Source organism: Equus quagga, chromosome 17, assembly GCF_021613505.1.
Source record: "Equus quagga isolate Etosha38 chromosome 17, UCLA_HA_Equagga_1.0, whole genome shotgun sequence".
Lineage (NCBI taxonomy): Eukaryota > Metazoa > Chordata > Mammalia > Perissodactyla > Equidae > Equus > Equus quagga.
Window position 1 is genome coordinate 39599879 of NC_060283.1, and position 67813 is coordinate 39667691.

A 67813-nucleotide genomic window follows, 5' to 3' on the forward strand; every position below is an offset into this window, starting at 1 on the left:
GGCTCCGTAAAGCATAAGGCCTCCCTGGAAGAAGCAATATCTGAAGGTTGATAGAAGTAGGCAAAGTGTGGAGTGGGGGTTTTCCACAGCAGATGAGCTGTGTGAAAGCAGGAAGAACATGGGTGCATCTGGGGCACCACAGGAACTCAGTCTGGCCAAAGTGTGAGCTGGGAGGGCATTAAAGAAAGAAATAGGGGCAATCCCTCAACAGTACCAGGCACAACAGACTGAGCTACTACAGGGGGTGGGGCCTCGGAGGGTGTCGTAGGGGAGGGAGGAGCACACCGATTACATGGGGGAGGATGCTGAGGGTGGGGGAGATGTCAAGTTGTCAGAGGCCAGGGCATGCTGGGGGGCAGGAAGGAAGGAGGAAAGGAGGGTCCCTTCAAGGCCATGGTCCTGACCTTGGCTGCCCACTAGAACTTTCCAAGAAGCACTGCATTAAGGGGAGGACAGGGATCTGCCCACTGAGGGCCTCTGGCCATTCTTTTATGTAAGAGGGACCAGCCACTTGCCTTTTGTGAAGGGTCTTAGAGGTCAAAGGGGCAAAGTGGGAACCACCAGGAGACAGAGGGTGTGTGTGGAGTGGGGTGGGGAATGAGCTGAGGCAAATACACAGTGGAATTAGCAAGAGCAAGGGAGCCTGGTGGTGAGTGGGCAAGGACTGCGGCCAGGGTGGCTGGAGCTGGGGCATGGTGGGCACTGCGAGCCTGACAGCAGGGAGAACAGACCTGAGAAAACAGAGCTCGGGGTAGGGGGCCAGCACCCAGAGACCCCCCAGAAGCCTGTGCCATGTGGCACCAGGCTAGCCTAGCCCCAGACAGGCTCAACCTCTCCAGGACACTCACCACCTCCAGGGACCATCCTGAGAGGGGAGTGACTGCGGCTGGGGAGGGCAGAGTGAGGCCAAGGCAGAGATGGGCCTCGGGCTCTTGGGGCCTCAGCATTAGCAGTCCTCTTGTCAGTGACAGGAGGAAGCTCTATTGGCTGAGGGACATCTGATTGATCAACCTGCCTTCGTGGGCTCATGAGAAGAGCCCAAGATTGATCACATTTCCCTGTCCATTCCCCTTCCTGATGGAGAGTGTGGTGGATGCGAGGTGCTCTGAGCCACCACCCAGACAGATGGAGGTCAAGGTGGAGACAAGACCCCGGGTACAAAACCTCATTGTGTCTGTTTACCTGGGGAGGGGCGCGTATAACACGGGGCGTTTTGCTCTCAGGGTGAGAATTTCACTTCCCACACAGCTGGTGGAGAGGGTCTGACAAGAGAATGGGCCTGGTGGACCCACATGGAGAGGATGATTTGGGCAGGAGGACTTCGCAGAAATATTCATGGTTGTGGAAACCGGGAATAGGGACGCTGGGAACCTACATGGTGGGGTCTGGGGAGAGGCCAAGACTCAGGGTTTCTTGGGGTTGGAAGGATGGTGTGGCATCAGAGGAAAAGACAGAGAATGTCACCCTGCCAACAAACCACTGTGCCCTGCCACCCCTCACGGGGACCTCAGGGGAAGCTCCCTGCTGGCTCATTCTTGATTCTCTGTGGCCAGTTGGGTGGACCTCTTACCCACTGGGACCCCCTGCGGCAGCAGGAGTCATTTTGTAGCTAAAGATCTGTTCTGGAGATCCTCACTGCCCTCCATCCAGGTGATGGCCTGCAGATCAGGTGGGCCTCCCCAAAATAGATGGTTTAGGAGCTCGGGCCTCAACTGACCATGGTCCAACCCCATCTGTGCCCTACGGGACACGTGCCATGTGCAGCCTGCTTACCACCTCTCTGCTGGTTTCTCCAGCTGTACAGTAGGGACCATAATAACCTACCCATGGGGCTGATGTGAGACTCAGTGAACGATGCATGACAGAGAGTGTGTGCGTACTAGCTGGTACAGTTTACTCCACAGGATACCAGTCTCATCCATAGGCAAGCCCTCCAGCAGGAACCCCCTGGTCTGCTGTCTGTACTTTCAGAGTACAGGTGAGTGAAGCTTACCTGCCCACTGGACTGGCCCACACTGACTACCTCTGAACCCCATTCCTTCCTCCCTGGGCCTCCTGGGATGCTTGCGGTCTGCCCACCCCCAAGTCCTCCCACTTCACTCTGCATCCCTTCTTTGCATCTCACTTGCTGTATCCTGGACTGTGAGCTCCTCAAGGGTCTGAGGAAGCTCCCCAGGCTTCCTGATCATCTGTTACCATACCCGCCACATGGCCCAGCCTCCCAGACAGGAGGCAAGTGTTTGTTGGGTGAACCTTCTGAGGACTGCAGAAACTTCCTGTGGACTCTGTTCTCTTGCAGCTGACACATCACCGAGCTGTGCTTTTATGAACTGTTAGGATGGGGCCAGGCTATTTGTCCAGGACATCTGAGCTCAAGTCAAAAGGATCTTGGAGGAGAGCTCAGTGTAAGGGTCACATGGAAGTAGGCCTGGGGGATAAGTGTCATGGCTCACACTTTCAACTGACACCAAACAGAACCATAGCCAAGGGAAAGCGGACCCAAGCAAGGCCCATGGGCAGAGACGTGAGGAGACGAGAAATACCAAAACACGGACCATCCACGGAGCCAGGGGACAGAGCTCAAAGAAAAGAAAAAGGGCTGGATTAATTCCACTGCCCTCTGGCAAACTACGTTAAGTAGACGCATATTCTGGATATGGATTTGCATTCCCTGCCCCGTAATGCTTTTCCCAGCATGACCATCCACGGACTCAGGGATGCCTTATTCACCAGCATGGTATTCTACATATTACTTTTAATCACGAAACTCATTTCACAGCAAATGAAGTGAGGCAACGGGCCCGTGACCACGTAATTCACAGGTTTTATCACATCCCTCTCCACGCAGAAGCAGCTGGATAAGGAGTGGAATGGTTACCACGGCACCCGGGAGACAAAATCCTGAAACGTCCGGTTCTGTCTTAAAGGATGCACTATGAGCTCTGCATGAGTCCTCTCTCCCACAACCAGAATTCGTGGGCCCAGGAACCAAGGGATACAAGTGGGAGTGGTTCCTCTCACCAGTCTCAACATGGAGTTCTGCTGGCCTGGAGGTCCTGGTTTTCAGAGGGAGAGTGTTTCTGCCAGGGCACACAGTGATGGCTGCACTGGTTTACAAATTGAGGCTCACCTGACTTGGGTTCTTGGGGACACCGAACCGACAAGCAAAGAAGGGGATTACCCTACTGACTGGGGAGCACTACCCAGGGGCAAGGTGGGTGCTGCTACCCAATAGGGGTAGGGAGGACTGTGGCCAGAACCCAGCGAATCCTCTAACGTCCCTCTTAGAAATAGCAAGCATGAACGGATAAGTAACCAATCAAGGCTGGACAGTTAATTCAGACCTTTTAGGAATACAGGTTTGGACCAGGGATCCTGGCTAAGGGCAAAGGAAATAGAGACTGGGTAGTGGAAAAGGAAGTTCTAAATATCGACTCCAGTCTCACGACAGTGACAGACTCTACTTCTTTGATTGTTGTGTGTACACAACACACACACATCTAATTTTCTTCTCTTTCCTATTTCATCAAGTTTTGTTGGAAGCTGACTTTATCCTGTAGCCGTTAGGTATCATTCTGTTATTCCATATTCTATTCAGATGAGACTGTGGCTGAATTAAAGTCGCCATGGCCCAGAGCCCCACACAAGGATTGTTGAACTTGACATTTCCTCAGTTCGGGGGTGAGGGTAAGAACCTCTTACAAGTCGTCATACCTTGGGCAGAAACAGAGTTCTTTTGTGATACTACTGAAGTTCACGCATGTGTAGGAAGGGGCATATAGAAGCTGAGTGGCTGAGGAGAGGGCTGTCCCAGTGACTAGGCTCCTCTCTCTCAGCTTCACGCTCACTGCCTTAACTCCATTTTTGTGACACTGGGCAGAGAACTCCGCCAACAGTTCTACTCAGCCAGACGGCTGGATTCTCCCAGGGGGTGCACTCGAGGGACAAGTCGATGCCGGAGGAAGAAGGGACGGGCTCCTTCTTGTTCTATCAGCGTCACTCCAGCCTCAGGTCCTCACCTCAGTGTGTCTCCACAGCTGCGCCGAGTCCAGGTGCCATTTCCACCCAGCTCAGAACCAGGTCGTGGCGCCCTCAGAGACCCCAGCACCAAATGAGCAGCATCCACCCTGAGGCAGCTCTTCCCAGAGTCGTTACCTCCTTGATTTTTCAGTGTTTGCTTTTTGCCTTTTTAGTTGCTTAGTCAGTAATTTTATTGTACTGTTAAGACAACCTGCATGCTTGCTGTCTCCTATTTGGACCATGCATGACTGATACACACAGAAAGGAAATTTCCATCCACTGAAATGGAGTCTCAGGACTGCCTTGTTCTAAATCCTCCATGAACAGTAACTGAGGCTCTGGAACTTTCATTGTCCCTTGGTGTTTCACACGGCGCTGGTCATTTGTAAGCCCCATACTCCACCTCTGGGCTAAGATACTTGATCTAAATAAAACATTCCAAGCCTTGGCCTGCTGTGGTTTCTTACTTCAAAATCTAATTTTTTGAGCTTCCTTCCATTCCAATATCCCTTACCCTCAGTTGAGAAGAATTAAAATTAACAACTGTATTTTGATATAAAAATGTAAATTGAATTTTGGCAATGATTAATACCAGTTACAGAATATTTTTGTGACACACTTATGTCAATGATACTGGCATTGTCTAGACTATCCCACATATTTTGTTCTGGAATGCATTTAACATGAAGATCCACCACAAAGGGCAGAATGAGTAGCAGCGAGCTACCAGCATCCCCATACCCCTGGCATTAAAGAGTCCACAGGCTGGTTCTTGCTGATAGTTTCCATTTATTACTGCAGTAGACAATTGCTCTGAAAGTGCATCACTAAATCACTCTCGTCCCAGCCTCTGTTCCTCCACCGGCAAATACTTGGAAATTCATTCTTGGAGCATCGTGGACCACAAGCGTCTCTCCGGGTGGAAAACTATCACCACTGCCAATGTCACAGGGAACACACACACAGGCACACACACACGCACACAGATAAAGGATAAAATGAGAAGAGCCCTGGAGAGGAGCAGGGCCAACTGCTAAGGGAAAACCCAGCAGAGGGGCCATGGGGAAACAGCCCGCATGTGCAAAGCAGAGAGCAGCCCCATCTCTCAGCAGCACCTCGCACATTTGTTGGGTTGGCCCTGGTGCACCTTTTTCCCTTGTCTCTAGAACAGGTGATACCATAACCACAACTGTGTCATAGCTCAGTGGAGCAGAGGCCTGTGGAGTCAAAAAGAAACGGCAAGACCTCTCAAGCTAGTTTGGAAACTGGGTGGTTTGGATAAAACGACTCTTCAATCTCCCATTTAAAGCTGTTAGATTATCTGCAGAGCTCTGGGGGAAAGATGCTGCCAAACAGAAACAACTCTCATTCTAACCAGCAGAGGGTCAGCATATTTTTGATGGGGAAAATAACTTTCAAATACTGCAGTCACAAAGAGGAAGGGGAAACACGAGCAGCTCTAGAAAACACAAGAGATTAAAAAATCGGAACAAATGAGACCAAAAAAAAGCGCAAAAACATGAATATGGACAATACACCTAAGCACCCAGCCTGACAAAACCCTCACTCACTCATGGACGCATTGCACACACACACAGGAGCACACACACAGGTCAGAAAGAGGCCCAGAGGAGGGCAAATCCAAATGTCTGCTCTCTTTGGAATTCTCATGGCAATTCTGAGTCTGGGAAAAGCGAAGCCCTCCCTGGGGTCTGAGCACATCTCAGGAAGCAGCCTCCGCTCCCATGCGAGCCCACGCTGCTCCTGTGCCTGCCGGAGCCCTTCACCATGTCTCGGCCCTGGCATCCACTCTTCGTATCCCTGGAGTCTAAACCCCTGCTAGAGCTTCCTGTCCGATCTACGTTCCCTGGAGTGGAAGCACCTCTCTTCTGGCCCCTGTCCTCCCCCGTTCTTGTAGGAAAAAGCATCCCAAGACAGACACTTCGAGGGTTTTCAAGAGTTGGAAAGAGGACGAGAGTGACATAAACACAACAAGGAAATGCCATTACTTTCACACGATTTCTCTGAGACCAGGTGGCTCAGGCCCCCGACCTTCAAGGGGAGGTTCCAGGAGAGGCCTTAATTTAAGGTACTGTGATCTCTGCTTATAAGAGCCACGTAGGACAATGCTCCCTGGAGTGGCAGGAGGATTCGTACTCAGTACTTATTTCAATCCTAGGTACCCTTTTGACCCCTGACTTCAGTCCTTCTGCAGTCAGAAGCAGGCTTCTCTGATGCATGACTGGTCATTTTAAAGCGAGCCTGCAGTGGCCTGCAAGGGGAGTTTCTGTCTGGGCATCCGGGACCAGCACACGTTTCCTAATATATATACTCAGTGATGAGGACTAAAGACAGGCGTCTCCACCACTGCAGACAGGCACAGCCATGAAAACAAAGCCTTCCATCACGGTCATCTCTTCCACAGATGTCCCAGTTTCAGGATCACAGAATTTACCATATTAAGTGTTAGTACCTGGCAACAACCAGCTTTTGCTTCCCTTCCTTAATGAGGGGCATGCAAGAAGCCATAGAAACAGGCTGGACACGCAGGCCCTGCTCATCTGGGAAAACGGTTTCAGACACTGCCCTCAGCTCCAAATCCTGCCCTTGGAACCTCTATTATAATCTAGCTCCTAACCAAACTGGCTTCTGCTCCAGTTTAGTTTACCAAGGCATCCCTCCTAAGCCGCCTCAGTGAAACCAGTGTGGCCCACTGGATTAAAACTCTAAGTGCAGCAGTGCCTAAGAAGGAAAGAGTCCCACAGGAGGGAAGACTGGAGGGCATAAGGCAGGAGACAATACAAAATCAGTAACACATTTTCAGAAAGTTGGGGGCTTGGGGAACAGGGGAGAGAAATAAACAAAAGGTCCCAATAATTTAATGGCAGAGCTAGAAGAGAGCATTTATAGCTATTCCGGGACTCCAACAAAAAGCTTTTCCTGGATGCACAGACATTCATAATACTGATAACTCTCAGTCGACAGCTCTGGCTGGTACACGTGGTCACGATGCCTTTCGTACAGCAGAGAAGAGCACACACAGAACCGCGAGAGGCATCTGGACAGCACACAGCAAAACAAAAGGCGAAACTCCCCCCATAGAATCCCATTAAAAAAAAAAATTTGTCTATTACAAAGTCACGTTTTCCGTTTTCCGCTTTATAAAGTCAGCGATGCTGGAGGGTGTCTAGCGGATTCCGTCCTCCAGGAATGAGTGCAAAAGGGGAGCACACGGCTCAGGGACGTCCCTTCAGTGAGCAGATGGAAGGACCAGCTGGAGACCTCCCATCCATTTCGGACAAACACATACATACAGAAAAGGATTATTGCCAGCTTGTGTACTTTCACAATGTGATTTTTGTATTTCGAAAGCTTGAATTGTCCCTGAAAGAAAAAATGGGAGAAAATAGAGCATTCAGTACACAGATCATCTGTGGGCAACCACACACATGCAGGGAGGGACACACCCCAGGAGCCTCCTTCCTTGCTAATCTAATGCCAACACAGCAAACCGCCCCCCAGGGCCCTTCAAACACTTCCACTCAACCGTCTGCAACAGCAAAAAATCAGCAACAACCCAAATGCATATCAGTAGGGGACTGGTTAAATATTAATGTCATGGTACATTCCACAATGGGACAGTGCACAGCTTAAAACAAACGAGACAAGGAAGCTCTCCACTAATATGAAAAGATCTCCAAGAGAAATTGATACGTTAAGGTGCAGAAGCGTGTGTGTCCATACTATGTACACAGTGTGCATAGTCTGTACATAGCATGTGTGAGCAGGGACTGGGGGAAATGCTTGAACATACATAAAGAAACTCTGGAAGGCTACATGAGAAACCAACAACAGTGTTACCTGGGGCCGTGGTTGCAGAAGGGGGCACAGCAGAAACTGGGCAGATGGAGTGAGAGTGGGAGGGAGAGCTCTCTCTTACACACACACGCTCACATATACTTAAAAAAAATGGAACCATGTGATTATATTACGCATTAAAAAAAAAAAAAACAACCAACCAAAAAACCCTTGGTTCAAAACTTATAGCTGCTTATAAAACGATATTCCAAGAGGTGAATCTGGGTACCCATCACTCTAAAAACTTCGCTGTAATTCCTGAAACAGAGGTGTATGTAACAGATTCTAAGATGTGTCCTCATAGCTTCTTTCTACTGGATGTGGGCAGGCTTGGCCATCCAATAGTAACTTTTCCTGTCCCACACCAGGAATCTAACGACATCTTCCCAGTTCACAGCGCCATCTGAACCCCAAAGTTTCAGGGCTGGAAGGGCCTTGTTTACTGCTCTGGCCCAGAGCTTCAGACTTAAATTTGTTTGAAATTTTGAAACAGAAATTCTCATTAACCTGATTTTTGGGTCATTATTTCCTTCTAATTTTAATGAGACATTCTAGAAGATTTGGCTTCACCTGAACTATCTTAAAATTGCTACAATTGATAAGGCATGCGGCAATTGGTCCAGAGTAAGTAAATATTGATGAAAGCACATGTTCTGCCCAGCCAAACAGCAGTTTCCTCCTGCTACTGGCTAAAAGATTCCCCTCCATGATGGCAGCAGGCTGACGGTAACTAACAGCCTCACCACAGAGATGACTGTAGACAAGCACACTGAGAGTGAAACTGGAGCTGGTGTAGGCGAACTCTGGCTGGACGAAACTCATGCTATCTCAAAAGCCCACTGGCATTTCTATAATTCACACTCCCAGGCATCTGACATGTGTGACCATGTAGCTCATTTATCAATGGCTACTGAGCATGTCAATGATTTCCATCTAAGGAGTTAAAGACTGAACACAAAGAGAACTTAATGGGGTGATCATCTTTTTAAAAGGCCTTTCTAAAGGACAGACCCCACTGAGGTGACAGAAGTAGCTGCCAAAGGATGATAAGGAAGATGTCTGATCCTAAGACAGGGAAAAGCAGGCGTAACTGATGTGTCTGTGTTATTTCTGAGCCCCCTTAGGGACGATGGCCTGTAATACTGAGTCTGCATGACAGAGGGCACCTCTAGCAACAAAGAAGTGACTAGGAAGGAAGGGTTTGCTCTGTTCTAGTTCTTCCCTTCTGACGCCACCTCGATCCCCATCAAGCGAATGGATCACAAACATCAATCAGTAGGGAGAAGCAAGACAAGTGAAGGGAAAGCCAGGGCTGTGGGAAGGTAGAAGCAGAGAACTTTCTGACTATGGGAGAATTATCTATCTTGGAATAAGAGAGATGGAAGGCAACTATCTGGACCCAGCCCTCTCAGCTGCTTAGTGACGTAAAGAAGAGAATTTTCAGGATAAGGCATCCCCATAAGCGGGTCATCTCATCTTTTGGAAGAATTCCTGGACTGTACTGGGGTTGGGCCAGAAACAGATTCTCCCTGTGGCAGGTAAACTGAAGCATTCTATAACACTTTCCCACTCAGACATTTAATATTTATTCTAATTATTTCTGTCGTCATAGATCTCTTCATAGTCAGAAAGCCTAAGAAGTCGCAATTATTCTAAGAACTATTTGTAAACTGGAAAAGGGGAGGGGAAGAGGAAAGGAGCCAAGAGAATCCAGCTGAGTTTTCCCACAATTTGATCTTAAGGAAAACAAAGAGCAAAGAGGGTGGGTGACAGGCTCCTGATGGTGGCAGGCTGGTGGCAGCTGGTAGTTTTGGTCCAGCCTTTCTTAAAAAAAGTGAATTAAGAATAGCTTGGTGCCAAATTTAGTGTAAGGAATGTGTTCACCTCACACCAGCTGGGAACTAATCCTCGGTTATGTCCCTCCCCCCAGGCTGCAGTGCAGAGATCAGGAGACAAGGAAAGGGAGACTTGGACAGGAAGTGGCAGAGGCCACAGGCAACTTCTGCCTTTTTTAAAAAAGATGGGCTTCTGTTCTTTCAGAGTGAGTTCCTAAAAACTAGCCCCTCCAGCCACCCAGCAACGCTGCGATGGTGCCTGGGCTCTTGGGAAGGGTTGTGTTTTTGTTTTTTCAATAATATGACAGATCTTTTACAAGGAAATAAGGACATTTTTACATGCTCATCTGTGAATTTATGTAAAATAAGCAACTAGGACTGAGCCTGGTGTATAGATTTAAAATTCACATATCAATATTTCCACCATATCTTCATTTTTTCCAGAGGATTTTTATGCTCCACGGCACGGGAGATGGGAGCAGAAAGACCCACAATGCTGGAGGAAGTCAAAAGGACTCTTTCTCTACTGGATGTCCCTTGGTCCTGATAATAGGGCCTCAGAAACACCAGAGCCCCACCCAAAGTGGCTTCCAATTCCACATTGCAGGCATCCTGGGGAAACTGTTACCCAAATACTCTGAAACAGCTTTCTAATTGGCTCTGCCTCAAAATGATTGCTTTTATGTACTTGTAGAGAAATGGACAAGTTCAAACTCTGGACAGAATAAGCAGACAACAGAGGAGCAGGTGGTTGGGTCCTTCTGCTCTTGTGGTACCCTGCCACCGTGCTGATGCCCAGAAGGGCACCAAAGGGATTCTAGGTCCTCAAGGGAAAGCTGGGAGGCCCTGAAGAGCCCTACCTGAGTCTCTGCTCTGAAAGGGGCTCTGAGGATGCACTTACAAAACAGCCAACAGGCTTAAGTACACATGGTCTTCAGGGACCATTCTCTGGCTATCAGCTGCCCACCCCAGGCTAGCTCTGGCTTCCTCCTCTCCTCCTCCCCTCATTTTAAATAAAACTGCAAACTCTTCCTAGGTTCAGTAGGGCAAATTTCAATCTCTAATCACCCAGAGTGACCACGCCAACTTCATTCCCAGCAAAACAGACCACTGCTGTGTGCATGCCAGCCCAGACATACGAGGAACCAGAGGCCTCTGCCAGCAGCTAGCTGGGACTCCTACTGAAGCCACGGTTAAAAGGGCAATACGAGCAGCCATACGTAACAGCATAAAATATCAGATAAACTGAGGAAAAGTATTTGTGGTTCAAGAATTATTATGTAAATAGCAGTTTTTTTCCTTCATAGATCATGATTTACGTGGAAGGGAGGGAGGATGGGAAGACTGAAGTGCTTGGGCTTCTAAAACAGCAGCTCAGACCACAAAAGCGGGGCACACGTCTCTTCTAGGTAAGAAGGGTAAGTCAACAGAGATGAAATATGAAGCTCCTTTCAAGTCGGTTAAGACAATGAAGTGAGCTGAGTTCTTTTTATTTAGACTCTAATACTTCCTTCAGACCTCCAAATCTGTGCTTCAAGAACCCCAAACCTATGAGGTGCCCCCTTCATCTGTGGAATAAAAACGGTATGCAGGGCAACAAAAAGAACAAAGACTACAAGATGGCAATGATGCAAATCCACGACTTTCAAAGCAATTCAAAGGGGCTTTTCCTGGGGGATTTAGTGTTATCTGAGGGGAGAGGGAATAATCTTGTCTTCTTCCGTTCTGACTATTTCATTTTAAAGCCCTTCTTTTTTTCAGAGAACCTAAGATGCTGTTGATTTTTAAAGGTACCATCATTTTTTTTTTTTTTAAGATTTAAAATTTTTCCTTTTTCTCCACAAAGCCGCCCAGTACATAGTTATATATTTTTAGTTGTGGGTCCTTCTAGTTGTGGCGTGTGGGACGCCATCTCAGCATGGCCTGACGAGCAGCACCATGTCCGTGCCCAGGATCTGAACCGGTGAAACCCCAGGCTGCCGAAGAGGAGCATGCGAACTTAACCACTCGGCCACGGGGCCGGCCCCTAAAGGTACCATCATTTTATGTACTTTAAGAAGTAAACATTGCCAATTAAACTGTGAGAAAAACCATATCACAGTCACTGTAAGCATCCCAGTTTTAGGGACATTAAAAGCAAAAAAAAAAAGTAGGATCTTAGAAATAAACATGGTAATGTTATTAAAACAATTCCAGTATAGCACCAGGCCTCTGGAAATTTAATTTATTAATTTATTTCGAATATCTGCTATTTCTCAGCCTGCAGAGCAATGGATCCAATATTAGAGCTGAGGCCTGTTTTCCATCCCTCGTTATACTAGCAGCCATTTCAGAATTCTATGGTGACTACATTTTACAGAGATACCTTTTAAATTGCAATTTTTAAAATCTAATATCATCATCTAAAAATTGAATTTATAATAAAGGAATTAAACTATTAAACAAAAGGGGGCTGGCCCCGTGGCTGAGTGGTTAAGTTTGCACGTTCCTTTTCAGTGGCCCAGGGTTTCGCCAGTTCGGATCCAGGGCGCGGACATGGCACCGCTTGCCAGGCCATGTTGAGGCGGTGTCCCACATAGCAGAGCTAGAAGGGCCTACAACTAGAATATAGAACTACGTACTGGGGGCCTTTGGGGAGAAGAAGGAAAAAAAAAAGAGACAGGCAAGAAGATCTTAGCCCAGGTGCCAATCTTTAAAAAAAAAAGACACGAGCAGCATGCTCCGAGCGGGTGGGATTCAGGGACTGTTTATCCACAGATCCCATGGGCTCCACAGAGTGCTCAGACCCCCGGCCACCTGCTTCTGTCCTTCAGTGTCATTCTTTTTCTTCTGGCCTCTTTCTCCTGGCCCTGAGGGATGCATGTCTCCTTTTCTTGAAAAAGCCTCATTTCCTTCCTGAGAAGGGGGTTCTGAAGCAGCTACATCCGTTGACATGTTCTGTCGCAATTTTAAAAATTCTCTATCTTTTGGGGATGATGGGAGGGGTGGTAGTTAATGTCCAGGAATATGCTCTCAGGTCAGGTACATGCAGATCATGTCCTTTCAATCCATTCCTCTCATTCAGAATAAAGTTACCCAATTCTCTCTGCTAAACAGACAGGGACTTGGCACTCTCTTAAATGAAAGAAATGTTCTTAAAGTGAACGCTTCAGTTGACTCAGCCTTCGGTATCCCAGGGCCTCTTCCTGCCAGCAAACACGTGATGGCCTAGTTACAGTCCAACCTGGAGCCGCGTCTCCCAGACAGTCCTGCCATCTACCCCCAGTTCACCTTTGCTGCTGAAACCCTGAGTTCCACTGCTGCTTCTTCACAAAGGACAAACACCACCAGCACACAAGAGACATACCTCTCACTTAACCCATACTGGGGCCTGTGGAACTGCCCTGTTACTCACAGGACACTGCCAGATGGCTTAAAAATGGCCAACTCTGGGCAAAAGAAAACAGATTTGTGGCCCGTTTATAATCATGAATGTTGGCATAAGAGATGAGACACATTAGTCCATGGAACCCCATTTTCCAAAGGAGAAAAAAGGCTAGTGAGTTAAGCAGCCTGCCGGCGCTCACCACAAGACACGTGGCCCAGGGAGGATGGTCAGCCCAGTGGTTCTGGACTCCGGGTTCTCCTCTGAGACTGTGATAATCAGTCAAAGAGGAGAGGCCAGTGCAGGCCCAGTGTTGGCAGAGGCAATGCTGGGGGTCAATGGGGACAGGGCATCCCCTTGGGAAGAGGGGTCCTACGGCTGAGAGGTATGTCACAGGTTACAGAGAAGATAGACAAGGCCCTACCCTGAGTGTGAGAGACAGAGGGGGAGCGTCCGATCAGCGGCCGCTGCTGTTCACCAGGCCATGAAACTCCTCCCAGGCCCTGGCAAACCAGAGACAAAAACACAAGAGCACATTCAGATCAAAAGCTTTTTTAACAAGGAGAGCAGACACGATAACCCCACACCCCATCTCAGACACCCTCAAGGTCAAGTGGGGCCCACTGTCGTGGGAGCACAGGTCTCCCACCCAGCCTTTCCTCAGACGAGCAGTGGTGGCCAGCACCGTTCTGGGGCAGTTGGCACTTCTCCTGGCTTGCTCCACTCGCGAAGTCTGCCCCTTGCTTTTCTCTCCAGGACTTGCCAAGTCCTTCTATCGGCTCCTTCAGGTCTACCAGGGAGGCCAGTGAGGTCGGAGCTAAGCTCAACCATCACTGGAGACGCTTCCAATTAACAGGAGCTACAGGCAGCAGCGCCTTCTGCCTCGGGGATGTATGGACAGGTGGTAGAAACTATCTTTCTTCATGAGGCCTCACCCCGAGGGCAAGGCAGGTACCCACCAGCAATATGCTGTCTCAAGCAGTGTGGAAACCACACGACCTGCAGTGCTTTCACACCTCCAAACTTCTCAGCCTTCTAATCTCAGACCCCAAATTTGTATTGGGCTTCATCTGTTTCTGAAAATACCCATGGAACTCTTAGCTTAAAATTTAAACTGTGTAGATCACAGCATTTCACAATTTCCAGGGAACAACTCATGACAACTTTCACGTTGATTAACTCAGTTTAGAAATTGGGTTAGAAGGGATAAGAAACGGGCCGGTGGGGGGCGGAGCAGACAGTCTCTCAGGGTGGTGCTCTACAAGGAACAGGCCCACGGTGACTGCTGGCCAAAACACGGAGGAGCACCAGATCCCCTGCGCCCAGAAGCTCTAACTCCTGCCAAGTTTTCTCAGAGGAGCCGAACCACCTCTTTGCCTTTTTCAGCTCCATTAGGGACAAAGTGTCTAGTAAGTTCCCTGGGAATTATATACAAAATGGGTAACTTGGCGCTTCTAAATATAAAAGTCCTTATTGTCAGTTATTCCATTCTCCATTTAAAGGGGTGACACTACCCAAGATGACAACATATTGCGTCACTCGTTACAGGTTTAATATTACGGCCACTGAGACATACTTCATTACCAGGCCATCACAGCCAGCTTTTCTTCTTCTCTTACACAGGGAGGGGTTAAACACGGACCTGGCACAACAAATCCATTCTTCCAGGCAGTGTCTATTCCAGTTTCACTAGCATTTCACTGTTCTTAACAGCAGCATTTCTACGTGAATCATCTACCTCTGAGAACAGGTTGATTTGCAGTTAACAGTTTCTTCAGAGAGGATTACCAAAGCTATTAATAGATGCTAACTGAAGAAAAATGTAAGACTGCCAAACCCGCATGCCAGTCTTTGTCAATTCAAACTCAATTTCCACAGCAACATCTGTTCCACAGCCCTTTCTGGAGAGATGGTAACGCGAGGAACTTCGCGAGTCCATGAGTGACGTCAGAAGGCCGTTCCACTCTTCGTCCAAATGAAGGCAAGGGCAAAGCAAAGTCCGATGCTTGGGCAACGACCCAGGAAAACCCCTCTCTGGTTCTAACAGTGGGATTTAAATTCTATTTTAAGCAACTTGGGTATCAACAAGAGTCCACGGCTGTAGTGTGCTGAAGGTTCATCTCATTGATCCTGCTGTTTCTAAAAAGGCCTACACTAGTCCAAACAGGGCAGTTCTGTGCCCGGAACCTGCAGAAATATGGATTTCAGAGTTCCCCTCTAATCCATTCCAGTATGAATCTGCCCTCCCATTTTCTTCAGGATTATCTTCTTCATATGTTAAACCTCAACCAGAAGAATCTGGGTAAAGAAATCTCCTCACACAGATTCAGTGGAAATAAAACAGTTGGTCACAGTCACTGTATAATCACTCATTTTCATGGGCCAGTGCTTGGCTAAACTATCCAAAGCTAGGTGCGAATATGCTATTTTCCATCTGGCATCCCAGGCATATTAGGTAATATTAAAACTTACGTTTTTCAAAGGTAAAGAAAGAACAAATTTAAAAGTGTCATATGAATAGAATTTCTAAAAAAAATAAAAATTACCCTGAGATTAAAATAGCCTCCAGGGGATTCTGAACAGATTCAAATGACAGAGTAACAAAGGCCTTTTAAAGACCACTCTTGCCCCGGCTCACTGACCAGAAGGCAAACTGTGAGCAGAGATCTCATTTCTACATAACTCTGTGCTTGCCCCACCTCCATCCAAAGCCTGCTTCACAGCCCTGCACTCAGCTGGCCCTCAGCACCCATGGACGAGCTCACGAGCTCAGCCTCCTGCTCTTCTGGGCTTTCTTTACTTTGCACATCAGTGTGGGGGAACATTTCAAAAACCCAAAGCCAGGCCAGCAATTATGCTGGTGTGACCCAGTGCCACTGGGCTATTATTTAGCCATGACAGAAGAGATGGTTGGTCCTTGCCTACAAAGTTCAATGTTTAAATACAATGAAATCTGAACGTGGTAAAGGAAAGTCCCCACAACTTGACCAGCATCTCCTCTAGAACAGAGAGAAGTCACCTACCCTCAACACTCTCTGTAGAGGAGTCTGGTCAGTTTCCCCAACACTGTAGCCCACTGAGTGAAGCCAGCCCTGTCTTCTCTTGTCCATTCCAGGTCAGATGCACAAAGGGACTCAATGGGACTATTCCAAAGAGGAATTTCCTCAGAAAAGACACTGCTGCTTCATATGGCTCTGTGCCCAAAGTTTTATCCTGGTGGTCCCATGATTCTGGGATGCAAGTCTGGCTATGTTATGAGATTTCTCCTCAAAATCGAGGATTCACTGAGTCACTTGATGCAAGGACCCAAACTTATGAAACCTCAACTATAACCGGCCTCATTTTAAAAGAAGCCATGCAGCAGAGCTAATACTCAATTTAACAAGTTTCCTATTTCTTGGTGGGACCTGTTCACCCACTAGGGGGAAGTGCTGCCAGTAAACAAGGGCAGGAGGCAGCCCCTCTGCAGCAAAGCAGCTTGTGATGCATTGTGTGCAGCAGCCTCTGCCTTGAGAGGTGAGCTCACCTAGGAGTGCTGCAGGGAAAGCCCACGAGCAGTGTGATTAGGGGAAGGGTGGAAAGACCAAACAGTCGACAAGCACACTGGAAACTGGACTGAAACAGCAAGGTGGAGGCATACCTGACCGAGAAACCTAAGCCACTCCTAAAGACATTCCCCTCACCATTTCCAGCAACCCTGATCTCCAGAGTACTTGGGGGAGAACCACTGCTGGCTCTTTCTTCCTTCATTTCTCTTGACTTCTCAAGTCTCAGCAGCTGTGCCTTGGCTCAAACAAAACCATACCTGTGGAAGAGCCACAAGGAACAGAACCAAGGAGAACAGCTCTGACTTCTTTTCATATGTGGCAAGGATCAGAGGGGTCTCAAGGTTGGTTTGGTGCTTTCTGACCAATTCTTACTTTGGAAAGTGACATCAACCTCATCCCCTGGAACAGTTACATTAGCTAAAATTAAGGTCAGTACATGTGACATATAGTGGAAGGCATGAGGGAAACGGCCACAGAAGGGCCAAATGCTGGAAACACAGAAAATAGGCATTTCCATATACCAATAAACCTTCCATTTTCTAGGTACTTTACCCAATTTTAGATACGCAATAAACAAAGAAGCAATGACACAAACACCTCCAGAATGTTGAGCTCAGGGTACTAGTCCTGATGTGTGTTCTGTGGGATCCTGGGCCACGTGGAGACTGGTGGTCAATCAGGAGGGTATATGTGCAGGGTGTCACTCCCAAAAGGGAACAGCCACTTTGGAAAACCCCACATTACACCCAGAGCCACCATCACAGATGCCATCAGGCAATCTGACTTAGTGTCTGCAAAAATCGTTTGTTTTTGGTCTTAGTGGTAGCTCCTAAGAAACTCTAAAGTAACGTGAGGCTTACTGAAATTCTACATGCAGGTTAGGGGCCTGAAGGCCACACCTCAACACATACAAGCCAAGCTACAAAGTACACGAGGGGCTGGTATGTGCTACAGTCAGATATCCTAAGGAGCAAACTCACACAAGAGGAAGACATTTCCCCACTCCAGATCCTGATGTACAATGACTCTGGGGACTGGGAGAAAGGGAAGGGCTGGAACCTTGAGACCTTGCAAGCAGGGCTAGCTCAAAGAGGAAGATGACCTGGCTCTTCAGGGAAAGCAGAGGGAGAAGGCTGGCAAAGAGCTTGTGGCCTGGGCAGCTGTGGCACAGTGAGAAACCCTGTTAACACGAAGCAAGGAAGCTACATACATACAGCCACACATAGATGGAAGCAGGGCTTTACCTACAAGCAAGAGATTTCTTTGAAGTAAAGGAAAACAGAGTCAGCGAAGCAAAGGCCAAGGATCCCTCTTTCCAACCTTAACAGACTCTCAAGCTTAATTCTAAATCTGGAATCACTCTGAGGTGGTCATCAGTGACTGATGGGAACTAAAATTCAAGTACCAGAAAATGGGGTCTCATTTTGAGAGCTAGATGTCACCTCATTATGTCAGACCTCAGCAGAGCTGGAACCATGTGACACCACACAATGGACTCATGGAAATGAGGCTGCACTCCCCGGATGGCCCTCCATGGAGAAGTCTGTGCCATTCCTTAATATGGTGACAATCAGTCTGAAAGGCCACTTCTTTGATGCACCATAAAGAGCAAGAGCAGGAGACAAGCTAGTTTAGCACCATTTATTAAGTGATCTCAGCTGATGACGTAGCTGCTGCGTGTCAGCCTGTTCTCAAAACATAAAACGCTCTTCCAATTCCTCTTGTCCAGGACGGAAGGATCTTCCAGGTAGCACACCAACAGAACAAGAGACTCCGATGATGCCAGCTTCAATGATGGTGCCATCCAGAGAGGAAGAGGGTCATGGCACATTCAACCGCGGCTTCCAGAGGTTTTGAAAAAGGAGCCTTTGGGGGCCCAGCCTGCCTGGCATTCTAGTGGAAGTGTAAAAGGTTGGCACATTGGGAGAGGAAAGAGGGAGATGCAAGGAAAGGTAGCATGTGGGTGTCAAGGAGGGTTTTCTGGTCCCTGCACCTGCAGGGCTGGAGTACTAGGCAGACCTCTGGATAAAGCAGCAAGCAGCAGACTAAGGCAAAACCCCACAGGCTCTCTCCCAGACTCTGTAAGGACTTGTACACGTTTCTACAAAAGTCAGGAAGAACTGCCTCAGGGTGTGAGAGAGGGAGAACAGTGGGGAGGGGAGCACTGAGAAGTACCTCTTTCCCTTTCCTATCCAGGTGAAAAGCTTGCTTTTGCAGGGTATGGGGGTGGGGGGCATCTGGGAACCTTGAAAAGAAGAGTCCTGGAAAAAAGAGGTGTGGATCCCTCCAGCCTGGAATGAGTCTGGCTGGAAGGCAGAAACTACTTCTATCTCAGAACAAAGAGTAGGAAGAACTTGCCTAGAGAAAAACAGTGCTAACCAGGACTGCTAAGGCAAGCAACCAGGGCCACGGCTGGCTGATAGCCACTGGTGGCTACAAGGAGGCATACCCAGCAGTTGGATTATGGACCAGCTCCTCTGGCAGTGTTCCCAGTTAAAAACTGGCACTTAGCTAGTTTAAGCCAACTCCACCCACAACATTATCTGTGACTGCATGGGAAAAAGATTCCCAAATGGTCTGCCTGCTCAATGCCACCACTGGGCCCATTACTAGTCTTGAATAAGTATAACATGATGATGATAATATTACTAATGATGATGATGATAGCAATAATACTACTTGGTCCTGTGAGAGCACTCTCCATCTCAGGACCTTCAATTACAAAGATTAAATCAGCCCCAAAACCACCTTGTTAGGTGAAGTATTATTACCCCCCACTTTACAGATGGGGAATCGGAAGCAGAGTGGCAGAGACTTGCCAAAGGCACATGTTGATGCTGGAGTCAAAGGAGAGACCTAACCCTACAAGTCCGGACTTCCAGTTGGCTAGCTCTCCCTCCAGTTTTGAGAAAATCTAACACCACTGCCCACAACCTGAGTTCATAATAACCTGAGTTTATTTATGATATTCCTTCACTGAAGGAGTGACCCCAACCAGTGATTCTCATTTGTGGACATCCAGCTCCCTCTCCCTGAGTTCTAGGTGGATGAAAAGCTTACTTCCCCTTTGGCATTCACGCTTCCTTTAGGTTCTACTCTCACAAACACACTATTCTGCTTCCCTTAGCATTTCAGCTCTACACACAAGGAAATGGAGTCATCATTCCAGATAAGATGTCAGTCTCCCAGGACACAGAAAACAGACTGAAGCTAAGAGGTTAGGAAGACATGCAAGTGGGGTGGGGGCAGACAGGGAGGGGGACTTTCTTGTCCCGTGAAATCATCTTAACAAATAGCAAGAAAAAGAAGAGTGCTTTGTCTTTCATTTTAAGACAGTGGTTAGCAAATGAACGACAAGACAGCCTGTGTAAATAGAGCAAGCCCGGGCAGTGCACCTGGGCTTCTGCAGAAGGGCTCTCTCGGATACAAAGCACCCCACAGTGTAGGTGGGAAGACAGCCTCGCCAGCAAAGAACTGCTAGAAGTGGCCAGAAGCACTAGAGGGGAAGACTGGTCTGTCCCTTCTCCGTAAGTCAGTCTCCTGGATGACCATATTGCTCTGGGCTCAACTAAGACCTGCTGCTGCTAAGCTTAGGGATATGTCCCCCCAACCCCCCCCCCAACACGTACTTGATGCTGTCGGTGTGGGTTTTGTATTCCATAATGGTGTTGGGAGGTAGGTTAAGCACTCGCCGAAGTGTATCCCGGATTCGGGCTGTGGTTGCTTGGTCGCTGGCAGTCTTATTCCATATTGAAATAATGTCCTCCTACAGGAGGAACAGAAGGAATCATCACAGTGAACCGGAGGCAGCGAGGAGAGCAAAGGCAACACATGAAGTCAGACCTGTGTGGGGGCTTACCTGGAACCGGACAGAGACCACAGCCCCACAGATCTCCTCCCCAACCATGAACTGCTCCCCCAACATGGCCAGGATGAGATTCTCCCAGCAACGGGATGCCAAGCCCTTTCGCAGCCGAATAATCCACTTGCCACCATTTTTATTTGCATCATCCTGTACAATAAGAGAAAGCATTAAAGTTTAAATATGGTTTCACAGCTTTTTCTCATTTGCATTAAGGCAGTAAAATGCCAAGGATCCCTGGAACACTAAGAAGTCTTGTCATTTTCCAACTATTCAACTTTACAGGAAAAATGGTAGTAGGACTAGGGAGAGAAGAAATGGGAGGGGGGACCCAAGGTGGGGATTCTGGGTACAAACCATTGCAAAAAACGGCTAAACAGACCCTTTAAAAATAATCCTCTTTTTCTGGAACTAGTTTAGAAATAAAAAAGCAATGACGTAAAATTTCAAACACAGATCATTCCTCAATTCATTTGCTAAAAGTTTACCTAGTGTCACCATGTCCCAAATACAGAGACATGATGCCACAGTCTCTACCAAGATCCAATCTAGTAGAGGAGACAGACAAGAAAACTAATTACAGCAGTACAGTCTGACAAGCGCTGCTCTAACAGAGATATGCACAGTAAGCTAAAGAACAGGACAGCCAGAAACACTCAAGAAGAGGAAACAGTGAAGCTGCATCTTGAGGGACAAAGGAGCCAGCCAGGTAAAGCAGGCACGGGCAAGAACGCTGTCTGTGCGCAAACTCTGAGAGTGACACAGGGAGATGCAAACTGGAGGGTCTAGCTACACTGAAGGTAAGGTTTAAAGATGGTAGGAGATGAGACCTGAAAGGTAAATGAGGCGCAAGATCACGTGAGCCATGGAGAACTGCCTAAGATCTTTAATTGGGGGAGGGAGGAGATGTGATCACATCTGTCTTCTAGAAAAATGCCCTGGCATCAGAACAGAAGATGAATTACAGCAAGAGATCATAAAGCTCAGCTCCAGGGCTCCAGTTACTGCCTGTAAGCTTGTTTTTTACCCACTTCAATCACGAATACTATGGTATTACACTCCCCCACCAATACTATGAGAGTAAGGGTGATTTTTTTAAAAAGCATACTTTAATGTTGTTATAATGTCATTTTAGTGATGAAACAATCTTTAAAAACCACCCAGATAAGCAATGGCATCAGAGCTTTCTCCGAGAGGTCCCAGTTCCAAGGATGGACCAAATAGTGATGTAGTTTTGAGAGAAGACTTTACAACACTTTCAACCTTGGCAGGGATTGAAAACAAACAAAAAACATGCTCAGAAAAGCAGTCCGAGGCCCTTAGTCCTCACCTCCCACATGGGTTTAATTCCTTCTTTGAAGAGATGGAAGTCACTGTGGCCCGTCAGGTCCCCGGGACGTACCATGTGGCTGTAAAACCTCCAGAACTGTTCCACCTGCAGAGAGAAGGCCCCAGAGTACAAAAGATGTGTCTTTTTCTTTGAATAACGGTGACATTTATTTAAGAGAAGAGCATAAACACGGCAGACATTCTGCTCCAGGCTATACTTTTTGGAGGACACATTTTATTTGGAGGACTGTGTGGGAAGGAGGACACGTTAGTGCAAGTATATCGCACAGTTGGATAAAAGGAAAATGCAATATTGTCGATACAAGAATAAGCTAGCCTCAGCCAGGAGTCTTAGGTGCTGAGGCCATGTCAACACGTACCCTCCCGCTGAGGCTGCAGGATCATCACCCCACGCTGTAAAGACTTTGCATTACACAATTTTAGTCTTGAGGCATAGTGTAAGTGCCACAGAACCTCAGCCTGAATGTATTTTTCAGGACCAAATCACTTCTTGATCAAAAATAGCATTAGCTACAATGAAATGCATTTCAGTTCTGTTTAGGTTACTGCACATAAGTGACAGAATCGACTACACGCACTGCTCTATCCCACGGTGCCTTTGCTAAGGCCAGGACACTCCAAAATCAAACAGGACTTAGCTTCACATACTTAGCGTGTGTTAAGTCCCTCTTCTTAGCTAGAAAACATTTCTCCTCGTCTCTCCTTCACAATCCTGTTAGAAAACTAGACTTACATCTCTCTATCGAATGTACGCTTGTCTATACTCATTGCGCTGCTCTTGTTTCCTTCATTAGTGCCCTGATAGGAGAGACTACTTGCCCGTTCCTCGGCAATTCACAGAGGACACCCACAAAGTACTGGCCAGACAAGAGGCACGCTTTAGGAGGAAGGAGAAAATGTGGAACAGTCTGAAGAAACAGCTGGTATTTGCCAACACACTGCTGAGGAGGCTCTAATAGACGCACAGTGAGATAGCACAATAGTGCAGCTGAAGATGGGCACTGAGAAGAGATTCAGGCCCTACTTCTAGATTTGGACAGCAACTGAGGAGGAACAGACCTCACGCCGTGTGAAACGGCTGTCCCTTCAGTTCCTCCATGGAACAGGAACACGGGCAATGTCTCATGTTACAAAGAAGCCAGGAACGGGGCTCTGCTGCAGTGTTCCCCCTCAGCAACTGCTATGCTTAACTGTGTACGGTGACCTGGGATAGGATGTGGTCATATGTATACAATGAGCAACAACCTTCCCCACCCTAACACAGCTGAAAGAAACAAAGCACACCTACCAGAAACTGTGGCTCCCTGTCAGTTAGGAATTGGAGGGCATGGTGGGGAGAAAGCACACCAACCATCCCCAATTTCCCAATCAAATACTGCTTTATTAACATTCTGGTCTCCTCCAATCTTATAATCAGACTACAGAAGCTTATATCTAAACCATGAGATGAAGTAAACAGCTCAGGAAATATTACCAAACTTTAAAAGATTTTTTTTCCCCTTCTCTTTAGGCAATTTTGTTTTTTTAAAGTCCTAATTGAAACCAAAAAATACAAGAAACGTTCAGACTCAGAATATGAGGTGCAGAAAAGACCTCAGAAAACATCTCAACTTCCTTCCTCACTTTACAGTTGAGGCAAGGGTTTCAGAACTCGCCCTGGGCCACAAAGCCAAGTGCCGGCAGAGATGAGCCTTGAGATCCCCAAGTCCAGTGCTCCTTCCATTTCAAGACATTGCCTTCTTAGTCATCCTGACTTCAAGAGCTTTTAAATGGGGTCAAATATGAGGAGTAAGGAGCGCTGGGAAACACTGCTTTGGATTTGATAAAAGGTTTTACGATGTAATTGTTTTTCTGTGAGGAATTTAATACTGTAAGCCATTTCCTAATGCCTTAAATTACATGACAGCAGACTTTACACATCCTGTCACACGTCCACTGAGTCCTGAAGAAGCATTAACCCAAGGTGATGTGGATGATAAACTCTGCCCAACTCAATATACATGTCAAAAGAAAAAACCCAAAAACTCTCTTTGCACAGGTTGGGTAAATTCATATACACTTTTTTTAAGAGGGAAGGAAAATGCCCCAAATATTCATAATTATCCCAAAATAACAGAACAGAATCCTTAATGAAAACTACCCAGTTCAGTTTCTTCTCCAGTCCTCCAAGTGCTTAACCAGTTGCCCATAACACAATGGCTGCCATTTAACCTATAATGTCTAATCTCACATAGCAGGAAATCAACATTTTTGTGATGGATTCAGGAATGTTAGGAATACATGGATATTGTCAAAAGTTTAATTCTACTGTCCCCTTTGCCAAGAATTCCTTTCTGTTCTTATTACCTGTTCAAATTCTTTAAATTCAATCTCAAGCCCATCTCCTCTGTTGGAATGAATTCCTTCTCTCCCCTAGCTCCAGGAACACTCTGGCCAGGCCCTCCCTGAAGCACTTCTCATTGTCTCCTGGTATTAGAAATTCCTGGGCATGTCTTCTTTCCCCAGAGAAAATAAGGGCAGGGTCTTAATTCATTTTAGAACCCTATTGGTGCCTTAAATTTATTCAACAAACATTTCTTGAACCAAGTAAGTACCAGTGTAAAAGCTATTTTTAATATTTCAAAAAAGCCTAAATTTACCAGTAATAAGGGAACACAGGCCAACTAAGATAAGATCTTTGCTTTTGGCTCAAATTCTATCAAGTTGGCATAGTAATCAGATTAGTGATAAATGGATAACCAAACTTTGTCTAACAAGCAAACATTTCTTATGCTAGAGCCTCCTGGCATGCATTTTGGCATAGTGAAGAGTGAAACAACACGGGCTTTGCAACATGGCTTTTACAGCCTGCCGAACCCGAGTTTCAGTGCTGGTTCCCCCACTGAATCAAGTGAATTATGACTGGCTTGAGATGTTAGATCAGATACTCAGCCCATGTCTCACTTTCCTCACTTATAAACTATGAATAAAATCACTGACCTCATAAGGCTATCCAAACAATGGAAGGAAAGCACACAAAGTGCCTATTATTGCGTCCTTCCTTTGTATTAATTTATTGTAATGTTTACTATTATAGCTTCCTTTTTCAATGTCTGCATTTTAAACAGGACAAATATCTCACATTTCAAGAACATAACAAATCCTGCATTTGATTCTGCCCAAAGATTGAAGGTACACACACAGGAAGTGCATAAGAGTCCCTGTAGAACAGGATTGGTTTTAGCTGCAGACAGCTGCTCAGGGAACACAAACCCAGCTGCCTGGGCAGGAGATCAGACAGAGCTGGGGCTTTCTCTACTGACAGCACCCACAAAACAATGAGTGGATATCTCATTTTCTTTCTCAGCACAGGAAAAAGATGCTATTTTATGCATAATCACTAACATATTCAAAACCCTAATGGGAGGTTCTTAAACACAAGAGAAACTTTCGAACTTTACTCTCGACTTTATTGCCAAGCTTCATGAGAATTATAAAATTCATGTACTATAAAACTTTTTGTACTATAAAATTTTGTATCTCCCACGACACTGCACATAGTAAAAACTCAATAAATACCTACTTAAACAAACTAACCTGCATTTCTGTATTGTCGCCTTCTGTTCAATTCCACAATTCACATACTTTTTGATATCTATGTATGTTACCTATGGATGTCTAATGAGAAATCTAAGAATGAACAAATCTGATCTCAGGGACTCAGGTCAGTTGACCAAGGAAACCAGAATCCTGACTAGGTCACCAGGAGGGTAAAGAAACACAGTGACATCAATGCAGGCATGAATGTATCACCGAGGCTCACTGCATTAAACCACGAAGGACTCACAGAGGCAAAGGTGCCGATCTGTTTGATGTTCTGTTCGTAGCTCTGTGAGCTGGTAGGCCGGCCGGGGGTTCTCCTGGAGTACCAGAAAGTGTAGTTGTACTGCAGGGGATGCTCTGCTGGTCCTGGGACAACAGCCTGTGAATTAAAGAATGTGTGTTAATCCTTGGGATTTTCCACATGCTCCGAGACTGAAAATACACTTTACAGTGTCCCTCCTTACCACCCCCACAATTAAAAAGGATACAGCCTCAATTATCTGCAGTGTGCCCAAGATTCTGCTTACACAGTAAATATCTTCGTAGTTAACTGATTCTAAGTTCCTGGAACATTTTATCTGTGTTCTACGGCTTCTGTAACTTTCTACTTCCTGTCACAGGTATTTATGTTTGTACCTTATCTCAGGCCATATTCCCAGGCCAAGTACTGCCGCCTCTGTGACAATATCACTCACTGGCTAGCGGCCTTGAGCAAGTGGCATAACCTGTTTCTGTCCCAGCTGCTTATCTGCACAATGGGGTAAACAACAACCATCTCGCAGGGCTGCTGAGAGGGTCAATCACTTAACAGATGCAAAGTGCTCAGCACAGTGCCCGGCACACAGTAAGTGCTCAAAAATGCCAGTTACTATTATTATTGCCACTATTACATGTAAGCTCCTTGACCCACCTTTGTGTCCTCTTAGCACCTAAAATGCTTGCATTTGAGGGGTACTCGATATTGTGGAATAAACAAATTAATGACTGCTTTGATATTTCAAGAAAGAAATTGATCTACCTATATCTTATTCTCTAAATTTTCTCTTTTCCAAGTCACTTTCAGCTTAGACTACTGCTAACTAAAGAGGCTAAAATTTCAAGGGATGTGCAGGATTTGAAACACCTATCAGCAGCTTATGAAACAACTAACAGCCTCCTTACACTCCAGGGTTAATCTCCCCTACCGCAGGCTAGCAGAATGCTGGAAAGCAAGGCAGCATCTCGAGATCCTGCAGCAAGGGAAAAGTTCTAAGTGCCAAAATGAACTCCAGTCATTCACAATCTTTTTCTGAGAACAAAATCAAATATTCCAAAACAGGGTGCCATCAAGGTAATCTGGTATCTTCCAGATAAACAAACCGATTCCACAAGATAACCAAGCCTCAAGTTCAAAGGCAAGTACATCTGAGCAGCACAAAACTCACCTTCCTCTTGCTGCTGCCCTGACTCTTGTCTCGTTCCGCTTTTTCCTTCTCACCATCTTTCTGTGTGCTGTTTTCTTCATTCTGATCATGGTCCCCACTGTCATCATCTTTCAATCTGAATGGGAAGGCAAAACAATGTTATCCCATGACTGAGCTGATTCTTGCGTACCCCACAAAGCCACAAGGTTAGACGAACACCTGTGGCCAACCTGAAGTCACTCAAAACACAGGCAATGAGAAGCACTTGAGATGAGAGAACGGCAAGGGAATGTAGAAAGGCAATTAGGAGGATTAAACCAAAACGAAATGCCCATCGGCTAACTTGTGAATTCCAGAAAGCACACTCTTCCAGTTTCTAACAGGCAGTGCAAAGCAGCAAGAGGTAAACAGTTGAAGGGGTTGTTTTCTTCGCCAAAAAGTCAACAATGAGTAGAGTTTCTGGATTAAATAAGTGCTTTGGCATTTCAAAGGAAGTTTAAAAAGCTCCCTATCTTTCGGGCCACTTCTTCTAACCATCTCTTCCCAGCCTTCCCCACTGCTACTGTTTAGTCCAGGCCCTCTTCTCCCGCCATCTCAATTACTAGAATAAATTCCTAACAGGTCTCCCCGACACAAATCATCTCCATCCTCTATCCATCCTCCACCTGGCCACCAGCATGATCTTTCTAAATGCAAATCTGATCATTCAACTTTCATGCTTAAAACTCTCAACTGTCCCTTGCCCTCTGATGCCCATCCTGCAGGATAAAGTACAACGAAGTGTCAGATCCTCTAGAATCTGAATCCTGCCTACTGACATCCTCCTTCCCACCTCCCACCCCTCAAAGCGACATATATTCCCACGTCTTGTGTTACTTGCAAACACTATCCCTCAGCCTACGTGCCATTCCTCCCATGTTGGTTTCTCCTACTGGATGGAGGGATCCCTTAAAACTGCATCTTATTAATCTTTGTATCTCAGCACCTAGGACAAGATGCTGCCCTAACATATTGTATAAGATGTCCAATCATGTTAAATGAAAAGAAAAAGAAATGACTGAAAGAACAAGTGATCGTCTTCTGGCCTTCTAAGTCGGGTCAAAAGTACCTTACGTGTTGCCCTTTTAGGAGCAGTAGAAGCACCCAAAGGCTTTCAGGTGCACCTACAGCTCACTGGATTCAGGCAAAAAGATCAACGGAAAGTGAGTTCATAAAGATAGTAAGAATTGGGGGCCGGCCTGGTGGCGCAGCAGTTAAGTTCGCATGTTCCATTGCTCAGTGGCCCGGGGTTCACTGGTTCGGATCCTGGGTGCGGACATGGCGCTGCTTAGCAAAAGCCATTCTGTGGTAGGCATCCCATGTATAAAATAGAGGAAGATGGGCATGGATGTTAGCTCAGGGCCAGTCTTCCTCAGCAAAAAGAGGAAGATTGGCAGTAGTTAGCTCAGGGCTAATCTTCCTCAAAAAAAAAAAAAAAGATAGTAAGAATGCTCGTTAGTCTAGAGCTGGACGATTAACTTATCATGGATATTCTCTGAAATCACCTTTCTGGCTCTAACGACTATCCAGTCAAACGGAATTAGGCAATTCTCAGGAAAGGTCCTAGAAATGCTCAAATTATAACTCAGAAATTACCCTATACAGATACAGAAATGTGCTGTCAAATATTTTATGTTTTTTTTTTTTTTTTTTGCGGACAAATCCCCAGTGCCCAGAACGTAAAAAGCACTTAATCAATATCAGAATGGATGAGTGAGCCGTGTGTTTGGGTGCCTGCTCTACCCACGTCACACCCTAGCGGTAGGGATGTACTCAGGTGGTCATGTGTTGTGCTGTGAACATCCTCATCTCCACCCTGGCCAAGGGCATGAAGGGCACCTGACCGAAGGGCAGTCCAGTCTGGCCAATACCTACATCTCAGGGCCTTGCTCAAAATTATGAGTAGACTCCTCCCTCGGCTTTTCATCCAGGAGATGAAAGATCACACAGATTCAGGAGCTGGGGCAGTCACATGGGCCCCTACAAGGAAAGCTATGAGGCAATAAGGACAATGAGCAAAAGCAGAGAAAGCCAGTAGGGGCGAAGGCAATGCAGCAGATGAGCAGAATGGAGAGGAGAGTGGCTCTGTCTGTGATGCTCCCTCTCACTGGCTTAGCTCAGCTTCCCTGGACTTTCAGGAGACCACTATCCATGCTTATGATACTCCTTCCCCTTTATTAAGCTTGAGTTGGCTTGCTTTCTTTTTCAAAAGGAGACTGTCTAGCACGCAGGTACACTTCCCAAGCACCTACTGTGTGTCTCAGATACTACAGTCTGTCCCCAAGGACCCGATTAAGGAGATAAGGTATACACACTCAGGCCTCAGCCTGATGCAGAGGCCCCTGCTCTGCCTACATGTGCCAATGCCATCTCCTGCCTGGTCCCAACACACTCCTCTCCCTCTACCTGCAGTTCCTGGACCTCAGCCCTCCGTTATGCTCACCACGTGGTCTCTCCTTTGACAGTCCCTCTTCCCCTACTTAACTTGTCCTTCAGGACTCAGATCGAGGGCCACTTTCTCTTGGAAATATTTCCTAATCTCTCCCTAGGCTGAGTCAGGCTCTCCTCTTCTGAACCTCCCCATACACATGTTTGTACTTGTCCCAGCTCTACTACCACGGCCAGTTTCTTGTCTCCGATCACGGACATCTCACGGGTTGCTGCTTAGGCCCAAGACAGCTCTTAACTCTCTTCTTTAGGGCACACTCCAAGGACTCAAACCACTTCCCTCTCTTCTCAGCTCCCAACCCCCTGCTACATCCTCTGGGGTCCCTTCCCTTTAAATCTCAAAGAGGGGCACAGTCACCCCAGCATCTTTCATTTTGCTAGCTCCAAGCAAAGCATATAAGTGCCTTTCTTTTCAGTGGTTTGGCTGCTAATTACTACTAGGAAACAGAAAAAGAATAGCAAAAATAATTATGTCAGAGAAGCAACAATGTTATGGTGATCCCTGGACCACACTTCCAGACTCCCTTCTGAGACAGTAAATGGAAACCCTGAAGGACCTTTATCTTGGGCTGTTACTTCTTGAGGGTGGAGCTAACCAACCACCCTGCCCTTGGAGCCTACACTTTAGTCATTTGTCATCCTATCTTCCAGAGGCTACCCTTCCCAGCCTGAAGCTGGATTTGAGCCAAGACACAATCAAGACTAAAAAGTCAGTGCTCCATAGACTCAGGGGAGCAATTAGCATCTCTGAAGCCTTGAGACTGAGTGGCAGGTAATTAGCTCACTGAGCTTCTGCCCAGGAATGTCCTCAGACTCTCTGACTAGACCTATTCCTTGCAGGTAGGAACTTGGTCTAATTCATCTTTACATGTCCAGCATCAGACGGTGGCAGAAAATTAACATGTTTAATGAATGGATTTCTAAAACCAAAGCAATACAAGGCAGAATAGAATGAATGCCAAATAAGTGGTACAGATAATAGTTAAGAATGGGCCAAAAGCTAACAAAGACAGAACAGGGACGAAATCAGGTATGGCATCTAGATCTGAAAACGAAGCTTACCACTTACCACAGTTGGTACTTGCAGTACAGTGAAAGCGTCTTAGGGCTTCACATATAAATAGGATCAACAGTAATGGTAGCTAATGATTTGACAGATGTGGGTGGCGGGGAGCAATTACAGTCTTAGGTTACATTTACGGGAGTCAATCCCACACAGTAAAGGAGGCTAGAGCTCCCCTTTAATCCGAGCCCATCAGATTAGACTCCAGTACTCAACTCCATGCAGCCAACTTTTAGGATTCCGGCAAACTGGAACATGTCCTTAGGAGCCAGTGGCGAAGAGTGTGGAAGCCAAATACATAACAATGGTCTGTAAACTGCAGACTTTTTGCATAAAAAACAAAAACAAAACTAGGGGCAGGAGGGCTGTCTTCAATTGCTAATTTCAAATAAAAGAAAGCTTTTGTTTTTTCCTGCATAGCTAGAAGTCAGATGTTAAAAAATTCTGGCTCAGCATAAGGAAGAGTTAATAATTAGAACTAATTAAAAATGATCAGGTTAATTTTTGTCAAGAGGTGCTTGAACCAAGGTTAAACAACAAACCTGGGTTTGAATCCCACCATATGGCCCTTCCTGTGGTTGTGGATGTCACTTAACCTGAGACAGTCTCATGTTTCCTAACTGTAAAAGGAAGTAACAAGATCACCTTGGCAGGGTTATTAGAAGGAGTACAAATAATATGACAAGTAGCGAGCAAGATGCCTGTGGAAGCTATTATTATGATTCTTAAATTAACTTACTGCACACCTCCAAATGATTTGGGTAGGACTGGGCCAGATAACCCACAGTGTCTTCTTAAAATGAAATTTGGATTTGTTTAGTTCAGTGGAGGAAGGGGTACAGGCTTGGCAGAAAGCACCGCTGCGCTGGGCCTTAGGTCTGGAGCCAGGTGTTGCAGGCTGCATGACCACGGAGCAGGTTAGTACAGGGATCGGCTCAGCTAAGCAGCAGGCTCCAGAAGTGCTCCGCCAAAGACTGTGTTCAAGCAGCTGAGCCCTCTCAGCAGCCAGGAGCCAGTCCTGAGGAGCTGCCTGCATCGCTGGAATCCAGGACCCCTGAATTTGCACACCAGCACCTGCTGTACTGGAAAAATCCCCAATTTCCCATCAGCAGCAGTGGGTCACAACCTATGCTAATACAGTAACTCCACTTTACATTTATACTTCACTATTTAGCAATTTACAAAGAACCTTTAAGCACTGCTGAATGTGATTTGATCCTTATTACACCCCAGTGCAGCAGCAGGCCACTAACCACTAGCGAGGTTTGAGTAACAATAGCTCAGAGACTGGGTAACTTCTCTGCTGTCAGGTAACTGGGAGCTGGTGGGTTTGGGACTGGAAATCTAGGTCTTTGGAAGAGAAGCAGATTTACCAGACTACTGGGGAAGAGCTAAGAATATAATGTACCTCAAGATACAATCGCTGGAGGGAAAGATGCAAAAATACTTTGCATTTCCTTTCTGCACCTCCGAATTGTTTGCTACTGGAACTAGTCATCAGAGAGGGTACACAGACAAGCGCAGAAGGGGGCAATGACAAGTAAACCCGTTAGGCAGGAAACGGAGCAGCCCTAGGAGACGGCTGGAAGAGAAAGGAGGGGGAGGAGAAAGGAAGTAGGAAGAAGTCTCAGAAGACGCTGACGATTCCCTAACTGAGCCGCCGCTGCGCAGTGCAGCGCAGCAGCCACATTCCCTCACTGCATCTTCACAACTCTACGACACGGGCTCTGTGACCGTGCCCACTTTGCAGAGAAGAAAACTGAGCCTCACAGGAGAGGCGACCTGCCCAGGCCAGAATGAGCGTGCAAGGAAGGCTGGCTTCAGGGGCGGGAGGCCAGGCTGCAGAAACCCCCAACCCGCCCAGGTCTCCGCCCCTCCACGCAGCCGGCCACCGCACCCGCAGGGGCGGGGCGTCCGAAAGCTCCTTCCGGGCGGCACGGTCACCTCTCCCCCGGCCCCCGCGCTTCGCCCTCAGTCCGGACGGCCTGGGGTCCCTGGGACCTCTGCACCCCGCTTCCCAGCCCCCTCCTCCCCGCCGGCTGCCTGGGCCGGAGCCGGCCAGCAGCCCGAGCCCGGGAGGGAGGCGGGGGCCGCAGAGTGTGCGCCGCCGCGGGCCCCGCGGAGGCGCGGGGAACGGTTGGGGGAAGGGGCCCCGGGGGACGGCCATGCGCCACTCACGCGTCGAACTTGTTGTTCATCCTCTCGCCGCCGCAGTCGCCACTGCCTCACGGAGTGACTTCCGCTCCGCCAGGTCCCTCCGCCTAGGGTCCGGCCACTTCCGGTGGCGCTGGGTTCAGCGGAACGTCGGCGCGCGGGCCCGGCGGGGGGCGGGTATCCCGGGTCACTCCCCCGGGGCGTCTGCGCGGAGGCGCTTGGGCTTGGCGGCCGGCTGTGCTGCTGGCGTCAGATGTCTCCATTTCTGTCCCTGTCGGCCTCCCGCCCGCCCGGCGGCTCCAAAATAGCGCTCCCCGCCCGAGAGAGCGCGTCCTGAGCCCGTCCCTTGGCGGGCTCGGAGAACGGGGCAGCCGCGGGCTCTGGACTCTGCTTGGGACAGATCCCGGCTCCACCCCCAGTGCGGGCTGCGCGGTCCGGGACTCTCTCAGCCTCCCCGAGGCTGTCCCTTCCTGGGTCCTGGCGATGCTAGACTACAGTACCTGCCTTTTCAGGGTGCCGTGTGGATTGAACGAGATCTTCAGTGTCGGGTGCTACACACAATAGCCCTCGATAAGCTGCAGCTGACGTTAATCTGTGCTTCCTTGTGCCAGGAGCTACAGAGCTATCTCCGCCCTCCGAGACAGGCCGAGAGGTTGAGGGACTCAGCCCGGGTGACAAAGCTAGTAAGAGGCTTACGGGAACCAGAGATGGTCCCACCCGCATCAGATTGCCTTCCGGATCTGGACTAAGTCTCTGCTCCACACACACACTCACTGGAATAAATGAAATGAACCTGCTGGTAGATTGACCCCCAAAGCCAGCAACCCTGTACTTGGGGAAGAGGGGGTGGCATTTCCCGGGTCCGCTCCCCTGTCCCCAAGCAATGTCCCGTTATCAGGTCTTTATGTGGCACTTTTCACATTTTGAATCCCCCCCCTGCACCTTTGATCCTGTGATGAGGGTAGATAAGAACTGACATCTGTGCCCATAGTTACAGACAAGGAAACAGAGGCTCAAGGAGCACAGATGACTTGCCCAAGCTGTCTTGTCACCAACAGAGCTCAGGCCCCAGCTGTACTCTCAAAGCAGGGCCTTGCTTGTCCCAGGAAGACCTCAGCAGGCCTTGTTTCCTAAATGGAGCCAAGGGAGGCTGGTCAGGGTCTCCTCCTGGGAGGCAGAGCCCAGTGGTTCCCTGTTACCTCCCAGGCTCCCTGCCTAGCTCATCCTTGTCTTAACCGTCCTTTGAGACCACTGCAGACGCCCTGGCCTTTGAGAAGAGAAGGAAGAGGGGTCCATTTTCCAGGCCATAGTGTCTAAGATTGTGCCTGAGTCAGGAATTCTGGACTCCAAACCTTATTTAGCCACCAGTGTTCTGGGAAGCCCCTTTCTTGGGGGGGGCCCCAATTTGCCCATCTCAAACATGGGGGAATAGTGACTCTTGATTGTCCGTGGTAGGATAAGCTCTTATCTTAACAGTGAGGAAAGATAAAACTTGTGAAATCTTCTGTGATCAATGACAAAATGTGCATGAGTGGAAAGGTCACTGACCCAGGTGAGTATTGGGTGCTTACAGCTCCCAGAAGGCAGGGGAGGGAGGGAGGTGCCAGTTGGAGGTGTCACATCTCTCTTGATTTTCCTCCTTTAGGAGCCTATGGGAAACTCATAAAAGGGAAGGGAGGCCCAGGCTTGGAGGGATAGGACCTTGCCTAGTTGGGGACGGCATACAAAACAGAGTCCTTAGGGCTTCAGAAATGATAGGCGGGTGATAATGCTTTGCTGAAGTGAGGGGAGTGCCAGGACTAGCTGGCCAATGTCACATGGATGCTGACCCCCCAGTACATCCTGCCCACAACCCATTGCCAACCACTCCAGGACTCCTGCTCTGTCTCTTTATTTCTCCAGCTTTTCTCAGGGCTGGTTGGCTCACATGTGGCACTTCCCAAAGAGCACCCTCGTGACCACAGCAGCAGAACACAGCTGATAAGACTCCGCATGGCTAGCCTCAATTGGTTGGCTCAGTCAGGTGAGGGCAGGTAGGAGTGGGGGTCTCCAGGGAATGGCAGGGAGGGCACCCGGTTGTAGTGGGCCATGAGGAAGATGCCAGCAGTGCCACAGACAAAGAGGGAGAGCATGGCCAGGAAGCAGACACGGTCCAGCACGCGGCCCACCAGGAACCACTCCTCGTTCCCCTGAGGATGGGAGGCAGGGTGTGGGATGACCAGCGGTGACACAAAGCCCACCCTCGATCCCCGTACCATCCTTGGCCATCCAGCAGGCCTCCATTCTCCATTTCTTTGGTCCCTTCTCACCTACTTCCGTGCCTCAATCTGGCTTCTTCCATGGTCCTCTGGCCCCGATGTCCCTCCCCGTCACCACTCCCAACTCCACTTTTTCCATCCCATTGCCCTCCCATGGCCACCCCACTCGTTCTGTCCCCAGCTCAAGTCCAAATCCCTCACCAGGTACTCAACTCCTGACCCCACCCCCGGACTGGCTTACACTGTCAAAGTGACTCTGCTGGCGCCGGGCACGGGCAATGAGGTTGCAGGCTTCCACACAGGCCTGGATGGCCGGGGCGGCCTGCTTCAGGCTGCCACACAACTCCTGGCTCTGCCCCGGCTCTGGGCCTTTCTCTGGTGAGGCGAGAGGGTAAGGTTTGGGAGTAGAATGTAGAATAAACAGTTGGAGAAGGTGCCTCTCCTTAGGGACTCCAGCCTCCGTCTCCCATCCTGGACACTTGCCCAACAGTCATCTGCTGTGCCTGGCACCTTGGCCAACAGACAGCCCTCCCCGTCTGGAGTCCCTGGGGAGGAGTGTCCCTAGTGTGTCACGCCCCTGCCTCACCTAGCTTCTCCAGTGCTGCCCTCACCAGCCCGTTGCGCTGCCGCTGCCGGAAGAGGAGTTCGCTGCGAGGCAGACAGAGGGCCCCTTCCTCCCCAGCTGTGATTGGCCACGGCGAGGAGGGGCCATTCTGTAGCCGTGGCCAGGCATGCTGCATTGCTGCCGGGGCCAGCGGGCGAACGTGCATCCGCAGCAGCTGAGGCAAGAGCTGCAGGAACACCTGGAGAGGGACGTTCCAGGTGGCTTAGCTCAGCAGCCAGCAGACCTGGGCGTTTGGGCAGCCAGGCTGGGCTTCGGAGCAGAAGGATAAGGGCTGGGGGCCCAGAGGCAGCTTGTGAGGGGCAATGGCCTGGCCCTATACGGCTCAGCTGTTCTGTGCCAGACCCTAGGCCTGGTTCCCCAAACTTCTGTGCACACCAAAATCACCAGGGCACGTGTGACAAACAGGTTCCTGGGCCCCACCTCTGCTATTCTGGCCCAGGCTGCCTGGAGTGGGCCTGGGAATCTGCATTTGCAACAGGACCCATCTGACTGCTGTAGGTGGGCTGCAGATCACACAGACTCTGGAGCCTGTCTGGACAGAATCCTGCTGCCTCCACTTTCTAGCCATGCAACCTTGGGTAAGCTACTCAACCTCTCTGTGCCTCAGTTTCCTCATTTGTAAAATGGAGATGCTACTAATACCCACTTTGCAGAGGTTTTATGAAGATTAAATATTTTGGTATGCATAGTACACCTACCACATAGTAAGCGCTCGATATTATTATTAACCCATATGGTGCATGCTTCAAGATACACACAGGGCAGGTTTGCTGCTGAATGTGGCGGGTGAGTAACATGCCTACAGACGGGTGCAGAGGAAGATGAGTGGACAGGGCAGGAGGATGCTGGAATGGACAGGGAGGGGCCTTGCCTTGCGGACCCCATGGGCCATGGAGTGCGTGTGTGGGGATCGCAAGGACACGTTGAGCACGACCACAGCATTCACGACAATGAGGATGGTCACCACAAGGAGGAAGGTCAGGTACCTGCCAGGGTGGGGTGGGCAGGCGGTAGGGCTGGCCCTTCGGCACTCCTTCCCCAGATGCCACCCCCACCCTTAGCAGCGGCTCCCCCTAGTCCCTTGGGATGAGGGACTGGCATTGAGGATGGTGGGGGTGGGCGTGGCAGGAGGGCAGTGCCCGGAGTTCTCGAGAAGGGAAAGAAGGCAGCTGGGGGCAGGTGTGAGGACCAGGCTTACTTGCTGATGAGTGGCACCGCCTGAGAGGTCTCGGGCACCTTCTTGGCCACAAGGAAGAGGAAGACGGTCTGGGCCAGGAGCACGTTGATGGCGACAGTACACTTCTGGCCACCCGCTGACCATGACCAAGAGGCCATCAGAGCAGCTCTCAACCTCCCTGCCATGGGGCATGTTCCCCCACCCCCCAAGGAGCCCAGTGTCCCCAGTCTCAGGTGGTGGTGCCACTCTGTGCCCTCCCAGCTCCCAGCTGTCCTGCCGGCCAGGGTCATGGCTCCCCTCCCACAGGCTGCAGGTACCCTTGGCAGGAAGGAAGTAGATGAGGATGGCAACGGAGGAGATGAGCACGCAGGGTGCGATGATGTTGATGACGTAGAAAAGGGGCTTTCGCTGGATGAGCAGGTAGAAGACCACCTTCTGGTGACCCGCCCCCTCGGCCGGTGCTGCCCCCGCGTCCAGCAGCATCTTGGCTGGCCGGTGCCGGATGGCCCACTCCCCGTTCTCTGCGGGCAGCAGGCCGGCATGGGCACGGAGAGTGTGGCCAGGGCAGACCCCGCAGCCCACGTGACCCAGCTGCAGGGCAGCCGGCGTGTGCCCGAAGGAGCGCCATGGAGGGACGGACATGGGGGTCGGGGCGGGGGCGAGACTGGATACTTGATCTCCCTCCCCCACAACTGGAGTAATTATCATGGGGAAAACCAGAACTTTTTGGGCCCTTGAAAGAATATATTTTATGGTTGACTGTAGTTTTCATCTGAGTTACATGGGAGGGGGCAAGATCTTGGCCTGGCCCTGTCCTCGCAGCCGGGTCCAGCAAGCACCCTGGGTGGAGGTTACCTGTAAAGGCCTCGGGGTCAATGAAAATCCACTCGATGGTCTGGCCATCTTCCTGGCTCAGGTGCAGGTTGATCTCGTTGGTGCTGTAGGTCTGGGACCTGGGAGATGGGGAGGGAAAGAGGAGAAATCTGTGAGTGTGTAGACCCAACCGTGAGGCCACAGAGACAGTCATCTAAGGGCAACTGTGAGCAGTCTTGCTTCAAAAAGTGCAGCCAAGGGGCTGGCCCCGTGGCGTAGTGGTTGAGTTTGGTGCACTCCACTTCAGTGGCCGCAGTTCTCGAGTTTGGATCCTGGGCACTGACCTACACCACTCATGCTGTGGCAGGTGACCCACATGTAAAATGGAGGGAAATTGGCACAAATGTTAGCTCAGGGCTAATCTTCCTCAGCAAAAAAAACACAAAACAAAAAGTGCAGCCAAGAATTTGCCGGTTCTCCACAAAACTCTGGCAGTGAGATGTGGGAGAGGAATTCCAGCTCTTTGGGGTCCAGGAAAGTTTGAGTTGAAGGGCCAGTAGGCTGCAGCTCAGTGTGGTCGCAAGATGTCAAGAGTTCAGGGCCTGGGGCCAGCCCTGTGGCCAGGTGGTTAAGTTCGCACGCTCCGTTTCGGCAGCCCAAGGTTGTGCCGGTTTGGGTCCTGGGCGCAGACGTGGCACCGCTCATCAGGCCATACTGAGGCAGCGTCCCACACAGCACAGCCAGAAGCACTCACAACTAGGGTATACAACTACGTACTGGGGGCTTTGGGGCGAAGAAGAAAAGAAAAAAAAGGATTGGCAACAGTTGTTAGCTCAGGTACCAATCTTTGAAAAAAAAAAACTAGTTCAGGGCCACTGTGTGTTCCTTCTTCCCACTGCCTCCAGGGCAGGAGGGGCCAATGGTTAGAACATAGAACAGTCTGTATCTCTTGACTTTGTTTATGGGGAGGATCTCCCTGCAAGTTTTCCTTGTAAAAAGACTGCTCCTCAAAAATATGGGAAAACCTTCACCCGGACCTCTTTCCCCCATTTGTACATGAGAAAGCAGAGAAGGCCCTGCCTCTCCGTGGGGCTATAGGGTGTAGGGGTCTTGTGTGTGTGCATTCACGTATGTCATGGGCATGTGTATGCCTCCTCACCCACCTACCCTGGACATTAATTTCTCCCCTTGGGGCACAGATAGGGAAACTGAGGCAGTGAAAGAGGACGAGCGAGAGGACTGGGGCTTAGCAGGAAGGGATGTGGGTGTCTTCAAGGTCTGGGCCTGAGACAGGCACAGAGGCCCCAGAGAGATGGAGCCAGGCCCATGGCCAGAAGCCTCATGTCCCCCACCCAGCCAGGGCCCCTCTTAGAGCAGCTCCTTCCCCCCAATAAATGGCCTCACTGGAAGATGAGGGTGCAGTTCTGCCAGTCGAAGGGGAAGTAGGTGACGGAGACAGGGCAGGAGGAGCGGAAGATGGCAGGGGGCAGCCAGTAGACACAGCCATCCGGAGACACGAGCACGTTGCAGTAGAGGGCCACCTCGAACACGCCATCCACACTGCGCACAGGCCAGGCCACGGGCTGGGGGCTCACACCCTCACAGCCCCGGCTTGGCTGAGACCCTTTCCCCAGAGCAGCCTTCCACCCTTGTGGATGGGACATGGGGACACCAACCCTGCCCAGCCCACCGCGCCCCTGCCTGGTCCCCACTGGGCACAGGAACCGCTCCCTCCCCCAGCAACCTCCCTGCCATGCCCACCCCACCAGGTTCCCTCAGCCAGCTTCCTAATACCGCTGCCTTCTCCAGCTCCGGTAATGGTCACAAGAGCCACCAGCCTCCGTCAAGCTCTTGCATGGTGCTGGAGCCGGAGGGCCACACTTTTCCAGCCTGTCCCATTGACCCCTGATGGCTTCTGTAGGTGCTCTTCTCATCCCCGTGAGAGAGGGAGGGTGCAGCCCCCCCAGGCTGCCCAGCCCAGAGGTGATGGAGCCAGGTCTAGAATCAGGGCCCTGGCCCACCCTCAGCACCTGCTCCGTCCCGTATTCCCAGCCCCCGCCGGGTGCCCAGGCTGCACCCTCTGTTCACTGTCTCTTCCCCCAGAGCCTCTCCTTGTCCTGCTGGGCCCTGCCCTTGTGCCCTTTTGTCCACCCACCCCTGCTTGCGGCCCCTCCTCACTTGTTCTCCAGCACCACGTCCGGCCGCCACACCAGGGTCGACGGCACCCTCAGCACCCACAGGCCCTCGTAGTCTTGTGGGTCCCAGCGCAGGCGGTAGTCACACCACTGCTGCAGGGGGAGGGGGTTGACAGGCCCCTCTCTCTGCTACATCCCCCCCAGGAAAGGGGTCCAGCCCAGGGGGACAGAGAGGCAGGGATGTGAGTGCAGGGGAACAGGCAGCTCTGAGGGCCTCGGAGCCCCAGGGTGGGGGGCCTGATAGAGAGCAGAGGGTGGCCTCTTACCATCTCTATCCAGACGTTGGTGGTGAGGGCCTCCTCTCGCTCGTTCTGGGGGTGCAGAACAGAGGGCCGAGCCCCCATCAGTTGCCCTCCCCAGATGTTAGTCCCTATAGGCCACCCTTGGGTCCTACAGGACCCCAGCCTCTTGGGCAGCCCACATGGGAGTTTTCCAACTCCCCAGGCTCTCCCCTGTGGGGTCTTCCCCCATCCTGGCTGCTGGAGCCAGCTCCCTCCTCTCCCCAGCAGGTCCCAGGGCCCAGGTGTGCTGGTCCCCTCTCCCCTGCCACCCTCCAGGCCTGCGGCTCACCAGGGAGATGAGGTTGGTGAGGGTGAGCTTGAGGCTGACGTTCACCACATCCGAGTCGCGCTCGGCGGGCCTCAGATGGGGGTTGTAGTTGTGCATCAGGTCCGCGAGCAGACGCTCCTCCTGGTTCCGGCCCTGGGCTCCTGCAACAGACGGCGGTGAGGCTGGGTGCAGGGGCTTCGGGGCAGAAAGAGAGGGAGGCCACGGGAGGGTGTGACGTGGAGAAGCAGGGAGCTAGGGTTGGGGGGCAGGCTCCAGTAGCCCTCCAGACCCTCCATCCCTGGAGGCTGTGGACCCCTGCTCTTGGCCTCCCCGGGCCCCCGACCCCCTGTGTCCGTACCCAGGCAGACAGCCAGCAGTGGCAGGAGGAGCAGCGGCCCCTGGCCCCTGTGCATGGTGCCACAGCTCCAGGCAGTGACAGGATGGACTGTGGCTCCACAGGGCAGGGGTAGAGAGATGCAGACTCTGAGTCTCATGTAACAACCCACACTCCCACCCCAGCCAGCCTGGCCAGCCCGGCCCAGCCCCACCAGCTGTCTGACCACAGCACTGTCAGCTGTTCCAGGATGGACACAATGCCAGGCTCAGGTTGCCTGGGCTGGGGAGGGGACAGAGGGGCCCTGTCTGCCCCAACAGAGATGGTCCAGCCGCCATCCCCACTCTCAGACTCAGTCGTTCCAACTCTCCCATCCATCTTTCAGCTGGGGGACTGAGGACATGGCCAGAGACAGATAACTGTGGGAGAGAAGGCAGAGTGTGAGGCTGGCTCCCTCCTCCTGCTCCCTCCAGTGGGTCAGGATGGAGGAGGTGTGAAGCGTTGGGTAAGCATCGTTTGTACCTGAGTTGCTCTGTGACATAGTTGAAGACCCCAAACCTCTCCCACCAGCCTGACATCCTCATGGGTTACTCCACTGGGCCAAGACACTGGAGAGTAAAATGCCTATAGAAAGATGCATTATGCCCCCGAGGCTTTGACACCTTAATGCAAATTAGGACGCCAGGTCAGGGTCCTCCCAATCTCTGAGGCATGGGTCATGGGCTGGTAAGCTTTGAAGGAAGGAAGGCTGAGAAAGTTGTGGAACTCGGGGCTCTTATAAATAGAATAGCCCCTGAACAGGGGCTCCTGAGGGGGGCCTCAGAATTAATTAAGTCATGCACTGACTTATGGAGTCCCCAGCATGTGGCAGGCACAACACTAGGCTGGCGGGACCCAAGGATAAGTCTGAGCTCCTCACGGGAACTCACAGTCCAGTGGGGCAGGCACACAAGATCGAGGTTGTGGCCCCTGGAGAGTCAGATAAGGGGACCCAGAAGGGCTGGAAAACAAGTTCCATCTACTTTTTGGTTTGTGGTCAGGGGAAGGGTGTAGCTGAGGCTGATCTAGGAGCCCAGGGCCCTGCTGCCAGCCGTGGCCACAGGCTCAGGCCACCTGTCTTCTGACCAAGTATGCCAAGCAAACAGGTCAGCGTGTCCTAGTACGTGGGCAAGACAGAAAATGCAGGTTCCCATCTGAGCCACTCCCCCCTTCGGCATTCTGGGGACAGGTGGTAGAGGCCTTTGAGGGCTGGAGGGAATGCACCATCTGAGGACGTGTCCCCCTCCCCACAAACAGGTGATGTCCGTGGCATTTCAATGTGTCAGTAAACCAGCAGTCAGCCGACATGCCCAGTCCTTGGAGATCCAAGAGAGGTTGGCTCAGACCCCCCTCCTGCAGCAGGGCCACAAGTCCCTCCTGTCCTCCCCAGGACTTGGGCGGGGGGACGCTAGTGGTGGCAGCTGCCTTCCTGGTCATCTGCTCTCACTGAGTTACGCTGTGGGTGGCTTGCCTTTGTGTTCAGTCCTGCTCTGGCCCTACACTGTTTTTCTTGACTGCACCACCCCCAAGCTTCGCCCACTTGCTTTGGAATTTGCAAAACCAACAGCTCCTTCTCCCCACTTTGTCCTCTGGTGCCCCCCAGACTCAATTCCCTCACCTGTTTTGCAGAGCAATATCTCTTCCCTTCTCTACACCCTCCAATACCACACTTTGTCAAAGATCATTAATGGCTTCTGCTAAATATGGAGCACCTGTCCGCCTGCACCCGCGGCACTGCCCCAGGCATAGGTGGCCCTGCTGATGCTCTGACGTTTCTGACTTTCCTTTCCCTTCTCCCACAAGTGTTTGGGAAGGAAAAGGAAGACTATGGAGACTGACTTCCCTCTGGTTTGAATTATGCCACCTCCCTGTGTGTGAAGATTTAAACTCCTGTTTTCTCCCCTTCTCTCTGCTCTGGGAGAGAGGCTGAGAACTCTTCTGGGTGTTCTCAGGAGGGGGCATCATCTTAGAGGGGTGATGGTTTCCGCGCTGGAGGGGTTAGGGGAGAGGTATGGGATACATTAAGAGGAGATTTTCCGTGGCGTTGATTCTGACTGCTAGTGACCCTGTGCACAGCCGGGCAGAACCCTGCCTGGTCTTTTGCTCCGTCCTCTCCCCTTCCGGCGCTGTATCAGACAATGCTCTGCTGCTATTCAAAGGGTTTTCATGGCCAGTTTTTTCAGAAGTGCGTGGCCATGTCCTTATTCCTAGTCTGTCTTAGTCTGGAAGCTCCGCTGAAACCTGTCCACCATGGGTGACCCTGCCGGTGTTTGAGATACCCGTGGCAGAGCTTTAAGCATCACAGCAACATGCAGCCACCGCAGTGTGACAAGTGACAGATGGGTGGTGTGGTTTCCTGACCAGCAAACAAACTTTGGTCCTGGCAGTGAAGGCACTGAATCTTACCCACTAGACCACCAGTGCTGGCTCCCTTGCAGACAGGGGAGGCCACGTGATATTATCTTGACCAATGGGATATTTGCAGAAGTTGGCTGAGGGGCTTCAGGGAAAAGCTTTTGCTTCCTGATAAAAGGGGTTGGAAATGGCTGGCCCCTTGACTGCCTTGAACATAGATATGATGTATGGAGCTGTAGTAGTCAGCTTGCAACTTGGGGCAACAAGCATGAGAACAAAGCCAACAGGCCAAGGAGGTAGGGCTGGGCAGAGGACACAGAGCCTGGGTCCCTAATAGCTTTGTGGGACAGCTGAGCCAATGAGGGAACCCACCTCACCATTCTTATGTGAGGAAGAGGAAATCTTATTTGTTTAAACCAGAGTTCTAGGTTATCCGCTCCTTGCAGCCGAGGGTGTTCCTAACGGATTAATTGTCCTTTGAAAGAGGGTGGGTAGCCCGGCTGGCCTGGGGGCAGTGTGTAGGGACACCCTTTCACTTCACAGGATGCTGGTCCCTGGGGGTGTGGCTTCCTTAGGAGGGAAGGAGATAGAGTCCCAAGTCATCCAGAGAGTGGACCGTCCTGACAGCACCCTGGGGCTGGAGTGCTGTGGTGGGTGCTGTGTGACCCTGGGCATGTGCACAAGAGGCACCCTTGGTCGGGTGCGGCATTTTGGGGTTGTCTTCTCTGGAAGGTTCACACCACCTGAGCACCGCCTGACTCAACTGAGGCTTTGCCTGGACGTGGGCTTATAAGACCCGCTGCCAACAGCGCCATCGTGTGGCAGAGAGAAGCAATGCCAGTGGCCGAGGGATCTGATTGAGGCCCTCTCTGTGCGTGAGAGGGACTCTCCTGGAGTTAACGGATGATTCCAGGGAAGGCCTGGACTTCCTGCTCATCTGATGGATGTAAGTCCAAGCTAGTTTTCCTGTTGAGAGAGAAAAAATTAAAGATTTGTACCTTGAATTTGTGGACGGTTCATATGGAAGGCAGAAGTAACTAGGGTCACTTTTGGTTTTAAATGATTTGTCTTTTCCCTCTGTTCTACTGAAAGACTAAAAATCTCACCTTCTATATACCTGAGCCCATGAGGCCACCGATTCCTTCTGAGGGAAATGGGTTGAGCTGTGAAGACCTTAAGTCTGTCTGTACCTCGGTAGGTGAATAATCGGGTCCTCTGCACCTGCTCTAGTCCTCTCTGTCATCAGGTGTGGATGCAGGAGACCCCGGTGAGGGCCCCACGGGCCATCCTCTGTGACTCAGGCCCACAAATGAGGAGTGAGTTAAACAACCACCCCTTAAATTTGCAGGACACACGTAAGCACCCTTACACCTACTAACAGATTTGATTTTCACAACACCCCATGAGCGAGATTTATTTTAAACACATTTTGCTGATGAGAAAACTGAAGTTATGAGATGAGGAGAGGCTCACCAAAGGTCACACTGCAAGTGTAAGAAACTACCCCAAAACTTTGTCTCTTGAAACAGCAAACATTTATTATCTCACACAATTTCTGAGCGCCAGGAACCCAGGAGCAGCGTAGCTGGGCAGTTCTGGCTCAGGGACTCTCATGGGGCCGTGATCTCATCTGAAGGCTCTGCTGGGGCTGGCGGATTCACTTCCAAGTTCACTCCCATGGCTGCCGGCAGGAGGCCTCTGTTCCTTGCCCTGGGGGCTCTCTGTGGGGCTGCTCATCATGCCAGCTGGCTTCCCCAAAGGGAGAGATCCAATTGAGAGTGACAATGAGGGAGCGAGAGCAAGAGAGGGAGAGGTTGCCGTGCAATGTCTTTTATAACCTAATCTCAGAAGTGACATACCATCACTTCCGCCTCATTCTGTCAGTCACACAGACCAATCCTGGCACAGTGTGGGAGGGCACCACACAAGGATGTGAATACCAGGAGTTGGGGATCACTGGGGCCATCCTGGAGGTGGGCTACCACACAGAACCTCATCTCCCAGCTCCGGCAGCCTCAGCCTCAGGCCCTTGGGATAGGATTGGTGGGGGCTCCCTTTGGGGCAGAGTTGCCAGATTTAGTAAATAAAAATGCAAGATGCCCAGTGAAATTTGAATTTCAGATGAACAATGAATAACCTTTTAGTCTAAGTATGTCCCAGATCTTGCCTGGCAGCCCTGCTTTGGGGAAGAGGGATACGTGCCCAAGAGGGGACACTCCTGGGGGGAGGACTGAGTTCTGGGGATCTAGGGTGGCGCATGTTACCTGAGGTTGATGGGCTGACCTCTGGTCTCTGGATGCTTCCACCCTGGTCCTCAGCTTCCTGGAGGGACCCAGACAGAGCAGCCAACGCAGAAAGGGCTGGGCAAGGCCATTCTGCTACCCCAGTGCTCCCACCTCTGCCAAAATCCTCCTTCCCTAAGGGGCCTGGAGAGGGAGGTGCCCCCAACCTCGGCTCTAGGTGGGGCCTCAGAAGCCCGAGGCTGAGGGGCTGGCCAGAGAAGGGTGGCTGGAGGAGCCGGGAAGTGAAGGCACAGGATGCCACCCGCTCTACCCTGACCTGGGCGAGGGGGAGGCAAGAAGAGGCCTCTGTCTTTCTGACCCCTCACAGAGGGCTCCCAAAAGGCAGGCCTGAGTGGCATCCTCCCTGGCCCCTGAGTCACCCCCTGACTCCCCCCAAATTGTCCTGCCTCACCCCACAGCCGATGTCCACTCTCCGACCTCTCTGGGGGCTCCTGTCTCTATTTGCAAAGGAACTGCTGTGAGGACTGCGGCCTCTCCCTCCCTCCCTTGGTCTCAGGAAAGCCTGGCTCATCTCCGCTGCAGCCTTGTAGGACCAACAGGCTCAAGTCTCAGGGCCAGGAGTTGGCCTCCCCAGGGAGCCTCTCCTCTCTTAGGCCTCTCCTCTCTGAGACATCCCTGTCCACACAACTCCCCCACAGCCCACAGGCCCATCCCTTTCAGCCCAAGGGCCCCTCTCAAAGCTGCCCTGGGAGCTGGGCCAGGTGGGCCCAGTCTAGATGAAGCGCTTGTCCTGTTCCTGGTAGGAGAAGGGGTCCCCAGGGAAAGGCTGGGGTGGAGGCTGGTTGTAGGCGCCCTGCAGGAAGATCCAGGCTGTGCCCACCACCATGATGGGCGTCACCACGAACAGGCAGAGTCGGTCCATGGTGCGGGCCACGCGGTTCCAGCTATCCTTCTCCTGGGGGTGGAGGGCAGAGACAGTGGGGTGAGGAGGGCCCTCAAACTGCAGACCCACCCCCAAGCCGGGGCCAGTGACAGAGGCACAGCCTCGTGTATCCATGGGGGCCTCCTCGGGCTTGCAGCCGATGGACATGCTGGCGTGTCCCCAGCGCAGGTCCAGAGCCCAAGCCCCCTCCAGCCACAGGCAGAGCTCGTCGTTCTGTCTGTCCTGGAGAGCAAGAACAGAGCCACAGCCTCCCGCCCCACTCCTGCAGGGCTCCGGGGGCTGGAGTGGAGTGGGCGCCAGGAGTCTCTGCCCCGGGGCTGAGGAAGGCTGAGCGGCCCCCAACCTCCCCTTCACCCCTCCTGGCCGCTGGGCTTGGCTGCTACCCCTCCGTGAACTGGAAAAAGGCACCCCTTTCTCAAGAGAGAATTTTAAAAAGTTGTATAATATTGAAGAACCACATAGGGCTGCCTTTTAAATGTCTGGCTGGGTCCAAATAATGTTCAGAGTTAAGCAGGGACAGAAAGTTATTGGCAGCTGGGAGGAAGAAGGGACCCTAAAGGATGCCCAGAGTGTGGCTTTGACAGGGCAGAGCTGTGAGCCTGTGTGCCTGGCCCAGTGTCCTGCTGTGGGGTTCTAGGCAGGAGCTGGTGCTCCCTGGGGGGCCTGAAATCTGCACCCACTATGAACTCCCTCATCCAAGTTGGTATGTGTCTCTGAGGGTAACTGTGCCCCTTAAGATAGGATACACTTGATCAGTGTACTACTTGAACACCTATACATGGCAATTCTGTCGATACTCACCTCATTGTAATTGTTCTGGTCCCTCATGTGGTTGACAATGAAGTTGGCCCCATCCACAGCTGGCTTCAGCTCACTGAAGAGCTCCTGCTGGGCCTGCTCAGAGCCTGCTGGGGGCCGGCCTGTGGACACCAAGCCAGAGGTGGGCATGAGGCCTGCCCCCTGCACCTCCCATGGATGGGCCAAGCCCCAGGCCACCAGGGACCCACGTGCGGTGGTGAGGCGCCGGGCCAGCCCATGCCGCTCTGACTGCTTCTCGAACATGAGGTCACTTCGGGACTTGAGTGAGAAGTACTCCTCAGCCTTGGAGATGTAGCCCAGGGAGCTGCTCCTCCGGACCAAGGCCCCTGGACTGGGCCCGTCCTCCGCCGGGTGGGACATGTGCAGGAGCTCAGGTAGGGTCTCCAGGAAGAGCTGCAGCAGCTCAGGGGGACACAGGAAGGCCATTTACAAACCTTCACACATCCAAACATCTGTGACTCCACCCCTGGCTGCCGCAAAATGCTCCCCAGTCTGACCCTGTCATTATCCCCCGATCCCCTACTGATGGACACTTAGATTGCTTCCAACTCTCCCTATTACTCACAGCACAGAGCAGAACTCATTTCTTGAAAATGAATTATATATAAAAAACAAAAAAGTGAGAAAAATGTCCCAAATGCTGAGCTCTCTTTTTAAAATGCTTAAAACCCACAAAAGTTGTTAAACCACCCTCAGCTGTCCCAGAACGGCCAGGTGGCCCTGCAGTGGCCGAGAAGCAAGGACAGCCCCGTCCTGGGTCCCCTGGCCCCACAGTCCTCACCTTTTTAATTGAGGTATAACAAACAGGAGTATGAGCAAATCTTCAGCATATAGCTAGGTGAAGTTTTACAGAAGTGTTCAACCGTGTAAACACCTTCCAGATAAGTTATCGAACATCATCCCCAAAGGGTTCCCTCACACCTCCCCTACATCAATTCTACCCTCACCCAGAGGCAACCACCTTCCTGACTTCTAGCACTAAAGGTCCATTTTGAACGTCGTAGAAAGAAAATCGCCAGTCTGTGCTCTTCTGGGTCTGGCTTCTTTCTGTAACATTACACCTGGGGGAGCCGTCCACGTGGGCGTGTGGAGCAGGGGTACTTATACGCACACCCCTGTGCGAGTTCACCGCAGAGGGATGTGGGGACAGTTTCCAGCCTTTGGCTGCCGAGAGCCCTCACCTTCTTGACCCCGTCTGACAGCACGTGGGTGCTGGGTGTGCGGAAGTGGATGTTGAGCACGATGACACACATCACCACCGCCATGGTCACCAGCACCATGCCAAAGAGCAGGAACCTGTGGGCACATGCTCAGCCTGGAGCCCCGGGGCGGGGCGGGGAGGGGCTGGGCGAGACGGGGCGTGGCATGGCAGGGTGTCACTCACTTGCCGATGAGGGGGATGGCCATGGATGTGGCCGGCAGCCTCTTGGAGATGAGCAGCAGGAAGACGGACTGAGCCAGGAGCACTGAGATGGCCATTGATGTCTTCTCGCCACCTGGGGGAGCCCGGACTTAGCTGCGACCTCTGGGCCCGGGCCCAGAGCATCCCACTGTGGCCCCTGCACCACTGTCCACAGTGCCATAGTGCCCTGATTAACATCATGGGCTATGGAGTCAGAGGGCCTGGGTTCAAATCCTGGCTCTGCTACTTACTAGCTTGGCTCGGTGACCTTGGGTAAGTAGCCTAACCTCTCTGTGCCTCAGTTCTCTCAACTGTTAAATGTTGCCAGGATGAAGTGAAAGAGTCTGGCTTAAACCTCATGGCTCGCCTGGCCCTGGGTATGAGCTCAGGGAACACCAGCTGTTGTCAGTTAGCCCATCCCCTGCCACTCAGCCCTCCTGAATCACAGCTCTGCACAGGAAGCTCCCAGGATGCCAGCAGGACAACGCTCCTTCTCTCAGCCCTTCACTCGGAGACTCCAGCCCAGCCACCGCCCTGCTCTTTCCACCTGAGCTCCTGAGCTCGCTGTGCAGAGGCCGCTGGGTCACGGGTCCACCGCCCCACCCCACGCCCTTGCTCCATCTGCAGTGTGCCTCCCACCCCATCTCCAGATCAAGCACCGCCTCCTCCAGGAAACCTTCCCCCACCCCACCACCCCCAGGCCACACTCCTGGTCTGCCAGGGGCTGCGTCGCTTTGTCCCTGGGATGTGCTATGCCCGGCTCGTGGTAAATCTTCTGCAGCCACGGGAGCAGAGATGACATGTGTCCTTCCAGAACTAGGTGAGTGTTGACTGCGTGCCCCCAGGCCCTGGCTTCCTAGAGACCCTGTCATCTGCCCATCGCCTCAACAGCTGATGGCCTCCTGTGTGCCAGACCCACGGTCACACAGTGGTGACCATGACAGATCCCCTCTCTGCTCTGACAGAGGAACAGTCTAGTGGTTCTCCCTAGGGTCCTTGGGAAGCCCATCATGAGAGGCAGAAGTAAGGTCCCCGAGGGATGGAACCCCCAGGGGCCCTTCCAATTGGGGGATGTCGGACAGGGTCACAGAGCCCTCCCCTTGGCTGGCCACATGCTCATCATGCCTGGACCCTGAGCAAGGAGACTCAGGAGTGGTGACTCCCATTGGTTCCCGGGAGGAGGTAAGGGGCAGGGCTGGGGTGGCCAAGGCTCGGGTGCCCGTGGGGAGGAGGTGAGGCTGCCCCAGGTTGCCGGGGAGCTGGGGCGGATGCTGAGGCTCACAGTCAGCCGGCAGGTAGAAGACCAGGTTGATCATGAAGGAGATGAGCACGCAGGGCACCAGGATGTTGATGACATAGAAGAGGGGCTTGCGGCGGATGATGAGGTAGAAGGTGACGTCCTGGCGGTGGGGACTGTCCAGCGGGGCACTGGTGTCCACGTTGATCCTGGCCGGCCGGTGCACGATCTCCCACTCCCCATTCTCTGGGGGCAGCACATGGATGCCTTGGGGTCAGGCCAGGCAAGGGGGCCAAGGGGGCCCCGGGGTGGGCGAGGGCTGGGTAGATGAGCTGGACTGCAGGAGCAGCCAGGCCTGCCTGCAGGGCCCTAAGGAAGGTGCAGAGGAGGGCTCAGGGTCTGTCTGTGGGTGTCTTTCCCTGGGGGCTGGGACAGAAGTTTTGATCTGCAAGCGGGAAATTTTCCTCTGAGACTGATTTTTTTTTTCTCCTTGGAAAACACAGAAGCGGAGGCCACATAAGGTTCAAATAAGGAGTCTTGGGGATGACAAGGCAGGGAGATAAGCCCCTTCCCAAACATCATGCAGCAGCCTGGGGACCAGTGGGATGTGGGTGTTCTCTGATGGGCAGGAGGAGCAGGGGGGGCCCATAAAAGATGTGAGCCTGGTCACAGACAGGGGATGGGGGCTCTCTGGGGTTAGAAAGACCAGTCGCCCCCCTAATCTGTGGGCTACATCCATCCCCAGGGACCCTTCTGGCCTGGGCAGGGGAGGAAGTGGGGCACTGGCGCCTGTCTGTGCCTTTGGCATACAATCCCCCAAGTTGGGTTTCTTTTCCTTTTGACACACTGGCTTTGTGTTGGTGAGAGCATGTGTGTGCGTTTGTGGGTTGGTGTGTGTCGGCCCGTCTGTGTCAGTCTGCACATCTCTGTCCCTGTGTGTCTGTGTCCCAGGTGTGTGTACGCACATGTGCCTCTCTGGGGGGTGTCGACGTGACTCTCCATGGGTGAGTGTCTGAGGGGCCTGCCCGCCCACCCACCGCTGCTCCCAGCACCTGTGAAGCCCTCGGGGTCGATGATGATCCACTCCACGGGGTAGGAGCGGCCCTCTTCCTCTTCCTGCTTCAGGCTCAGGGTGATCTCCTTGGCCGTGTACTTGAGTGAACTGGGGAGGGCAGTGGGCAGAGGGTGGGGGAGAAGCTAGTACGGGGGGTCACTGGGGGAGGGGCCGTACTGAGGGAAGGGGCCTCTAATCAGGAAAGAGCAGGGGCCTCTGCCTGAGGGTGCGTCATTCTCCTCCCCCAGGCCCTGGTGCCCTGGGATGACAGGTGACCAGAGAAGTGACTGCACCTGAACTTGAGGGAGCAGTTCTGCCAGTCGAAGGGGAAATAGGTGACAGAGATGGGGCAAGAGGAGCGGAAGATGGCGGGCGGCAGCCAGTACACGTAGCCAGAGGGGTAGATGAGCACGTTGCAGGAGTAGGAAATCTGGAAGGAGCCATCATTGCTGGGGGACGGAGACAAGAGCCACAGTGAGGGCCGGGGGAGGCAGTGGGGGGGGGGGGGCATCAGAAACTTGGGGCTGGAAGGGGCGGCTCAAGATGGTTAAGGAAGGCGGGTGGAGTGATGGAGGGGAGGCCAGGGAGGGCTGCGGCTCAACTTGTTCTCCAGCACGATCTCTGGGAGCCACAGCATGTCAGGGGGCAGGCGCAGGATGCTGACATTCCCAAATTCTTCGGTATCCCACTGCAGTCGGCTATCTGTCCAGCCCTGGAAGCCCGAAAAGAATGTCAGCAGTGGGTTCTGCTGTTGTCCAGGCTCCCCCACTCCCCTCGCCCACTTCCCTGGGGGAAGACTACACAGGGTCTGAGAGCTGTGACAAAAGAGTTTGGGGCAGGTGGGTACAGAGTGGTGACTCTAGTCTGTCATGTACAGCTGTGTATGATGTGCACTGCACAACTAAGGGAGCACTATTTCCATAGTGGATGGAGAAAATTTATATCTGTATTATGAACTTCTAATAGGTAGCAGAGAATGTCTTCTAATAAAACCAGGATATTGTGATAATTTTCCCATAGATGAAGAATCCTAATCTACCGGAAGGCCCTATCTAGGTGGTGGGAAGGGCAGCTGTGCCTGGGGTTTCTCCGTAGGGAGGAGCCAGCCCCTCCTGGAGGACAGTGTCTGAGGCAGGCTGGGGATCCCCAAGCAGAAGTGAGCACAGGGGAGCCTGGGCCCTGCATCCTATCCCCCACCCCCGCTCTGAGTAGGGTGTTCTTCTTACGTGCTCTATCCACACGTTAGTGGTGAGGGTCTCCTCGACTTCCTTCTGTAATCACACAGGAGGACTGTCCCCCAGGGTCCGCATCATCCCCATGCTCCCTCCCCACCCCTGCACACATTCACCGATGCCTCCTTCCGGCCGCCACCCAGGGGAAACCATGGCAGGCAGTGGCCCAACCAGACTCTTGCCCCAAGCACTCCCCGTCAGGAGAGGGCACACGGCCTCTGAAGCGTGTCATGGGTGTGACATGGGGGGCACCCCAGAGCTGAAGTTGGAGGGGAAGGGTGTCAGCCGGAGGCCTGTGGGCAGCACGGGTCATCGGGAGCAGCCAGGGCCTGTTTCCTGGGGAGGGGAGCTGCCATGGGCCTGGCGGGGGCCTCAAGCTTCCTCCATGACCATCCTGGTCTGGGAGACAGCCAGGCCTCCGGGAAGCTGTCCCTGCCTTCCTGTCCCCCGCCCAGCCACAAAGGGGCCCCTCACCAGGGAGATGAGGTTGGAGAGAGTGAGGGCCAGCGAGACCTCCACGCCCCGCTCTTTGGGCGCCACGGGCCGCAGCTCCTTGTTGTAACCCTTCTCCTCAAACAGGTGCCGGATCAGCCGCTCTTCCTCGTTCAGGCCCCAGCTGCCTGGGGTGGGGGGGACAGGGACGGGGCACTGGGCGGGGGCCCAGGAAGGAAGCTGGCCTGCGGTCCTGCTGGGCCATGGAGCTGGGCTGAGCAGGGGGAGTCCCACCACTCCCCAGCAGTGGGGTCCTGGTGGCCGGACCCTCCAGGGAGAAATGGCAGAGCGGGAGTGGGGAGTTGGGCCTCTTGCTGGAGGAAGCACCCTGTGGGAGGGGGCAGGATGGGACCATGCAGTGGGGGACCCAGGTGGGCATCCTGAGGGACCCTCGGGGCGGGTGATGCCCACTCTTACCACACACGACCAGGGTGGCCAGCAGCCCCAGTGTTACCACAGGCCCCTCCATCCTGTCCCTATGGCTGGCTCTGGTGTCTGCGCCTTCTGTCCCCAGGGCTGGGGAATGTGGGTGGGTGGCAGGAGGGGACAGGTGCAGGGGAGGAGGGCAAGGGAAGAGGCAGCCGGAAACGCAATCTGACACCTCTAGACTCTGTGGCAGGGTAGAGAACCAGGGCGGGCAATGAGGGCGTGGGGACAGGGACTGGCCAGCCGGGCAGGAGCCCAAGGACATGAGGCAAAGATCCCAGGCTGGTACTTACCGCAGCTAACGCTGGGGGCTGAATGGAAACACCGGACATGGGGGGACAGAGCTGGTCAGCCATGGATGGGGAGTGGGGACAGGCAGTCAGCTGCTGCCACTTCTTGGGAAGCAGTCATGTATGCTGAGATGGGGGGCTTAGCAGCTCCTCTCTAGGGTCTTTGTGACACTGCTTCTGGAGGCTAGGCCCTGCCTGGGCAGCCCCTCTCCAGAGATCTAATGCCCACCCACCCAGTTCCCATCCCAAGAAAGAGCCAGAATTGTCTCCTTGGGTCATAAATAATGTTTATTAGAGCAGCTGTGATTTTCTGATGGCAAATCTGGGAAGACACATGGGGCCTGGGACTCCTGCCCCACCCTCACCCACCAGCTAACGATGGCTGTGACAGTTTGTCATCGTACTCTCTGAACCCCTCCCAGCCCCTAGGAGCAGTAAGTCCTGACCAGGGCTCACGGCCTGGCTGGGGGAACCCGAGGGCTGAGTGGGTGGTGGCCAGTCCTCCCCAGCCCCCGCTCCTGCCTCGCACCTATCTGGGGTCCCTCGGGCTCTGCCTTCTCCAGGGCGGCCAAGCGGAAGGCCTGCAGGGCCTGCACCAGCAACCGGGGAAGACTGCGAGCCAGCGTGGCCTGCTCCAGGCCCACCAGGCCCCCAAAGACCACGTGCCGGCCCCCCAAGCCTGCCCGAACCCAGGCTCGGAAGAGCCCAGTCAGCGTCTTGGAGCCCAGATCTGCCAGGACCTGCGAGGGAGGAGAGAGCTCAGGAGCCCACAACTACTCTCTAGGTCCCTCTCCTCCTGGTCCCAGAAACTCCCATCCAGACCCACCCCCCTCTTTTACACCCCTTCACAACCCCACACACTTCCTGCTCACTGACACCCTCCACAAGGCCCTTCACTCCCCTCTTCCCCCCTCCCCAGCACCCCAGCTCACGCACAGCTGCCCTCCCTACCCCCTTCCCCTTGGACAACCCCCCCCCCCCCCCCCCCCCCCCCCCCCCATCCCGCCCTGCTGGTCAGGTCAGCTTTCTGAGGCCACCGTGAAGGAGGCTGGGAAGCCGGGGACCTGCCTCATGGAAGTCCATGGCCAGGTGCTCTGGGGGGACCTGCAGGATCCAGGCATGGGTGCCCTGGAGGGTGGCCAGCTTCTGCCGAAGTGGCTCCAGCCCGGGGCAGCCTGCAGGAAGAGGGGCCCCGGGAATGAGCGAGAACTGACACCAGCATGGAGCTGGCGGTGGGGCTCCCACCATTACCTCAGGACCGCCTCCCAGGAGGCGGACTTCTCAGGCTGCTGATGCGGGCGCAGGCTCAGAGAGGTTAAGCGATAACACCAGCCCAGCATCTCTGTTGATACTGATGAGGGCCCAAAGCCATAAGTCCCCCCAAGAGTCCTCAGCCCTACTGCGGTGGAGGGGGAGAGCGGGTCTGCCCCATGCCCCACGGGGTAACCGCTTCGCAGTGCAGACCCAGGGGACAATTCCTTCCCCGCCGCGGCCGGCCCTTGGCCCACACCCCTGCCTATGGCCGGCAGGGGGCGTCATTACCGTTCGCTTCCCCGCGCTGCTCCGGCCTCCGCTTCGGGAACCGCGCGCCCGCAGCCCGCGATCCTGGGGAGACGCAGGGTTAGGGAAACGCCTCGGCCGTGCAAGGGTGGGGCCGGGGCTGGACTGCGAGGGCGCGGGGTACCTGGGTGCAGCCGCTGCTCGCGGACGGGGTGCCTGGCAGACTCCCGGAGCGACGGAGCCGGGCGAGCCAGGGCCGCGGCCAGGCGCCGCATCCCCGGGCGCGGGCCGAGCAGCTCCTGGGCGCCCCGCAGCAGCTCGAGCAGGGTGTGGGCCAGCGAGCGCAGCTCTGCGGGCGGGACAAGGGTCCGAGCGGCGGTCAGACGTGGGCCAGGGTCCCTACCTCCCTGGCCCAGCCCTGGGAACGGGACTGACCGCATCTCCGCCTGCGCTGCAGGCACTGCTGGTGCGCCAGGCGCGCACAGGCGCCGGGCGGTCCGGGGCACAAGTGGGCGTAGAAGGCGCAGGGCGTGGCAGCGGCTGCCAGCGGCTCCTCGGGTGGGTCCCAGGCGAGAAGCTCCCTGCAGCTGGGCTCGCGGCTGGAGGGGGCCGCTGAGGGGGGCAGCAGAGGCCAGCTCAGCCCCCGCTTTGGGCCCCTCATCCCTTCGCTGGAGCGAGACAGGCTTTCCCGACGCAGAAGGGGCTGGGGCGGGCGAGGTGGAAAGGGGCACGTCTCAGGGCTGTTAGGGGGACACTCCGGGCGGGGGAATAGGAACAGGCGCTCACCGCTCATCTGCTCCTGAAGCCAGTCCTTGAACACGGCCACACGGGTGTAGACGCCGGGCTTCCCTGGCTCCCCGCATCCGTCCCCCCAGGAGGTGACTCCATACAGGACCTCCCTGGGGCGGGGGCCAGTCTCAGAACAGGTCAGGGGGCCTCCAGAGTCACCCTGCGGGGACCCGAGCCAAGAAAGAGGGCACTGCGTTGACCCGCCCCCATCATATGCCAGCAGCTCTGAGCTCTACCAGAGTTAGTTTTGTACCCATTTTAGCGATGAGGACACAGAAGCTCAAAGAAGTTGAGTGACAGTCTGACTGTAGAAGGAAAGGAGGCTGTCCCTCCCCTGGGGAGCAGCCCATCCATCGACCTTCGATCAATTGGGGCTCATACCTGGCACGAGTCGATGCCTCCGGCCAGGTAGCCCGCACACAGCATGCTGCTGGGGCGCAGCCCCGGCCCCAGGGCCCTTCTGCAGGTGTCGGCGCTGAGCAGGGGCACGCGGGCCTCCCTCACCGCCTCAGCCTCAGGCCCGTCTACAGGGAAACGACGGAGGGAGCTCAGGCCTGCCGGGCAGGGGCCCCCACTTGGCGAGGTCCCCCTCTCACTCTATTCCTGGATTTCTCCCCCTTTGCAAGATGGAGCAGCACTTAGCGAAGACAGCTGGGCCTAGGTCAGATTCCTGACACTCCGCCCTTCCCAAACTCCATCACCCCAGCACGCGTGCGGCCCACTCAGACCCGGCCCGGCCCGGTACCTTCGAAGAGGGCCCCCCAGCCCGCGATAGCGCAGGCAGTGCCGGTAGGGGGCTCCCGGGGCCTCTGGGGCAGGCACACCGGGCGCGCCGCCCCTGCCCGGCTCACCGGGGTCCACAGCTGCACAAGGGCCAGGTCGTTGTGGAAGGTCCGCGGGTCAAACTGGGGAGGGGGCAGTGGCGCAGGGTCAACGGGGTGTGGCGTGGGATGCTCTTCCTAGCTCTGAGGGCCTGGGGACTGCCCTCTCACCTTGGGGTGGGGCAAGATGCGGTTCACGGGGACCTCCTCCGCTTGCTCACCCCGGGAACCCTCGGCCAGTGTCACCGTCCACAAAAGCTCGTTCGGGGCGCTGCGGGACGAATGGCTAGTGATACGCAGGACAAGGATGCGGCGAGGTCCCCCGGCGATCCCGCCCTCCGCCCACGGGCATCACCCAGCGAGCCCGCCGCCGGAGTGTTTCTCGGCCTGGGGGCAGGGAGCGCGGGCCGGGGAGAAGCGGCGGCCCGAATGCGCACGGCCAGGCACCCCCCAAGATCCGCGCGGTGGCTCGGCCGCGTGGGTGCCCTCAGGCGGCGAGCTGGGGAGGGGGCCGCCGCCAGGGGGCAGCAAAGACCGGCCCTCGCGCGAATCGCCGGCCCGACGACCCCGGAAGAGTTGGATCCTGCGTTGGGGACCCGGGCTGGGCAGGGGCCTGGGGCCGGACGTACCCCGCGAAGCAGTGCGCCGCCGTGAGCACCCAGGACGCCGCCACCAGGACGCCGCCGCACAGAGGCTGCCCGCCGAGTAGCAGCCTCACCAGCCAGGGCCAGGCCCCGGGCGGCGCCGCGCTGCCCCCCACAATGCGGCCGTGGGCCCGCGTCACGTTGACAGTACCCGGGGGCCTCTCGCCACACGGCCCTGGAAAGGCGGAAGCGGCGTCACGAGGGACAAGTCCTGGCCGTCCCCACCATCGAGGCTTCTCCAGGGTCCACCCTGCTCTCAGCCCTGCCCCCTGGGGCCTATCCAGCCTCACCTGGCTCAGGTGGATCCTGGAGGAGGGGGCCTTGAGGCCTGGGGCGCCCAGGTCCTGCTGAGAAACAGACCTTTGAGCCTCGCTGCCACCCTCCCACCCTTCCTCCACCCCAGGCTGGGCCTGAGCTCTCTCTCTGCCCTGAGGCTCCCCTTCTGTTCCCTCTCCCCCTAGCAGCCACACGCCGCTCACTGTTCACCAAGGGAGCCCAGACTGTTCCTGCCCTCCGCCTTTGCACATGCTGTGCCCCAAGCCTGGCATGCCCTTTCCACTTAGAGAGACCTTCATAAGCATAGTTTTGGTTGCAGCACCACCCAGTTTCTGTCCCCAAGAGGGAGTCAAGTCTGAAGGGAGGGGATGGGGTGCACGGGAGACCCCGCCAAGGGTGGTCAGTGCAAGCTCACCAGGGCATGGGGCGGTGGTGTTGCCACATCCCCGGCACTCGTGCAGTCTGTGCTGGAGCTCCATCGCCACTCGATTTACAGCCCACAGGGCGCTCCTCTGGGCGGCCTGCAACACTTTTGTCCCCTGGGCTGACAGAGCTGCTGGGATATGGGGCACAAGTCCTGAGTGGCTGGGGAGGAGCCTCAGGTTCATCCTTCTTGCCCCAGCCCCAAGCCCTGCCTTGGAAGACCCACAGGGAAAGACTGGGCTCCAGGCGCACTGGGGCGGAATGGGGAGGAGGGACAGCCCCAGGGTCCAGCACTCAGAGCAGGCGGTCCAGATTTTCAGCCCAAGATATCTCCGTTATTCAACTGAGCTGGGCTGGAATCTTTGGAAAGGACCTTTCCTTAAAAACTTTGAAGGAAAAACAGCACCCCAAAGGTACGGACATCACAGAACTCAGGCTTATTGACACAAAATAATTGTGGTCGAGTTGCCCACCTTTGGGCCTGGATAGCCAAGGGGATGCTGCCCTGGGCCCCTTCCTCCCCGCTAAACGCGAACCTTCCCGAAAGCACATCCTTTAGCAGTGCTTGCTGGCTACCATTCCCTTCCACCTTCGTCCTCCCCCTTCCTCTCCCACCTGGGTCTCAGCTCCTGGCCCCTTCTCCCGGCAGGGTGGGCAGAAGGGGCCAAGGGTCCTTGGGAGGTGGGTGGCCAGCTCATGTTCCCCTGCCCACTTCCGCTATGCTCCTCCCCCCTCGGCCGCTCCCTCAGACCAGCCTGGGCTCACCTTGCAGGGTGCTGGGGGGCAGGCGCATGTACAGTGGGTGCCCGTGGGCCGACCGTGGGTCTGAGAGGGGCAGCAGCAGCAGCAGCAGCACAGCCAGCAGCATGGCGACCAGGAGCCGGGCAAGCGACCCTGTCCTTGGTGTCCACCTTCCGGGGGCTTATCCTTCGGTGCCTGCCTCACGCTGCCCTTCTGCCCCTGGGCACTGAACTCTTGGCCCCCAAATCATCTGAGTCTATGCTCTTCCATCAAAATTACCCGCTTCCCTTGGTCAGTCCCTCACCTGGCCCTTAACTCCCGGGAGCCCACAAGAGAATGGGGCTTGGGGGGCTATATAGAGGACAGACAGGGAGGGATACACAGGAGGTGGGGGGCCAGCGTTGGGGGAGGGAACAGGGTAGTGGGCTTGACCCTCACCTTTGAAGTCTCATCATCCCAGCTCTGAGGCCCCCCTGGCTGTCAAAGGAGCCCTTGTTTCTGCGGCTCCATCAAACGGGCCTGGACAGGCCAGAAGAGCTGACGGTTGGGCTGGGGGCCAGGCAGAGGGGGCCTGGTGAGCAGGGGCTGGCCCTGTCTCCAGGGCTCGGATGAGGGGACGGGATTCCCATCTGCCTCTATTCCCTGAGGAGTTTACAGCTATGCTGGGAGCAGACACTCCCAGAGAGGGGGGGCAGGGGGTGTCTGAGGGTCCCCTGCAGCCCCACCCCCCCGAGGAGGTGCCCGAGCTCCCAGCCTCTCTGCCCCTAATTGCTTGGCAGCGTCCCTCCCCAATGTGGCCATTTCTAAAGATGATCAAAGAGTCCTAATTAGCGCAGTAATTGCCGCACTGGGGGTAGTGGGTGGGAAGAGACAGAGGCAGGCGGATGCCGGAGTGGCCCTGAGAGGAAGGCAGGAGATGAAAGGCCCCACCAGTGGCCCAGTTCGGGGAGGACAGGCCCCAGCAGCTTCTGATGCTCTCCCAGACCCCCTGCCCCTGTGCAGAGCCCGCTCGGCCCGTCCAGCATTGTTCTCAGTTGCTATGACTCTGATCTGGCAGGAGGGAGTCTTCTGGAGTCTCACGGGAAGAGCCACAAATAAGCTGCTCTCCTGGGGCCGAGTTCCCACTTGAGCCAGAGAGGAGGTGGCCCTTCTGCCCAGCACAATGTCCTGGGGCCAAAAAAAATCCTGACACCCCAATTCACGCTGGTGATCCAGGGCGGTTTTGGCAGGCCTGGTCCTTTTCTAGAGCAGATTCTGTCATGACGTCTCCTCGGTAACATGTTGTCCTTTCTACTCCAGCCGTTGCTCCTTCTGCCCAGGTGAATGAGCCTCTAATGGGAACCTGTGTCCTTTATAAGACAGAGCCCCAGGCCTGCAGAGAGCCTTGAGCTGGTGGTCCCAGGGGGCTGATGGGTGAAACGAGGAGAGGACGCGGCCAAATTCAGCAGCTTCTCCAGCCTCTTTCTTCCATGCCACTGAGCAGCAGAGAATGCCCACAACCTTTTTCCTCCCTGAAACTCTTCCCCCTTGATCGCTGTGATGCCCGTCATTTGGGCTCTCTCCCATCTCTCTTGGCACTGACCACAAAGAGGTTCCAACCCACTGGGACTCTGTTGGAGTACGCCGCCCACCCAGGGGTGTGCTGGAGTCAGCTCCTCCTGGCTCCTGAGAGCCAATTATTGGCATCTCTTCCCAAGTCTGCATTCGGTGACATCACATTGGTAGCTTGAAATCAGCCAGGGTGAGAGTATTTACACCATGGAAATCAGCAAATGCTATGAATCAGAGCTCTTTCCCCCTGGAGAGCCACTTGTTCAACATTTACCAACACACCACCGTATGCACCCACCTTCCCCTCCGCAGGCACCACCACACTTCATAGAGATCATACCTCTGATTCAGGAATGCCATGAAAACACTTTGAGTATGGATTATCCTAAGTGAATATCATGAAGTTGGAAATTACTTCTTTTCATCAGCACATCTATCCATCGAAATAGGGTGAATATTTAGATAGAGTAACTTTTTATCCATGATCTCCAAATTCTTGGCAGAGTGGGCGTTAGCTCCACGCAGACTGTGTTTGAAGCATAAACAGAGGTTTGAGAAAGTGTCCAAAGGAAAATTATCTGTGGTTTCAAGAGAGAGCCACCGAGGTAAGGTAAAAGCACAGAAGGTGAGTGGAGAGGCTGACAGCTTCGACCTATCTTTCGAGCTTCTGCCCAGAGGTTCTTGCATCCAGGTTGAAAGGATTAAGGCCTGGAGCAAACCCCCCAGCCCAAGCCCCCTGTGGACACTTCCCCTGGGCAAGGGGTGCACTTCCTGCCCATTCAGCAACAAAGTCCCTCAGTGCTTGGATCCTGCCAAAGTGAGGTGGCCCAGGCCAGAGCACAGACAAAGCCTTCCTACCCCGCCTTCCTGCCTCCCTTCTGCCTCCACTGGTCTTCCAGGCGGGGGGCAGGAGGAGAAGACAGACCAGGAGCTACTGGTCTATTTACTGTCTCTTGCGCGGCAACTTCCCTCAGGGGAGACACCTGGCCACTGCCAAAGAAAAATCAGGGGCCTCGCAGCACAGATTGCAATTCCACTCAAACCCCAGCTCACCCTTCTCTGCCTCTACTTGCTGTGCGCAGAGCTGGGTCGCCAGCCCTCTCCCCTCTTCCGTATATACCCCACCCCCAAATCCGGGTTAATTTCATCCACTTACACAGGTCCCCTCTTGAGAACCATGTCTAAATGCACATTTCATGAAATCGTTGGGTTTATTATCGGTGGTTGGTGCGCTTGCTCCTGGTCTGCCTCTCCTGCCAGCATGTGATGGAGAGGCCTTCTGGCCACTGTCCCCGCAGTGCCTTTCATTCTCTGTTACACTGTGGGTGCCCTTGTATTTTCTTCAGAGCTATCGTTTCCCTGTTGCAGTCTGTCCAGTGGGGTTCCAGCCTGTTACAAGGGGCTCGGCCTCACATGGTCTCCTTGACTGGACAGTTCCCCCCAGACCTGCTTGCCTGTTGCAGATCTCACTGCTGGACCCCTGTCAGAAACCACACCCTCCCCACTGCCCCTCCCCCAAATGGACAGGTCGGAGGAGGGGGAGGATGGGGGAGGAGGGGAAGACCTGGGCTGGGTGGGGGGTGGGGGGTGGCACAGTGTTGGTGGAAAGAGCATCTGCCCTCACTTCTCCAGCTAAGCTGGAAGGAAGCGGGGTGGTCCCAGGAATTCCTCGCTGGCAAGAGGGAGAGGGTGGCATTTCAGTGCCTAGATGGAGTCAACTTAGCCAGAGGACTCGCTGAGCAGCTGAGACTCCCAAAGTGACAGTGTGATGAGGCTGCAGAGTGTGATGAGGCTGCAGAGTGGGAAGAGGCTGATATCCCCACCCTGAGGTTCTTGGTCCCTAAGAATTTACAGATGCACATGGGCCCGCAGGCCTGAGAGTTGGTCCTGAGTGTGGATGAGACTGGTGGCTTCAGGCTTTCGGGGACCCCTGCAGTGTGGGGGGCAGAGTGCATTGTGGTGCGCGGCTACCAGCTGTGCGTGGCTGCAATATACCTGTCTGGCAGGCAGGGCTGGCTCTGTGATTTGCAGGGGTCCCGGGGCAAAATGAAAACGCAGGGCCCTTTGTTCAACAATTATCAAGAGTTTTAAGGCTGCGGCAGCAGACTTTGAAACCAAGGGTGAGGCCTTGCTGAGCACGGGTCCCTGTACCCAGGGGAGCCACCCCAAGGGAACCTCCTGTGAGCGGGCACGTTGGTTCTGCTCTGTTGATAGACAAGGAGCTGGAGCAGCATTAGGGCTGCGGCTGTGGTCCTGGGCCTCCCTGGTCCAGGCAAAGCAGGAGCAGGTGCCCCTTTCTCTCTCCTTACCCCAACACTGAAGGACGGGGGAGGAAAAGAGACCCCCCCACACCCTCCCACCCCCTCTGGAGCTTCTGAAGCTTGCCCTGAGCTCAAGGCAGCGAGAAGAGCTTTGCATTAAGTGAGAAACTGGAGTTTCAATGGATGATGCCCAGAAGAAGATTCTTACCTGGCAGGTGGAGAATGCTCAGAATCTGGCCGGATGTTGGGAAGGGAGCTGCTCCTTCCAGTGGAAAGGGGCCTCCACCTGGCACAGTCGAGGGCAGTGCCTGGAAACATGAAATCGTTTCAAGTCTCTGTCCCGATGAGTTGAGATTCCCCAATAAGCTGGTTATTAGAGCCACTTGCAGTTGAGAGCTTGTCCTTTGTTGTCTGTCTGCTGCAGGGGAGTGAGGGTTTCCGTCTTGTCCCTGTGGTGTCCCCAGCACCTAGAACAGAGCTTAACACACTCGTATCTGCTACACAAATGAAGAAACGAGTGATCAGTAGTGGCCTCTCTTCCTGCTCCAGGCCTGAATTCCCTGCCTCCTGGCACATCAACCTGAATCTGTTCAAAGCGGTCCTGGGGTCTCCCCGGCCCCTGTCGGCAGCCTCTCCAGGTTGGGGGGAGGGCCTGGTCTGCCACCCCTTCCCCCCTATGCTCACATCCAGTCTGTCCAGTCCTGTTCCCCTCCCCTGCAGTTTGGGTCAGGGGAGAGAAGTGACATTTTCCGGGGGCCCATAGGAACCAGCACTTCACGTGTTTGTCTCCACACTCAGGGAAGAAATGAAGCCCAGGGCGGTCACCCGGCCAGTGGGCCGAAGAGCTGGGCTCTCCCCTTCTTTTGCTGTCCCATGGTCTTTCCTCTCTAGCTCCCCATTTATTCTGGGGGGAGGGGCAGGATGACGGTCCAGGGTGTAGGAGAGATGCAGAACTTTTGGTAACATCTGGGGCCCCCGGTTTCTCTGCCCCCCTCCCCTCAGCCCAGGCTCCTGGCTGGGAGAGGAGCTGGCCTTGTCTGCCATTTGCAGACCCCCCACCCCCACCCTGTCCCAGCCCTCTGAGGCCACAGCTGCCCCACTTCCCACTTCAAGAAGCCGAAGGAAAGAACTTTGGACATTCTGTTCCTATCTCTGGAAAACCCCAGCAGGCTCGTGTCAGGAGGCCCCTGTGGGCTCTGGTGCCCTGAACCAGCCCTGCAGCCTCCCCACTGGCCCAGAACCTCCCCTGAACACAGAGGAGGGTGGTGGGGGGACCCTGGGCCTCTGGAATTGGGGAAGGGGAACCTGGGCACTTGCTGCCCTGGGGAAGAAGCTGCCTCCCCATGTCTCTACACTTGTCCTGTCTAGGAGGACCTTTTTCTTCCTCTCCCCTGGGGACCCTCCATGTCATGGGTGTGCTCGCCCCTCCCTCCACCCCAGACTAGCCTGAGCCCCCAGCCCCTTCACGGGAGTGGGCAAAAGGGAAGTGAGAGGGAGACTCACCCAAGAGCTGACCAGGCCGCCTTTGGGGGCAGTGTCCCTGGACACGATAGTGGGGGCCCATAGCTATGCCAGCCCTGCTGACCCAAAGGGGCCAGCTGGGCACAAAAGTGACCACATGCTGGTCTCTGACTCATTGAAGTGTGAGGGGAGGTTGAAGTCAGGGTCCCCTTGGGATAAGAGGCTGCTCAGGCCATGATTCAGAGCTCGGAACTGGGGTTCTGATTGTACCTCCAGGTGACCTGGGGTGAGTCACTTCCTGTTATGGGCTGAACCGTGTCCCCTAAAAGCTAAGTTGGTGTCCTAACCCCACATACCTCAGAATGTGACCTTACTGGAAACAGGGCTGTTGCAGACGTAATTAGTTAAGTTGAGGTCATACTGGAATAGAGTGGGCCCTCGTCCAATATGACTGGTGTCCTTGCAAAGAAGGAGAAGGGACACTCAGGGAGAAGGCCACGTGACAATGGAGGCAGAGAGTTAAGAGATGCAACTCAAGAAATGCCAAGGATTGCGGGTAACACCAGAAGCTAAGGGAAAGCCATGGAACAAATCCTCGAACACAGCCTTCGAGGGAGCACGGCCCTGCTGACACCTTGATCTTGGACTTCTGGCCTCCAGAACTGGGAGAGGATGAATTTCTGTTGTTTTCAGCCACCCAGTTTGTGGCAATTTGTGATGGCAGCCTGAGGAACCAATACCCTCCCCTTGTCTTACCCTCAGGTTCTCAGTCTGGGGAAAGGGCTAATGAAGCCCATCTTGCTGGGAGGATTAAAGGCCACCGTTGAGCTTTCTAAAAAAAGGGCTGGGGGGGACGATCACCATTGCTCTGGATCAGCACTTTGTAAATGTATCGGAATCGACAGGATGCTGTTTCCCTGTGTAAACACGCTGAAGGCAGCAAGGGCCTGGTCCTAGGAGGCAGCAGGGGCCTGTGGGAGCCCAGAGAACAAGAGAGAATGGGACACGGGGCAGTGTCTGGGTGTGTGGGGCCCGACGTGCATCAGGTGTCTGAGTAGGGGCTCCCCTGGCCTTGTGGGGCCTTCTTGGGGGATTGCCTGTCTCCTTCAGCTTGCCAGCCTTGCTCGCTGCTCTGACCTTTCCGCTTCCTTTGGGCTGAACTTGACTTGAAGAGGGCTCTGGAGAGGCAGGAGTGCTGCTTTGGGGTGGGCGCTGCTAAAGCTGAGGCTGCCCCCTGCAGGCTCCATGGGTCTCTGAGAGTGGGGTGGTCTTAGGACATGCATGCACGGCTCTCGGTGGTTGGCAAGACCCCTGGCCTCTCCCCTCACTTCTCATCCAGTATTCTGGGCAGGGACCACACAGCATGTGGCCACACAGCCACCCGCCGCTCATCCCCTTTCAGAACCCAATCTTTGGTGTACATCCCACAATCTTTTCAGTCTCCATCTTCTCCCATCAGCCCCGTCTGAAGTGCTAGAGAGGAGAAGGGGGTCATGCCCAAGACCCTGCCCTCTGCCAGGCTCAATCCAGCCTTCTCCCGTGGGGCCAGCCCCCTGCCTTGGCCACTGGGATCCTGCGAGGGGCTCTGCTTTTCCATTTTAATCAGAGACTTCAACTTCTTTTTCTCTTTATTTAGTGAGAAAAGTTGGAGAGTCCAAAGAAGTTTTGCTAAAAATACCAGGAAAACAGAAACAAAGAAAATACAAAAGCACAAGTCCAGATGAGTTTATGGAGCATGAAATCTCATTCGACTCAGAACAGGTGCCCGCATGGGCACCACGGTGGGCCGGCTCCCGGCTGGGTGTTTTAATCTGAGGTCGAACCAGATGAAATTGCCATTCTTTCCATCAAACTGGTCAGATACGGTCAAAAGAGTGTTGTGACAGCTTTATTTAAAAATGTCAATATTTACAAGTTGCCAGAAATTATATCTTTCTTACCATCTTTAAACACGATGGAAACTTTTACATAAGGAGGACACGTCTAGGCAAAATTCTTTTAAGTTGAATATGTGCGAAATTTTGAATACCGCTGCTCGACCTTGTGATTAAAAGAACGCAAACCCATTTCACCATTCTGTGTCCTCTCCTTTTTTCTGTCTTTTGTCATTCTTTCTTGTCATCTTTCTCCATAAGTTTTCTTTCCTTTTTCTCAATCTTGCTGTCAGCTGTGTTTCTTTGAAACTTGCTAATTTAATGCCTTCGATTTCTACTCCATGATAGATTCACTCTAATCTATATTTTTTATTTTTATTGCTTTCAAATGTTTGTTAATATGAGATGATCTTCTTCGAAAACAGTCTCTCTCAGATAAAGAGACACCTAGTTTCCTTCAGCGTTACTTTCATTTATTTTCGTTTTGTTAAACTAAAATGAGATTTAATAAATTATATTTAAAATATTCAATCAGATCCCTTCTTACAGCACTATCAGTTTATCTCTCTGAACTTTTATCTGCATCAATGCCAAAAGAGATTTCTGGAAATGGTGGTTATTCATTAATTACGGCTATTCTGATAGGGAGATTTATTTTTATTTAGTTTTGCTTTTTGCTTTCTTCTCTGTGCTTTCCTGAGTTGCTTGAATTCTTTAAAACCAGCAGGTAGCACTTATACAAATGCAAAATATGAAGAGATAAAAGGAAAGTTCCAGTAGAAACCTTATCAACAATTCAGTTTGTTAATGCGGTATTTCACCCAATAATTATGGGCAATTTCATGTGGTTCAATGTATTACAATGTATCAAACCTTTATAATAACTGTTAGAGGCAGGTGTTATCAGACCCATTTTACAGATAAAGCCAATGAGGCTCAGAGAAGTTGAGTGACGCGGCCAATCACTGGAAACTGGAGGAGCCGACATTAGAAACAACTCAGGCTGCTGGTGAAGGCCACTCCCTTGACCACCACCCAGCCCTGCTTCCTGAGTCCACAGGTGCCTCCTGATGGGGTTGCAGAGGGCTCAACACAAAGACTGAAGATTCTTCTTGAAAGGGCCAAGGGTTTGCCTTCCCTTGGGGGAGACTGGGCTGTGCCAAGGCAGGAGGGGGCAGGGTGGAGCAGCTGTGACGGTACCTTGGGGTGGGGATGGGGGTCTGCAAATGGCAGATAAAGTAGGGGGCAGGAGACCAGCAGCCTGGAGGGGTTGGAGCAAGGCAGAAGAGGAGAAAGAAACCAGGGCTACAGATGCCACGAAAGTCCTTCCAGCATCCATCACGCACCCCCAGGTCGGCTCTGCACCCCAGGATCCCTTAAGTCTGGGAGGCCGATGCGGGCTCCTCAGCCACTCTCTCTGAGTCCAGCTGCTATGCATGGAGTAGAAAGGAGAGCACACATACACCAGGGCCCCTCTGCAAGGCCTCACCACCCTCCAGCTGGGCATGTCCTGCCCCCCTTCCCACAACTCCAGGCCCCATCACCCGGGGGCCAGCAGAGGCTGGCAGGCAGAGCAGGGGACGAGAGTAGGGGGCCGCGGAGGGTGAAGCCAGTAAATCCCCCAAGGCAATTATGGCCGTGAGTGAGGCATAAATGAGAGGCTTTGCCTGCTGCGGCCACCCCCTCCCGTGCTTGTGCACACACACACACACACACACACTGAAGTGCGGTCCATTTACAGGGTAATGGCTTTGCGACAAGCAGGAATTATCTGCAGCATTAGAGGCAGCCAGGCCTGGTGGGGCAGGCTGGGGGCAGGGGCTGTAGGCTGGGCCTGGGGGATACAAGGGAAGAAGCAGGTGTCCACGGGCTGGGTCCGGGGCCCCTGGGGGTGATGCAGGGGTGGGAGACACAGGTGGGGACAGCAAAGGGCTTGGAGAGGGCCGGGGCTGGGTAGATGACCCCTGTCCTCTACTGCCCTCTCTCCTTTCCTTCCTGCTTCCAAGGCCTGTGAGTGGGCAGATAACCAGGAGCACTAACTCAGGTCCTGAAATCACAGCCAAGCAGCCCTCTGCTCCTGTCCTGGCCTCACGGCTGTGTCCCACTTCTCAGACCCAGGCTGCTGTATCCTGCTGACAGCCTAGAGAGGGGCTGCGGGTGACAAAGGAACCAAAGGGAACCCTGTGAAGGAAGACATGTGTTGCGGGTGTGGCGATGGGGCTGGCAAGGCTGGCATTGGGTGATTGCTTCCCTCTGTGACTGTCGTGGGAACCAGGGACCAGTTGCCCGGCAGTGCCAGGGAGCAGTGGGTTCGGAAAGGAGGCCCCAGATCAGGAAACTGGAAAGAGCCACCACCTGAGTTTTCAGGAAAGGTCTCTGAATGCTTGTTTCAGGGCGAGGACCTCGGGGCTCATCTCCCCAGTACCCCCTTACCCAGATAGCTTTGGGGCAACAAAGCCCCAG

General features: G+C 53.1%; 4 protein-coding genes across 12 annotated transcripts; all 4 read right to left on the reverse strand.

Annotated features, from left to right (window-relative positions):
* Positions 1-4792: 4792 nt before the first annotated feature.
* EIF4E2 (eukaryotic translation initiation factor 4E family member 2) lies at positions 4793-32697 on the reverse strand. Of its 4 annotated transcripts, XM_046643608.1 has the most exons (8): positions 32551-32696; positions 26844-26958; positions 25664-25798; positions 21818-21922; positions 20485-20637; positions 20255-20391; positions 13502-13580; positions 4793-7404 (listed from the first exon to the last, which is right to left on the reverse strand). In XM_046643608.1, exons 1-7 carry the CDS (start codon positions 32568-32570, stop codon positions 13535-13537), a joined length of 711 nt encoding a protein of 236 aa, XP_046499564.1. In that variant the 5' UTR covers positions 32571-32696; the 3' UTR covers positions 4793-7404; positions 13502-13534. The 4 variants fall into 4 exon arrangements, with proteins under 4 accessions (XP_046499564.1, XP_046499565.1, XP_046499562.1 ...); XM_046643609.1 differs by lacking the exon at positions 13502-13580; XM_046643606.1 differs by lacking the exons at positions 4793-7404; positions 13502-13580 and adding an exon at positions 7462-7979 and having other exon boundaries at positions 32551-32697.
* Positions 32698-34422: 1725 nt separating this feature from the next.
* On the reverse strand, positions 34423-40614 carry CHRNG (cholinergic receptor nicotinic gamma subunit). 5 transcript variants are annotated; one of them, XM_046644473.1, is made up of 12 exons: positions 40502-40614; positions 40165-40304; positions 39861-39905; positions 39578-39687; positions 38804-38959; positions 37442-37539; positions 36904-37107; positions 36608-36722; positions 36281-36395; positions 35371-35587; positions 35026-35159; positions 34423-34715 (listed from the first exon to the last, which is right to left on the reverse strand). In XM_046644473.1, the coding sequence occupies exons 1-12, from the start codon at positions 40554-40556 to the stop codon at positions 34542-34544; spliced, it is 1563 nt and encodes a 520-aa protein (XP_046500429.1). In that variant the 5' UTR covers positions 40557-40614; the 3' UTR covers positions 34423-34541. The 5 variants fall into 5 exon arrangements, with proteins under 5 accessions (XP_046500429.1, XP_046500431.1, XP_046500433.1 ...); XM_046644477.1 differs by having other exon boundaries at positions 34585-34715; positions 36904-36994; XM_046644475.1 differs by lacking the exon at positions 38804-38959.
* A 3796-nt stretch (positions 40615-44410) lies between these two features.
* CHRND (cholinergic receptor nicotinic delta subunit) lies at positions 44411-52809 on the reverse strand. 2 transcript variants are annotated; one of them, XR_006885833.1, is made up of 13 exons: positions 52711-52809; positions 52276-52421; positions 51796-51840; positions 51172-51281; positions 50863-51018; positions 50568-50677; positions 49561-49761; positions 48261-48372; positions 48058-48172; positions 47065-47269; positions 46859-46977; positions 45136-46069; positions 44411-44616 (listed from the first exon to the last, which is right to left on the reverse strand). XR_006885833.1 is itself a non-coding variant. In XM_046644285.1 (12 exons), exons 1-12 carry the CDS (start codon positions 52760-52762, stop codon positions 45887-45889), a joined length of 1554 nt encoding a protein of 517 aa, XP_046500241.1. In that variant the 5' UTR covers positions 52763-52809; the 3' UTR covers positions 44411-45886. The 2 variants fall into 2 exon arrangements, 1 of the variants encoding a protein (XP_046500241.1); XM_046644285.1 differs by having other exon boundaries at positions 44411-46069.
* A 537-nt stretch (positions 52810-53346) lies between these two features.
* PRSS56 (serine protease 56) lies at positions 53347-58448 on the reverse strand. The gene is made up of 13 exons (XM_046644981.1): positions 58228-58448; positions 57482-57592; positions 57054-57110; positions 56749-56938; positions 56291-56390; positions 56044-56203; positions 55680-55822; positions 55296-55458; positions 54945-55121; positions 54694-54858; positions 54552-54614; positions 54078-54184; positions 53347-53749 (listed from the first exon to the last, which is right to left on the reverse strand). Exons 1-13 carry the CDS (start codon positions 58328-58330, stop codon positions 53462-53464), a joined length of 1827 nt encoding a protein of 608 aa, XP_046500937.1. The 5' UTR covers positions 58331-58448; the 3' UTR covers positions 53347-53461.
* Between the last annotated feature and the right edge of the window lie 9365 nt (positions 58449-67813).

Excerpts from the sequence above, each read along its gene's own strand:
- CHRND (XM_046644285.1), bottom strand. The coding sequence starts at position 52,762 with ATGGAGGGGCCTGTGGTAACACTGGGGCTGCTGGCCACCCTGGTCGTG. Across the intron at positions 50,678-50,862 it reads AACTGCTCCCTCAAGTTCAG|TTCACTCAAGTACACGGCCA; the intron begins GTGCAGTCACTT and ends TGCCCTCCCCAG. Across the intron at positions 48,173-48,260 it reads GCCATCCCCCTCATCGGCAA|GTTCCTGCTCTTTGGCATGG; the intron begins GTGAGTGACACC and ends ATGTGCCCACAG.
- PRSS56 (XM_046644981.1), bottom strand. The coding sequence starts at position 58,330 with ATGCTGCTGGCTGTGCTGCTGCTGCTGCTGCTGCCCCTCTCAGACCCA. Across the intron at positions 55,823-56,043 it reads CTGGGGGGCCCTCTTCGAAG|ACGGGCCTGAGGCTGAGGCG; the intron begins GTACCGGGCCGG and ends GTTTCCCTGTAG. Across the intron at positions 55,459-55,679 it reads GAGGCATCGACTCGTGCCAG|GGTGACTCTGGAGGCCCCCT; the intron begins GTATGAGCCCCA and ends GGGTCCCCGCAG.
- EIF4E2 (XM_046643606.1), bottom strand. The coding sequence starts at position 32,570 with ATGAACAACAAGTTCGACGC. Across the intron at positions 25,799-26,843 it reads AGGGCAGCAGCAAGAGGAAG|GCTGTTGTCCCAGGACCAGC; the intron begins GTGAGTTTTGTG and ends TTTAATTCACAG. Across the intron at positions 20,638-21,817 it reads GAATTAAACCCATGTGGGAG|GATGATGCAAATAAAAATGG; the intron begins GTGAGGACTAAG and ends CTTATTGTACAG.
- CHRNG (XM_046644472.1), bottom strand. The coding sequence starts at position 40,556 with ATGCACAGGGGCCAGGGGCCGCTGCTCCTCCTGCCACTGCTGGCTGTC. Across the intron at positions 37,540-38,803 it reads AACTGCACCCTCATCTTCCA|GTCCCAGACCTACAGCACCA; the intron begins GTGAGGCCATTT and ends CCCATCTCCCAG. Across the intron at positions 35,160-35,370 it reads GGCAGCACTGGAGAAGCTAG|AGAAAGGCCCAGAGCCGGGG; the intron begins GTGAGGCAGGGG and ends TCGCCTCACCAG.